Below are 72,089 nucleotides of genomic sequence, written 5' to 3'. Positions count from 1 at the left end.
ATCCCCAACCCGGCAGGAAATCCAACGCGGGACTCCACGGACCAAAGACCAACACGCTAACCATTTAGCCATGGAGCCGGACACCCAGGCTGATGCCTCATATATTGAGGAAATGTGAGGAACTACAGTACAAACGGGTTGCGTGTGAAAGTAACTCTACTGAACAGTACAACAGTTGCAGGAAGAACTGACAAAGGTACAAATGAAAATAAAATCGAAAGCGATTTCTACAGGGAGTTAGAGGTACTGAAGAAAGAGCAGCTAACCAAGATTTTACTCAAAATAATTTTCACTCGGTGAATTTTTATGCAAAACTCTAGTACAAAATAAGAATGAAATGTAAACTGCAAGTATATATCCAAATTAATATTTAAAAGGTTTGAGTTGACATACTTGTGTTATCCACACACTGTTTCTTTCAGGAAGCTCCACTTGAATACATCAGTAGCAAAACTACGAATTTCATTTTTTATCATGTCCAGTTCGTGACTGCAGCACTTGAAGAATTTTAGAACTCTAATTGAACAATAACTTTCCTAACATGAAAAAGCACACGTAATGAACAATATATTTGTGGTAAGTTGTTGTTCTTCTTCTACCACTTTTCCCATATCTATGGGATCGCGGATGCGAGCAGCGTCGCAAATGTGGATTTCGCCCTGTTTTATAGCCAGATGCCCTTCCTGACGCCAACCATATAGGTAGGGGTGTAAACACTATTGCGTGTTTCTGTGGTGCATGATAGTGTAGTGTTTTGTCTGAATATGAAGAGGAGAATGTTGGGACAAACGCAAATACCCAGTCCTTAAGCCAGAAGAATTAATTAGACTCGATTAAAATCCCCTAACCGGCCGGGAATCGAACCCGGGGCCCTCTGAACTAAAGGCCTCTTCGCTGGTCATTCAGCCAAGGAATTAGACTTTGGTAGGTTCTACTATGTATCTAAATACTGCATGTATGTCCAACCCTTGACCCATTTCTCTACGGCGTCGGGTGTGAAGTGAGATGAATCTTCGTAGAGAGTTTTTACGAATGGATGCCCTTCCTGATATCAACGTCATCAGAGCAGTTAGTGAGATAAATGAATGACGTGGTATATTATAGTAAGAAGGGAGAGGGTGAAACCCGGTTCGGCATATACCCTACTCCTGTAGAAAAGCATCAAGAGGTCTGCTCAAGGCTTTACATCGCCATCCGACGGACGAATCACCATCAGCAGCATCTTATGTCCTCACTCCATATGAGCACTGTGGAGAGGTTTAGAATTTAATTTAGGCTTTTGACACGCAATTTAGTGATTGTAAATTGTATACCACCACCTCCCTACCCTGACGGCCAATATTCTGATAGTGAAATTTGTTTCTATATACGGGACTCGAGCTGGCTAAGGTCATCAGGCAGGCACTATGTATTTAAATACTATAGATAAGAAAAGTGACTGCTATTATTATTCACACGGTTAATGAATGTCAACTTGACTTGCAAGTTTCACTTATCATTTTGGCAATATCGACGAAAGTAGCCTTTAGGATTAATAATTTTAAGGATATCATCCTATGCAACAATTTCCATACCACTAAATTATTAATCGGCGATCATGTGGGATTAAGTCGTCATTTCTTAGATCGACATTTCCATTGCCCGAAGCTGCGATAATTCCAGTATGAAGGGTGTTTTCGATATCATGGATACAAAATCTCATATCCATCATATAGTTGAATTCTACATTTCGTCTGAGATAACTAAAGGAAGACTCGAAATCGTCACTTGATAAATTTCTCGTCAGGACATAATGGAAACTGTAGAGTGTGGTAAGTCACATTAGTACATTTCCTCGCTTTTTGGGTGATTTCAGAAAGTCGTAAAAGTATGTCAGAAATATGTATGTTAACCAGTGCAGTTCTTCGATGTCCATCTCACTAAAATCATATTTCCACTCCTAGAATGTGTACAATGGGATGTGTTAAAAATTTCATGTGTGTCAAACCATTTTTCCATGAAGTTAACGATCTCTTGTAAACTGTCCTTGTCATTAATTTTCTCTACGATTTATACACTCTTTACGCCTGCAATTACTTCACGTAATAATAACAATAACTGTCGCATGGCCTCAGCTATTGTCTTCAAGCAATTTTGACGCGATCTATCTGCCTGCTTGTCAATTTCGACGTTCCGTTTTACTCTGGCGTACTAGATGGCAGAATAAACGTAAACTCTCTTGGGTGTCTAAGGCTGAGTTGTAATGAATTTTTTCGGGTAAACACCAAATGCGTTACCAAAGATCTTTCACATGCCGACAATCTTACGACATGGAGTACCGAATGGACTTTATTTCCACCCTTCAAAAATCCGACTACCTCTGCCGGGTTTGAACCCGCTATCTTAAGACCCGTGGCCGACTCTCTACCAGTGATCCACACGGGGCGCTGTTATTTAGGGTTAAAACACACTTTGGCTCTGGCGACATTATTTTTCTTCGGAGGCCTGACAAATTTGTCGCGATATTTCTATGCAGATTGTAAGGGATCTTCAAATGATCTCATGTCCTGTTCCTATACAACATAGTCCCTAGACAAGTACAGCGTTCAAGTAGTCTTGATTATGTGAACGGGGTCAAATACTATAAAAAGTGTGGTCAATTATCATCCAGTGGATGTCATGTTTCATATTTTTATAAGACCTCCGCCTGGCGTTTAAACATCGAAACGTTCACTTGACAGTTGTCAGCCACAATTCTTAACATCTTGAAACCACTTTCTTCGACTACATTTATACCATCAAACGTTAATTGACCAAGAGTTCTCCGAAAATAACGACTCTGGAATTCTGTAGGAAGCCCCTTGAATAGTACAAAAAGTGGCTTGTTCGCTTGTTTGTCTTCAATACCGACTATGCCTACATCAGAGTCCTACAGCCAAGCCACCGCGCAGCACGTCAAACCCACCGGCTCCGGCAGCTCAGCCCGTGTAGTGCCGTTCTCTTCTGACGTTGCAGCATACTGGCCCACAGCACTGGGCTCATATGGCCCACAGTCCACCGCACTGGGCGGGCTCAGTGGAATAACCTTGAGTACTTCTCCACAATAACATGTGCGCCGTGCACAACGAAATGTTCACGTCACACTACTATTCGGAACACTCGCCCTATGAATTCGCGTACGCTAATAACATATTTCAAACTAGGCTAATCGCATTCTGGAATTAAATGGTAGAGATTTCTCCTGCACTGTAATAATAATAATAATAATAATAATAATAATAATAATAATAATAATAATAATAATAATAATTAGGGAGCGCATTGTTATGTGCTAAAAATGTGAAAAATATTTTTTTATGTGCTGAAAAACTTTAAAATATGTGATAAAAAATTGAAATTATTTTTCTTTAAATATCACATAACTACTCGCGCTCAAGAGGTAAATAAGTATAATGTTTTGTATTAGAATATAGTGCTACCAAACGTGCTCCTTAAGACAAAATGGTGTCTGTGTATGGAAACGTGCTATATGGTATATTAATTTTTGATATGCCAGAGTAGATATTATGAATGGTTATCTTTTAAGGTAATGTTTTGTTTAAATATGGCAAAAGCAACCTATCATATTTGAAAAAATAGTACCACTTCGTACTCACCCATCACACGCTGGAATATTAGTTGCTAGAAGTAGCCTCAGAATTGCAGTGAACAACAAAGGTCATCTCCAAATTGTCCATCACAAATGCATGCCGATTATCTCTAAAGAACGCCTTATACTGCGAAAACGATCGCTCCACATCACAGGACGTCAGTTAAAGAGAGGAATGTCACCAAGAATAACGCCATCAGTTTCGCCAACATGAGTACCCTCTAATACACTGACTGACAGAGCAAATGCAACACCAAGAAGGAGTGGTCAGAACTTTATGCCAATTGCAGGGTAGACTGACGTCACTGAGGTATGCTCATGATATGAAATGCGCCGCTGTGCTGCGCACGTAGCGAACGATAAATGGGACACGGCGTTGGCGAATGGCCCACTTCGTACCGTGATTTCTCAGCCGACAGTCATTATAGAACGTGTTGTCGTGTGCCACAGGACACGTGTATAGCTAAGAATGCCAGGCCGCCGTCAACGGAGGCATTTCCAGCAGACAGACGACTTTACGAGGGGTATGGTGATCGGGCTGAGAAGGGCAGGTTGGTCGTTTCGTCAAATCGTAGCCGATACCCATAGGGATGTGTCCACGGTGCAGCGCCTGTGGCGAAGATGGTTGGCGCAGGGACATGTGGCACGTGCGAGGGGTCCAGGCGCAGCCCGAGTGACGTCAGCACGCGAGGATCGGCGCATCCGCCGGCAAGCGGTGGCAGCCCCGCACGCCATGTCAACCGCCATTCTTCAGCATGTGCAAGACACCCTGGCTGTTCCAATATCGACCAGAACAATTTCCCGTCGATTGGTTGAAGGAGGCCTGCACTCCCGGCGTCCGCTCAGAAGACTACCATTGACTCCACAGCATAGACGTGCACGCCTGGCATGGTGCCGGGCTAGAGCGACTTGGATGAGGGAATGGCGGAACGTCGTGTTCTCCGATGAGTCACGCTTCTGTTCTGTCAGTGATAGTCACCGCAGACGAGTGTGGCGTCGGCGTGGAGAAAGGTCAAATCCGGCAGTAACTGTGGAGCGCCTTACCGCTAGACAACGCGGCATCATGGTTTGGGGCGCTATTGCGTATGATTCCACGTCACCTCTAGTGCGTATTCAAGGCACGTTAAATGCCCACCGCTACGTGCAGCATGTGCTGCGGCCGGTGGCACTCCCGTACCTTCAGGGGCTGCCCAATGCTCTGTTTCAGCAGGATAATGCCCGCCCACACACTGCTCGCATCTCCCATCAGGCTCTACGAGGTGTACAGATGCTTCCGTGGCCAGCGTACTCTCCGGATCTCTCACCAATCGAACACGTGTGGGATCTCATTGGACGCCGTTTGCAAACTCTGCCCCAGCCTCGTACGGACGACCAACTGTGGCAAATGGTTGACAGAGAATGGAGAACCATCCCTCAGGACACCATCCGCACTCTTATTGACTCTGTACCTCGACGTGTTTCTGCGTGCATCGCCGCTCGCGGTGGTCCTACATCCTACTGAGTCGATGCCGTGCGCATTGTGTAACCTGCATATCGGCTTGAAATAAACATCAATTATTCGTCCGTGCCGTCTCTGTTTTTTCCCCAACTTTCATCCCTTTCGAACCACTCCTTCTTGGTGTTGCATTTGCTCTGTCAGTCAGTGTACATTAGAAATTTGGCACATTGTTTGAAATCCTCTGTTTTTCCTGAACAAATTTTGATATTTGACCTTTAAAAGTCCCTGTACCTGCAAAGCCGGGAGTGAATCTAATTTATTTTCAACAGCGCTTACTTCCTTCACTGTTTCGGACAACAGGTTAGTGGATTTTTCAAGTATGTCTATAGTTTTACACAAGAAGCTTAGATTGGCAGATATAAACGCCAAATCATTTTTCAAAGGGCTGTCTTTTAGTATCTCTTGAGGAATCTCAATTGACGACGCGTCGTTTTTATTTAGCACGTTCACAACGGATGCAAAACTTTCGAAATTGTCTGCGTAGTATACCACAGCGCTAAGCCAGGTACCCCACCGCGTAACAATAGGCAGAGGAGGAAGCGCAAGATTCGGGTTTTTCTCTTTAAAGAGATCGATTCTTGAGGGTGGCTTTACGAAGACTTTTTTGCCATTAGACACTAATTTATCCACTTGAGGATACTGAGCCCGCACAGTTTCACATAACCTATGTAGAGCATGAACAACGCAAGTGACTGGTATCATTTTCGGAAAGCTCACAGGAAGGCAATCGGCTGCCGTTTTCATGTAAGCTGCACTGTCAGTAAGGAAAGGCAATACATGGTCGTATTTTATACCTTTTGGCCAAAGTAAGTGCATGGCTTCATTGAATAACCTAGCTACAGTGACATGGTTTGCAGCAAGCATTTCTTTACACGCTAGCAAATAAGAATGTTCGCACGCAGTTTTGTCATTCCTCAACACACCAACTACATTTCCTACTTTTCTGCCACTTGAATCAGTGGTTTCGTCAATACTCACCCACAGTTTTTCGCGATCACATACTGCCCGAATTCTCTGTAAAGTTTCTTCGTAACATTTTGGGAGATAGTTTTTCCTTAATGTGGATTCGTCTGGAGGCTCAAAATTAATGTACTTTGTTAGGAAATTTCTCAGTCCCGGATTATTTATTTTACCAAGAGGAATGTCGGCGCAAACAAATGCTCTGCACACATTTAAATAATACTGGGAATATTTAGATGGGCCTGCATTTGACGTAGCTGGTTCAGCTATTAGTAACTGTAGCGTACGCACACGCGAAGTAGCCGCAGAAGGCTTATTTCCAGACAAATGCTGGGTTACTTGAAAACGTTGATCTGCACGTACTGTTTTACCACACGGTTGGCAAAATAATACTTTTCCATCGGTAGTGAAAATGCTTTTAAATTCCACTACATATTGTTGAAGACGCGACCTTGTACTCGACTTCTCTTTTGGCATTATTTTGCAGGTTACGACACACGCATTTACGATGAATCACTGTTTCAATAAAAAGAATAGCAGCGGACACTGAAGGAAATATTTCTTATAAATCCATACAAAATCACACGACCACGGGAATGATATATGGACCCGAACAGCCAACCTTACTCTTAGGAGTGATGAAATTCCACTACCTAATGGTGGGGCAATATTCTTCAGAGTCTCCCATGTCGTAACGGAATTACGTCACCTTACCTCTCCGTGATTGCCTTTCGCTGATATTCTATAAACAAATGCAAGGAAACATCTTGTGCAGCAAATCAAATCGCTGTCTAAATGTAACGACGTAGCCAGTGACCAGCAAGTTTTAGAACTTATGGAGGGAAGTCCATAAATAGCTGAAACATTCGGATACATTATGTTAAATACACTGTTAAAAACAATACCGTAATCGCAAAATGAAAATATGAGCATTGTTTTATAACACAGAAGCATTTTAAATTTTATTGATCAACAAATATTGCCGATTTATGTGCTTATTATAGATTTCCTTAAAATATGTATTTACATTTTAAAAATGTGAAAATATGTGTTTTTATGTGAAATAAGATTCAGTTTTTACACCTGGGGATGCACAATAGGAATAATGAACTTCGTAACTTGCGTTAAAACTTACGCAAAAAAAATGTAATTACATAAAAATCCGCTCCCTAATAATAATAATAATAATAATAATAATAATAATAATAATAATTGAAACAAAAAGAAACTTTATTATAAACTAATATTCGTCTGCAATTGATATCAAGTTAACTGAAAATGAATCTAAATAACACGATGCATACTCATAGGACTTCATTCGCGTTTACCTCAAAATGAAATACAAACAGAAATGACGTGCAATATGCCAACGACAAAAGCAAACCTGAACATAGCTTTTATTTAGTGTGCGTAGTTTATTGGTGGTGGAATGGAATTACTGTGAATGGGAAGAAGAGCATCTTGTAGAAGAGACCTTCGTGCGTTGAGAATGAAGCTCGCTAAACTGAAATTTCTCTCTGAAGCTGAACTTGATGCTTGGTTACATAATACTTTCTTAGCGATCTGGTGAAATTTTGAATGGTTTTGTCCATTTGTTCTCCAATAGGACGCTATGTCTATCTTCTTCCATTCCACAGTTTTGCTTTAAATATCTTTCCAGCTCATTTGTTGGAATAGGAGCATCATAAACGGTAGACCATGAAGAAAACTTCATTACCCTGGCAGGATGTGGCATAGTCGTGGAGTCTGATGACACGGAAACATTAGAATGCTCGTCATTCAAGCACACCTTGTTCATAATTAGTTTTTTATTTAATCATAAAAGTACAAAATCAGTCCGACTCCTTTAATCTATACTAACGTAATAAAGAGAGAGTGCGAATTTTGTTAGTTTGTGTGTATCTGGACGGTAATCTCAGAAACTACTTGACCGATTCTGAAAATCCTTTTACTAATGTAAATATACATTATCCCTGAGGGACATGGGCTGGATTTTGTTTTCAAAACAATTCGAGCTGGGGGGGGGGCGACGGGGGAGATATAAAAATAATAGGCTAAAATAGGCGAAATATCGAATTTGTCGTGCAAGGACGAGACAAAGCTCATTTTAAACCCCTTGACGCAAAGAACAAAAATCGGTAAGCGCTACGGGTCCGAAAACCATGTTTTAAGGCCCTAAAACCAACAGTTATATTGGCACCACACTACCCCTACTCTAGGAATCGGATAAAGAAATGAAATGCCGTAACCATGGCAACGTCAGCTCCAGGATTCTACAGCAGCGAGATTATGGGTGTACGTTTGGGCATAACTGCCAACCATAATTTGTACACATAATCCCTGAGCATGTTGTTGTTTGAGTCATCAGTCCATAGACTGGTTTGATGCAGCTCTCAATGCCACTCTATCCTGAGCTAACCCTTTTATTTCTACGTAACTATTGCATCCTATATCTGCTCTAATCTGCTTGTCATATTCATACCTTGGTCTACCTCTACCGTTCTTACCACCTACACTTCCTTCAAAAACCAACTGAACAAGTCCTGGGTGTCTTAAGATGTGTCCTATCATTCTATCTCTTCTTCACGTCAAATTTAGACAAATCGATCTCCTCTCACCAATTCGATTCAGTATCTCTTCATTCGTGATTCGATCTATCCATCTCACCTTCAGCATTCTTCTGTAACACCACATTTCAAAAGCTTCTATTCTGATTCTTTCTGAGCTAGTTATCGTCCATGATTCACTTCTATACAATGCCACGCTCCACACGAAAGTCTTCAAAAACATCTTTCTAATTCCGATATCAATGTTTGAAGTGAGCAAATTTCTTTTCTTAAGAAAGCTCTTCCTTGCTTGTGCTAGTCTGCATTTTATGTCCTCCTTACTTCTGCCATAGTTAGTTACTTTACTACCCAAGTAACAATATTCATCTACTTCCTTTAAGACTTCATTTCCTAATCTAATATTTCCTACATCACCTGCCTTCGTTCGACTGCACTCCATTACTTTTGTTTTGGACTTATTTATTTTCATCTTGTACTCCTTACCCAAGACTTCATCCATACCATTCAGCAACTTCTCGAGATCTTCTGCAGTCTCAGATAAAATAACAATATCATCGGCAAATCTCAAGGTTTTGATTTCCTCTCCTTGGACTGTGATTCCATTTCCAAATTTCTCTTTGATTTCCTTTACTGCCTGTTCTATGTAAACATTGAAAAGGAGAGGGGACAAACTGTAGCCTTGCCTCACTCCTTTCTGGATTGCTGCTTCTTTTTTAAAGCCCTCGATTCTTATCACTGCAGACTGATTTTTATACAGATTGTAGATAATTCTTCGTTCTCAGTATCTGGTCCCTATCATCTTGAGAATCATAAATAGCTTGGTCCAATCAACATTATCGAATGCCTTTTCTAGATGTACGAATGCCATGTACGTGGGCTTGTCCTTCTTGATTCGATCCTCCAAGTTCAGACGTAAAGTCAGTATTGCTTCACGTGTGCCTACATTTCTTCTGAAGCCAAATTGATCTTCTCCCAACTCAGCTTCTACTTGTTTTTCCATTCTTCTGTAAATAATACGTGTTAAAATTTTGCAGGCATGAGATACTAAACTAATGGTGCGGTAGTTTTCACACCTGTCAGTACCGGCTTTCTTGGGAATAGGTATAACAACATTCTTCCGAAAATCGGATGGGACTTCTCCTGTCTCATACATCTTGCACACTAAATGAAATAACCTTGACATGCTGGTTTCTCCTAAGGCAGTCAGTAATTCAGAGGGAATGTCATCAATTCCAGGTGCCTTGTTTCCATTGAGGTCACTCACAGCTTTGTCAAACTCTTACCTCAAAATTGGGTCTCCCATTTCATCAGCATCAACAGCCTCTTCATGTTCCAGAACCAAATTATTTACATCTTTACCTTGATACAACTGTTGAATATGCTCCTGCCATCTTTCTGCTTTGTCTTCTTTCCCTGGAAGTGGCTTTCCATCTGAGCTCTTAATATTCATACACCTAGATTTCCTTTCTCCAAAGGTTTCCTTGATTTTCCTGTATGCATCATCTACCTTACCCAGGACCATACAGCGTTCGACATCCTTGCACTTCTCCTTCAGCCATTCTTCCTTAGCTACCTTGCACTTTCTATCAACTTCATTCTTTAATCGCCTGTATTCCTTTCTGCCCTCTTCATTTCTAGCATTCTTGTATTTCCGTCGTTCATCAATCAGGTCTAGTATCTCCTAAGTTATCCACTGATTCTTAGTTGATCTTTTCTTCCTTCCTAACATTTCTTTAGCAGCCCTACTGACTTCATTCTTCATGGCTCTCCCCTCTTCGTCTATAGTGTTTCCTTCAGCCTTTTCATTTAGTCCTTGTGCAACATGTTCCTTGAAACAATCCCTCACACTCTTTTCTTTCAACTTGTCTAGATCCCATCTTTTTGCATTCTTTCCTTTCTTCAATTTCTTCAACTTCAGATGGCATTTCATGACCAACAAGTTATGGTCAGAGTCCACGTCTGCTCCTGGGAAAGTTTTGCAATCCAGCACCTGGTTTCTGAATCTCTGCCTAATCATAATGAAGTCTATTTGATACCTTCCGGTGTCTCCAGGTCTCGTCCACGTATACAGCCGTCGTTTGTGGTGTTTGAACCACGTATTGGCAAGGACTAAATTATGATCAGTGCAGAATTCAACCAGCCGACTTCCTCTTTCGTTCCTTTGTCCCAATCCAAATTCTCCTACTGTATTACCTTCTTTTCCTTGGCCTACCACTGCATTCCAGTCTCCCATCACAATTAGATTCTCGTCACCTTTTACATATTGTATTAAATCTTCTATCTCCTCATATATTCTTTCGATTGCTTCATCATCCGCTGAACTAGTAGGCATACAGACCTGCACTATTGTGGTGGGCATTGGTTTGGTGTCTATCTTTACGACAATAATTCTTTCACTATGCTGGTCGTAGTTGCTTACCCGCTTCCCTATTTTCTTATTCATTATTAAACCAACTCCTGGATTTCCCCTGTTTGATTTTGTGTTGATAATTCGGTAGTCGCCTGACCAAAAATCTTGTTCTTCCTGCCAACGTACTTCACTTATACCAACTACATCTAACTTTAGCCTATCCATCTCCCTTTTCATGTTCTCTAACCTACCACAACGATTCAAACTTCTAACATTCCACGCTCCGACTCGCAGAATGTCAGTATCCAAGTTCCTGATGACCGCCCCCTCTCGTGTAGTCCCCACCCGGAGATCCGAATGGGGGACTAGTTTACCTCCGGAATATTTTACCCGGGAGGAATCCATCATCAGTACATCATTCATACAGAGAGAGCTGCATGTCCTCGGGAGTTAGTTACGGCTGTAGTTTCCCGTTGCTTTCAGCCGTGTAGCAGTATCAACACAGCTAAGCCATGTTGAGTATTATTACAAGGCCGTATCAGTCAATCATCTAGACTGCCGCCCTTGCAACTATCGAAAGGCTGCTACCCCCTTTCGATGAACCATTCGTTAGTCTGGTCTCTCAACAGGTACCCATCCGATATGGTTGCACCATATATCTAAAACGTTTAACATGTTACAGACGTGAAGTGGTATTTATAATCGCTTTTAAAAATAAAGAGACATGTATTATTTTGTTTTCGGAAAAGACACTTAGGGGGGTGGGGGTAAAAAGGACTGAAATATGGTCTGGTGTGCATTTTTAAGATGAGCATATCTACAGTATATCTCATACACTTAACATGTTACAGATGTGAAAATTGATATTTTTAATAGTTTAAAATTAAATAACAGGTATTTTGTTTTTGGAAAACCACTTAACGTAGGGGGGGGACTGAAAAGGGGGTTAAATTATTGTTATTAGGGTACTGATATCTCAAAAACTGAAGTTGTTACAGATGTAAAAAATTGTATTTACAGTCCCTTTAAAAAAAGAAATACGTATTCTTTTAGTTTCGGAATATCCACTTAAGGGGGATGAAAGGACGGAAATATTAGTTAAATTATTTGTATGAGGACACTTCTAGAAAACCTAAAGATGTTGCAGACATGAGAATGGGTGTTTGAAATCACCTTTAAAAATAAAAATAAACACTCATTTGTGGGGGTTAAAATCAACGTTTGGGGGAGGTGGGTTCAAATAGGTGTTGAATTATTTTTATGAGGATACAAATATCTCAAAAATGAAGATGTTAGAGTCGTAAGAATTGGTATCTGACAGCTTCTTTTGTCAGTAAACATGTATTTTTTGTTTTCGGAAAACCACTTAAGAGACTGAGAAAAATTGAAAATCAGGTGAATTTTTAAAATGAGTACCGGGATATCTACAGTGTATGTCAAAAACTTTACATGTTACAGACATGGAACTTGGTACTTGGAATGTCCTTTAAAAATAAAGAAGCATGCCTTTTTCTGTTTTCGGAAAATCCACAGGGGTGGGGGTGAAGGAAGGGCTGATATAGGGGTTGAATTATTTTTATGCGGATACTTATATCTCAAAACCTGGAGATGTTACAGATGTGGAAATTAGTATTTGGAATCTCCTTAAAAATAAAAAAATGGGCTTTTTTACTTGGGAGAAGACGTTCTCACGTGTACAGTTCTATGTAGCATGGCCATCTTAGCCCCAAAAGGCAATACCACAAACGTGGTTTACAAAGATTTTCTGGGTAAAATGAAACTCAATTTTTCAGTGAGTTTTTATACTTTAGGGATTTTCAGATAATGTCTTAGTACAGTACCGAGGAAGGATTACTTTTATCAAATCACGAAATCCACGTGAGAGGACGCGAGTAACTGCTAGTGTGTACATAAAGTTTACCGCAGATCGCACAGCACACAAAATTAACGTCTTTCCCATTACCGTCAAATCCAGGCTTGAATACCAACCAAATACGCCTTTTAAGTTTAGGATCCGGTTCAGAAGTCTTGTATTGTGCGGTTTTTAGGTCGTTTATTTCTTCTTTTCTTACTTCTTGTTGGTTTGTCACTGTTTCTTTTCTTTTGGAACTACAGACCAGATTCGTTTCCGGTAACAGAATAGACGGAGAAGTCAAACTGAAAACCCCAGCAAACTTGAGCGTCTCCACTCGACCGTAATGTAACGCACTCCGCTGACACGCAGTATACGGTACACATTGAAGCAGTCAGCCCATAGAACTACCACAGCGTTGTCCTTGGCTAACCGCGTACGAATGACAGCACTGCCCAGCCCGGCCCGTGCGATGACGTCACGGGCTTCTTATGTTCGAGCCTTTCAAAGCCCATTGCAGTCTACTGCCGAAGCAGCTCATGAGCTGGACCGCTCTGCAGGACTCTGGCCTACATCACTCATTCCGTGGAATTGTGTTTTCGTACTGACATTTCATCTTCCCACATTCCAGCAGCAGTTTGAACAACACAGTGGCTTTAATATTGCCTTGGTCTTCATTGTGAAGCACGGACAGCTGCATGTCAGTTTTATGATTGTACAATTCATCCTGAAGATTCTGAAGCTTTCTTGACAACATTTTAATAATGGCGTCTCACTTAGCAGTATTAATTCATTTCGAAGAGACTTCCTAAATTCTTCTTAATCTTTTTATCTTCCAGAGGTCGTTCTTCCCTCGAACTCTGCGAGGTATCCCAGCTCAACCGCCTCCATTTCATTTTTTGTAAAAAGATGTAGACTCTTTTGCTAAGAAGGCTGCACAGCCTAAAGCTTGTTTGGGAATAAATTTCAGTAGGGAATTTTTTAAGCATGTAGGATGTTTACAGGAGTGTATGGCAGTTGTAACCAGCGTGAAAGTGCACCGTTGAACTAGTATATTTTAGATCGGCAAAGAAGACTAGCTAATTGGTATTGTGTTATGAATTTACGTGAAAAAGGCAAGATTAGCCTGATACTGATTAAAATGTGTTTTAATACAGGACGTGGGTGCGCGGTATATAATAAAGGGGGAAATATAATGGTGTTAGTTGCATGATAAGCGAAAAAGGCTTGATTTGCCTAGAGTGTTCATTAATATTATAAGAGTCGAACTCATGGACTCGGAATTGTTAGGCCAGATGTGCCGTCTGTCATATATAAAGGCTGTATTAAATTGGAATATGTATTCAAGGCCACATGAATGTATTGAGTTCGAGGCCTTGTGTTAGTTTCATGAACAAAGAAGTGAATGGCAGCGTCAATTTATGTTCCCTGATATATTAGAATCTCTCAGGCAGGAATTACCAATCCAATTAGTTGGTTTCTTTTTCTTGCGAGGCAGGATGCTTCATAGCTGGATCATTAGAAGTGTCACTTGAGTTATAATACGGTGTGTTAAGTGAAGACCAACACATGGACAGCTGAGCCAGGAGTTCCGTGTTCTTTTTAATATGAAGGAGTTTAGCATCTTATTGCTTGTATTTCAGATAACGGATACACAGATGTTTTGTTTATTTTATTTGCATGAATTTTACAGGTTTCTTTGGTGTGTTTATCTTATATTAGTTTGTGTTACATGTATTATTGCTGATCATGTCATTGTCATCGTTGATAAAGACTTGTTCTTAAATATGAGTTAGGCGCTCATTTTACTGGGAAGTAGACTTTCAAGCCATCCAATTTGTAACAGAGCGGTCTGTTAATAAATTGAGTGTAGCTATAAGTAGGAACCCTGGAATATTGATTTGTTGATAAGTGCTGTACATATAATTTTAATTATGGATCAGATTTAGCATAATTTTATTCTGCCGCGGTATGTCCTATAACCGTAAATTCAACGATATCCGTTAAGATTCGATAAGATGAACTTAACTGCGTTGACTCGATGCGAAGTGTGTATTTATTCCCCAGGCTGTTGATTTTATTTTTCAAATATGTTTATTTTAAAACGGGACATTGCCCGTCCTTTTGTGACATGTAAAAATTTTTGTGCTAATTATGTGCATGGCATATACTGGAATATCTGGCATTTATTTGAGCCATATTTTAATCGTTTTCTTATTAGTTTTTTTTTTGAGTTTCAATAATGTTTTCTTAGATAATAAATTCATCCTACCCCCCTATTTTGAATTTTATTTCGGAATTATGTTACTGTTTCCCGTTCACATACCCATGGTATATTTTATCCCGAGATTTTTAATTTTTTTTGCCCTGATCTTATTTTTACGAACCGAACACGCAGCTCTCCGAAGGCGCCGGTAGAATATTGTTTTAGACGGGAACGGTACACTACATAATGTGCTTGGAGTGTGTAAGTGGCGGGGAATGAAGCACAAATATGACAATTTTAAATGCTTGGAAAAAATTAAACATTTATATCTTATTGGGACCAACCAGGATGTTGAAGAACCCCTACTTGGAGGGTATTTTTGATTAAATTCATAAGGATAAGTCCTTCACGCGATAAAAGGACCGTATCAACCAATTAACTTCTCCATATTTTAGACTTCACTGAACTCCGATTTTACGGCATTTTCAGTGCCGGAAACCAAAGTTATAGGTAGTTACGCGTTACTGATTGATTTGATCAATATTATACATTATACTAAAGATTTTACACCAAAAATCAACTACCACTTCTTGCAACATTTTGTTGCAGGCGGCATTTGGTTATAAGCAACCCGAAGAAATTTCGCCGCACTACTTTTTCTTATCAGTGTCAATCCCCCCCTCCCAACCTCTACCCGCAACGCAACACCCACTCTCTGTGACTCATGACTTACCACTCTCCGAGCCCGTCTATACCATGGATCTAACTGTATTTTTTTACACTGAAATGTGTTGTTTAAAGGTAATTTACGAAACACCACGGATGAACAAAAGCAGGTTGTCAAAGATCGAAAATCCACTATTCAGGAAGCTTTATGGAAAGAGCTGGGCCTAGAAGTTGACGGGGTTGTTCGAGGGATGCGAACCTCGAACACCGGCAACATCTCAATAAGGTTTTATCGCAATCCGAAAAAGCAGTGGAAGTAACCGGAGTCCGCGAAGAATGAAACATCAGATTTCCTGTTATATTGTAGGTAGAACAACAAAACCCAATTCAATATATTTGGACTTAGTTCCTTCGCTTCACGATGTTTATACCCTTCTCTGGGTTTCAGGTTTTGTCCAGTGGTCATCAGATGAACGATGAGGCTTTCAGCACGTATGATTTAGACACTGCAATATTGTACCTGTCCTTATATAACTGGTATTCTATGCCTCCGACCGTCCACAAAGTCTTAATTCATGGTGCTCAGGCGATCAGAAAGCTGTCCGAGGAGGCCTAAAAAGCCCGAAACAAGGATTACAGGTTCTTCCGGGAGGACCAAACCCGGAAGACCTCCAGAAAGGACACTACAACTGATCTTAATACACAGTCTCCTGTTTTCGTCGGACCCAGTAGTTACACGGCACCTCATCAAAGCCGAAATTCACTGGAATGAACTGCCCCCTGAAGTACACGCTTTGCTCGTGTTCGATGAGGACACAGATGAATAGGAGGCTTCAGGTGAAGACACTTCCGAAGAAGAGACTTCCAAAGCAGAAGAAGAGGACGTTTAAATGTCAAATACAGATAGTGAACCCAAGGTATGACTCGTAAGTAGTCTTACTAATAAGTAACATGGCGCTAAAAAATCGAAACATTTCAAATATAACATAATATATTCATATTCCTTTTCAGGTCACCTTCCTTGCCAAACTGGCCTAAATTTTACAATCGTTGATATGTTTTACATCATGGATTTAGATGACCGATCCTTATAAAAATAAAATCATGACATTTGTCAAGGATTCCATATGTTTTTCTTTCTAAACCCTGTACACAATTTCATTAAGGAGTTAACGGGAACGTAGCGCGCAATTTAGCATGAATTCATTTGCGGAATACTAACTTATATCCGGGTACCTTAAGTTTTGAGAGTTAGCGGACTCGTAGTGGATCCGCTACTCCGTTAATCGAAAATCCGTTAACTTATTTGTAATCAGTGATCTCGAAAACCCCCGAGTATGAATTTTCGTCGGCTTTGTGAACCCGGAAGGATGATGCGATTTATTGCCGGTTAGAATCGGTGTTCAGACCACTGTGCGGCATTGGAAACAAGCGTCTCTCGCTCTCAGCTTTGATATGAAACACATATTCTAATGTCATGTGTAACTGGTCTACAAGAATGAAATCTTCGACTTCGCAAATTGAATTAAAATGCGATATTCCTGACCAAACAGATGTGCACAGAGATTTTACTTTTAAATGTCCTTCAATAATTGCACGCGTCGCAAATTAGGACTTCCGTGGATTCTTTCACTTTTCCATATCAAACATTATACAAATATTTTCACCGGGCTCACATAAATCCCGGCATCATTACAGGTTTTCAGTCACCTGATTCGCAAATCCTATCTCAACTCGTACGGCAAATCTAACGTCTTGCCTCAAACTCGACGACTCTCACTGACAAAAAGAAGTGGAATAAAAGTCTTTAGAATCCACGACGCATAAATTACGCACACTACTTTAATCATGAACAACTTGGCATAAAATGATTGGATTTTCACAAAATGACTGACAAGATGTACTGGTATTTATTTGTCAATCACACACAGTTTAAACGGGCATAGAATGGCATTACACATCGTGACAGATATTCACCGATCTGCATTACTCAACACGACAGCGCGTTTACACCCGATTGAAACTGGGTAACCACGGATATATTGCACCAAATCCATCAAAATTCAAACAGAAATTTTTACGTAAAATAAACATATCGACTTCACAAAAATATAGGCAATAAATTCCCGGAAATGACGATCTACTTTGGACGTGAAATCCCTTCGTAACCCACACTAATAAATTTTTACAACATGTTACACGGCGCTCATAATACTTTTAAATTTTATCCAAGCAGAAAATAAAACAAAAGACCTTTCGTCATATTTCTGACATTCATGAAAACGTGTGGGTGACCAACTGCGTCATAAATACCCATTACAAGTACATCATGAAACAAGATATAATAAGCGGTAAGATGGCATTTCACCTACCTTATATGCATGTCAGATTCCATTTTAGGCTCACCTATGGCCCTCTGTCATTTTATTTAGCCATTGTTTACACTTCTGGCTTTACATTGGATTTTTGATTCATTTTTCCTGAAAAATAAAGCATAAAAAGAAGTACCTTTCACACGGTGTCTTCGTTGATCGCACTCGACTGATTGTATTTGTTACCCGCACACAAATTACTTTCTTTACAACACAATTATTTAAACTTCATAAATACTACTTCGGTATCTTGACCGTCATTTTATTAGATTACTTCTGCAATGGACTGCTATCTCCCCTTGGAGTCAAGACCCCAGCCACATCGGCCAAAATCTGTTTGTTGGACTTAGTCTACTTCTTAACGATCGATTTACTGAACAGTTCAACCCTCTCTCTCAAGCCTCAATGATACAAATGGAGGGGTTTTTAATATGGCGTCCCTTCTTATTTTATAGATGCTATCCCCTCTCTCCAGGCATTTTTCTTCGCCGCCAAGAAAATTTGCGTAATTTTTTCGACTTAGTGGAACTGTATTAAAAAGAGCTTTTGCTATAAACGCGTACTTGCTAACTTGCTATCGGCAGTGTTCACGAACATTTAAAATTTATTCTTACCAAATTAACTGGTTAAATGACCTCATTTGATAGGCATTATTTTCTGACGACTTGGCGTGGGTAAAATAGACACGCGCGTCCCTCATTGACATATCCACAGAAATGTTTTAGCAGTCTCAAATCTGTCTTACTAAAGACCAATTGTCTTATACAGATAAATTCAGGACTCTCATTATACTGGGTTCACTACTAATTCTTTCATTCAAGTATACTTATTCAACCTATACTTTCTTCTGTATCCATCTACTTTCGACACGTGCGGATGACGTCACATCTCATACCATGGGAAGGAATGTAGCCACCTCCTTGCCACGTGTCGCTTCTGTGATATAAAGAATTTGTTCGAACTCCTCATCACAATTGACATTAGGCCTCATGTAGTAATTTTAAAACTTAAAATTCTTAGGGCACAAAGGTGATGGGTTCAGTATGTACTGTTGTGTGTAATTTTTAAGTATTGAAACAGTAAGCAGGAAATTCTCTCAACACATGAAATAGGATATCAGCACCAAAGTCACTGCAATTAGGGCAGGAGTGGAACAGAACTGACGATGAGCAGAAGTACAACGACGGAAGTTAGTTAAGCGGCTTCTATCGCTGACCGCCAAAGAGATCGAAGGACGCGAAATGTATACGTATCTTCAGTAGGTATGTATCTTCAACAAAATGAGGTTATAAAAGGCACAACTCTCTCTGTAGGTAGGAAGGGGATAGAATACATTCGCGCTATACTCTGTCTGGTATAGGAGGCGACTGAAAGATGAACCCAGGAGATCTTAGGTTGGGAGTGTGGGTCAGTGATCATGGTTCCCCGAGCTGAGCTGAGTATTGTTTCCACTTACTTGTTCCAGAATTCTCACTTTCACCTTTTCTATCTGTCCTTCGTGGTCAACTCTTGCACTCATATTAGCCCAACCACAGCAATTTTGATCAAGCTAGCCATGAACCGAAGTTATTAGGTGTGCGAGACTTAGAGAAGCTTTAACCTTCATGCCCTTCGTGGCCCTTGAATTTTTTCGATACCTTAATTTTTCTAAGGATCATATCTGTTCCTTTTCCCCTCTGATTAGTGTCAAGAGAAGATGGCTGCCCACTTGTACATCCTTTTAAAACACTCACCATCAAAAGGCATGCTTCTTCTGTGACACTGACCGATACTGCAAACATTAGTCATCTAGACCCCCATGTCTTTCAAACTATGTCATGTTACATAGATGGCTGTGGCGACAAGTTTTACCATTACTAGAAAGAGAATGTATACATTTTTCTTTATAAATTAATAGTAATTAAAATTAATAGTAATTAAAATTAATGGCTCCTATACGGACTTGCCCTAGTTATTTCTTATTTCAACTGTCGTGGATAGTTGCATTAATCAAATTTGCATGAATTTTAACTTATATTCGATTTGAAACATTTAGCAGTTAATATCGCGTACATTTTATTGCTGAAGTTTGATAGATCACGTAATTGCATTCAAATGGAAGTGCGAACATGAAAATATATTTCTTTTATAATCCTATTTACATGCGATGAGGCTACATAATTTCCAAACACAATTGCGAGGGTAGTGTATAAAAATTGAAGGCCATATTTGCCAATTGTTAGTAGAATTAAAAACAGCTGACAGGGACGTTTGAATAGCGTACCATTAGCGTGTAATAAAGTCCACAGCTAACATTGTGCCCCTCGCCAACACGGCGCTCAATAAAGTAAACAAAACACACAGATCGTCTGGGGTGACTCGCTGGCAGTGATGCCCACTGCTGCAGTCGTCAATACGTGAAGTTAGTATTTTTCTTCAAAATAATTCGCACACTGCACAGCAAATTGGTTTACATATACTTGCGTAAGGCAGGTAACAGCAGATTATGTGACGAAATCCTAATGCGAATAGCATGTCCTTCATGAGTTGTGAAATTATCTATGATGCGGAAATGAAGATGGAAATGATGCAGAAAGGAAGAGAATGGTTTATTTCCAAGTTGTTGTTGAATCCGTCACTGACGGGTTAGTTTTCTTTATAAAATTGTTTCGGTAATAGCATCTGGCGTAGCCGAGTGGCAGCCGAAGTGAGAGAGAGCACATTTCAATTAGCAGTCAGTGTAATGTTACTGTTCATCAAATTCATGTACTTAGCATATTGTTGGCCACCGCATTCGGCTATATTAGGACACCATAAGTCAAGAGGATCTTTCATTTACACTTCCCTTCACGACTCCCTTCTCTCGTACTATTTTCGTTTATGTTTTCCTCCTCATTTCAGTGGCATCTTAATTTATATGGTATCTAAGTATATATTCATGGACCTCCGGAGAGGCTAGGTCTTTTTAACTGACGCCTAAAAGCGACCTATTTGTCTGTTAGGATGGGACCCTTTACCTTTGATGAATAGAGTTTACATACCCAGTCCCCGAGCCAGAGGAACTAACCAATAAAGGTTAAAATCCCCAACCCGGCCAGGAATCGAATCCAGGGCCCCTTGTACCAAAGGCTAGCATGTTAATCATTTAGCCATGGATCAATATGGACTAATTGTCACCCAGTTTTGTACTTTGTAAAAATCAATCACGACAACAAGTCATCATCGCCATTTAACTCTCTACCATGACAATTGAACAATATTTCCATGCCAGCTGCTGTATGTTTAGATTTGATGGATGTTACACTAAAAATTCTGAATTCGTGAATGTCTCTATTATCGTACCGCGTTTGGCAAAAATGTGAGACATAAAATATCGGAATTTGTCGTTTCTGTGACTGTTGTTATGTTTATGTTTTAGATGGAATAATAATATTTCCGGAGATACTGTACTTGGGAGTTTGTGAAAAAATGTACTTATCGCGAATATCTCTGTTATTATTCCTCGAGCAGTAAAATGCATGTAACTTAAAGAGAGCGGAAATTATTTGTTAATCTTTCTTTTTAGTCCGCCTCTGTGGTGTAGTGGTTAGCGTGATTAGCTGCCACTCCCGTAGGCGCGGGTTCGATTCCCGGCTCTGCCACGAAATTTGAAAAGTGGTACGAGGGCTGGAACGGGGTCCCCTCAGCCTCGGGAGGTCAACTGAGTAGAGGCGGGTTCGATTCTCACCTCAGCCATCCTGAAAGTGGTTTTCCGTGGTTTCCCATTTCTCCACCAGGCAAATGGCGGGATGGTACCTAGCTTAAGGCCACGGCCGCTTCCTTCCCTCTTCCTTGTCTATCCCTTCCAATCTTCCCATCGCCCACCAAGGCCCCTGTTCAGCATAGTAGGTGGTGCCGCCTGGGCGATGTACTGGTCATCCTCCCCAGTTGTATCGCCCGACCCAATGTCTCACGCTCCAGAACACTGCCCTTGAGGCGGTAGAGGTGGGGTCCCTCGCTGAGTCCAAGGGAAAAACCGACCCTGGAGGGTAAGCAGATTGAGTAAATAAGAGTAATCTTTTTTAAAGTACTGTTTTTCGATGCAACTACTATGATCGAAGATATATGATATAGCCTGTTCTATTCCCGTTAATATAGCTATGACACTGTACACTAATTAAATTTGATGTTTCTAATGCACTTTCCGGTTATCCCTAAACTTAAATATAGAGTTTCAAGAAATCTTGTCAAGCCTTTTTCTCCGTGGTGTTCACACAACAAATAACCAAAATGACAGAGAAACAAATTAACACCGAGTGGTTGCAGAGTTTGTCACGCAGCTGCCAGCTTGCATTCAGGAGATGTAGGTCTCCAACCCCATTTTCACACCTTTCAACTTCTAGATCTTTGCTATCCCATCGTCTCCGTTGTCAGTGCGACGTAAAGTACATTGTAATTCAAAAATTTAACTGAATGCACTTTCGACCTTCGTGCACCTAATCCGAGATAAGAACGAAGTATGACTAAAATTTGAAGTGTACAAGAAAAATAGTAATTTTTATTCACATACATATTGAAAGTGGGACCTTTGCTTAACTCAAGGATCGTAGCAAATTTTACGAGTGAAAGGATAATTTGAATAGCATAAAACAATTTTTAAAATGGTAATTTTTTACTATGTTTTACGTACAAGAATGTCGGTAATGTCGAGTTATTCCTCATATGTCGACATACAACAGATGAGTCTAGCGTTCTTCTAATTTTTGCAAGGCTTTTTGTAATTATTTTTCCATAGGCTGGCTGTAGTGGGTACGTAGAATGCATCCGCAGTTTCTTCTGTTTTTTCCACTTTAGGTGGAGGTGGTAGAATAAACCGATGGTATCTTCTGACTGTCGTAATAACCATTTGAAAAGGGTAATCTTCAAAGGCTATAAACTGGGGAGCGTGGATTGGTGACCACGGCGGCCCCTAGCTGAATCTGGCATCTTCCTTCCACTTACGCTAGGCTTTTCACTTTCATCTTTCCTCAGTATACTTGTGTTCTCTTCCATCTCTGACGGTATTACGTTTGTAAGGCTAGGAGGGCTTTCATTTTCTCGCTTATTATGACACTTCCCTTCCTTTAGTAGATACCTTCATTCCAGTGGCGAAACTACTTGGAGTCATTTGAGGCAATGCCTACCCTAAGAAATACGATTAAATTATATAAATATCGTAACAAATTTATCTGCTGTTGTTATTGTGCTAAAACTACAATAATCTCTATTTAATATGTGCTACATAGTTGACAGCAGCCTGTGTGCTTCACTGATCGCACGCTAGATGGTAACAGCGGACTACTTGTTCTGACAGGGAGGCAGCAAATAACTTGACTCACCCAGGACTTTTTGTTTCGTTTGAGTTTCGCCAGCTTAGTGATCGGAGCGAAGTGGTGGAGGAAGAGTTAGGTCACCGCCCGCGCCCCTCTCTCTACTAAGTCTATGGTCCGTTGAGGCATGCCTCTTCTGCTATTGGAGTGTGTAGAAATTTCTAGCGCGAAGGTGACAATGAAGTACGTATAGTTAATTGTCCCCCCAATTACCCCTCTCCCCACCAGCCATGCGAGACAAGCAGCTCATTATCCACTAATCCCCCCAAGAAAGAAACCTCCAAGAAATCCACCCTCCCGGTATTTGCCCTACCAGCTCATTCTCCTCATCATCCTCCCTTCTTCTGAATGTTCATTACTCCACTAATTCTACGACAGTTAAGCAACATCAGACTTGGTCAACACTTGGATGGGTGACCATTTGTCTTCTATTTGCTTCACTTGCCAGTGCTATGAGATATCATGAATTCCACATTATACAGTATATCCCTCAACGGGAAACTATGACACCCTTGGGCCCGACACAAGGCCAACTTTCACCCCTCGAGGTACAGGTCATACTCTGACCAGCTCGAAATCTTACAAGGTACCACCACCACCCAAACCATTCAGTTTATTCCATTACCTGTCGAAAGCAGCACTCAAGAACGAATAGGTCGATGGGCTAAAATTGCTCAAAGGATCTGGGCTCCACCCACATATCCATTGGACGCGTGGTCTGTCTGTAAGTGCGCACGCTATTCTTTCAAGTTAGTAGGCAATCAGTGCTTTATAGGCAATATTAGTGACAATTCAGACATGGAAACAACCAGTTCATTTTCTGAGTTTCTGTTGTGTAAAACAAGACTGATATCATCTGGTTGAAACTCGCGTTTAAATAATGTGTGAAGCAGGCCCTTTCGGGAACTTTACAAGTCTTTTGAACTCTTTAAAATGTAAACCGTTCCCTTTTTGGACTTACGAAGAGAAGTGTGAAGCCAAAATCAAAACATGTATGCCTAATGTTGATATTAAGCATTTTGACGGTAAAGTAGCTAGGAAATTTCAATTTTCTTGGTATACACGATATTCGTGGTTTCGTTATACGGTCTACGTGTGTTTCGTTTGGTGGTGAAAAGGAATGGATTTTAAATGGGATAATTGTTACGCAGAAAAGCGGAAGAGCATCAAAATTGAAATAAACGTATTCAGAATGAAGAGAAATTCCGTGTACTGAGGCGCCGGGGGATAGAACGTTCTTTATCTGAAGGTGCAAGAATTTAAGCCGTTAAACATAACGAAGTCGTAAAACAGAATCTGCATGTTGCTGAGAAACTTGATATTGTGTGTTTTCTTGGGAACCTGGAGCTGGGATTTCGAGGTCATTTTGAAGGGGAAGACTCGATCAGCAGGAGCAGTTACCTGGAGTTGTTAGATATTCTTTCCAAACAGAAACAGTACATTCCAGATCATCTCCAGTTCACGTCGGGCTTATAGTAATAATAATAATAATAATAATAATAATAATAATAATAATAATAATAATAATAATAATAATTTTATTTGCCTTACGGCCCATTAACTACTTTTGTGGTGTTCGGCGACGCCGGGGTGCCAGAATTTAGTACCGCTGAAGTTATTTTACGTGCCAGTAAATCTACTGACACGAGGCTGACGTATTTGAGCACCTTCAAATGCCACCGGACTGAGCCAGTATCGATCCTGCCAAGTTGCGGTCAGAAGACCAGCGCCTCAACCGTCTGAGACACTCAGCCCGGTACGTCGGGCTTTAAAGGCATATCAAGCGAAATATAGAATGAATGAATTAATTGAGTCTGTAACTACCATAATTCAGGAGACGATCAAAGCAGTATTATATTCTTGTGATTTCATTGATATTCGGGCGGATGAGACCTTAGATGTATCAAATAGATCTCAAGTCGGTGTAATATTGCAGTTCTGATAAAAACAGGATCCCACAGAAAGATTCATAGGCTTTCATGGTGTTTCGATTGATAATGCTGTATCGGGCTTATCAGAATTAATTGTCGATATTCTGCGAAAGTGAGGAGAAATCGATAAAATCGTATGTCAGACATAGGACGGGTGCTCTACAATGGCAGGAAAGCATGGGGAGTTGTTCAGCATTACGTTAATCAAATTTGCCAAACAATTTTTCTACACTGTTATGCCCACCGAAAAACTTTGTTCTTCTCCATTGCTCCAAAACAATAAAATCAGTCAGGCTCTTCATTCATAAGCTGACAGCGTTTCATTAATTTTTAGTAGATCCTCAAAGTGAGCTCGTCTTCTGGAATCCAAGAGATTCAGACTTCCACAAGAATGTACTACCCGTTATAACTTTCATTCCAGAGCAGTCCACACAATATTTTCACACTATGATTGTTTAAGACAGGTTTTTGAAGATAACTGCACAGAATGATGAGGGCTGGGACAGTGAGTCGTACAATTCTGCTATTGGGTTGCTTAACATACACAGGAAGGCTCAATTCATTTATTTGCACCGTCTCTACAGAGAATTTAAACAGCAAGCATCATCATCATCAGATAATTTTTATTTATACACACCATCTTCTTGTCCTACTGCAACATAAAACCACATTTGATGTAATTCTGTGCAATACTGAAATTAGAAAAACCACTGGTATCCTCAAGGACATGTGATCAGAAAACACGGTATCCTCTTGCGTTGAAAAATTTCGTAAAATAAATAGTGAGATGCAGATGACAGGGCATTCCAAACGCTCAAAATTTTAATAGTGAAGTCCTTGACACTTTAATTAGGCGAGTGGAAATACGGTTTGACAATTTTGAAATCATTCAGTTTGTTGAATTGTTGGATCCAACTCACTTCACAGTTTACAAAGAGAACTTCCATGCTATTAAACTGAAGAATCTTATGAACATATAACACTTTATTAATAGGGAAATACTGGAAAATGAATTGATAAAAAAATTCCGATATAGAAAATACTTGCCCCCTCAAAAGCTTTTATATTATATTGCTCTCAGCGATTTCGAACCAGTGCATGTTGAAGTGTCAAAATTGATTCACTTAATATTAACATTTACTGTGATCACGGCTTCCTCTGAAAGGAGTGTGAGTACTCTGAAGAGGATAAAGACCTTCTTTTGTAATATAATTAACAATGAAAGACTCAGCAGTCTTAGAACCATTACTATCAAGAAACAGCCTGTGAAGGAATTCATGAATGATGAACTATTGAAGGACTGTGTAATTGACCATTTTGCAACCAAGAAAACTAGACGTTTGGAACTACTCTACAAGAAACGTTAGCTAAGGTTTCCTGCCTACCCATTCATTAACTAATAGCTTCGCCACTGCTTCATTCTTGAAAGGCCCGGACACCATCCCATTTTTACTTTGATGTTTGTTAAGAGAGGATGGTTGCCCAGTTTTAATTACTCTTAAAACAATATCAACCCACCACCACCGCCAGAAAAAGAACATGAAACATGAAAACATGAAAACAATCATGAAAGTGGTAAGTAAAGGAATAAATAAAACATTGAAAGCGAGACCCTTGCTATACTTAAATATAGATATTCATAATTTGTGATATTTTAGGGTCTCGTTACTTTCGCCCAAGAATAATGAGAAATTTTAGTCCATATAGGCCTACGCGTGTACCTGCGCAGCAGGAAGAATATACAAGCTATTAAGGGATTTCGCTAGGGAAAATCGGCTCGTTCGCAGAATGCCCAGCATAGCGTCCTTCGGTTCGGATGGCCTCAGGTTCGATCTCTGGTCGAGATGGAAAATATACCCGCGTCTGGTTAATTCTCCCATCTCCGAGAATAACAGTAAACTGCTAGAAGCAAGTCTACGGCTTAACACTTCTCTACTACCGTGTGGTTAGGGGCGCGCGGCTGTGAGTTTGCATCCGGGAGATAGTGCGTTCGAACTACACTGTCGGCAGCCCTGAAGATGGTTTTCCGTGGTTTCCCATTTTCACACCAGGCAAATGCTGAGGCTGTACCTTAATTAAGGCCACGGCCGCTTCCTTCCAACTTCTAGGTCTTTCCTATCCCATCATCGCTATAAGTCCTATCTGTGTCGGTGCGATGTAAAGCAACTTGCAAAAAAACACTTCCCTAATGGAACCTACTTAAGGAAACCATACCACCCCTAGTTGCTATTCTCCTTTAAGCCAGAAGTGTCCGGCAACCTATTGTACAGGTTTCTAAAGACAATTAATATGTCAGGGTCCGATACATGGATTATATATTGCGTGTTATTCGACCAAACTCACAAAAATTGGGTAATTTATAACAGATTCATAAACAAAATGAAGTGTGGAGTACACTTAGGATTCCTATATTTAAAAAGTGAAATCCCTGGACACTGTACTTTCATTTTTCTTCCAAATTTGCTTTACGTCTCATCGACACAGAGAGGTCTTATGGCGATGATGGGACAGGAAAGGGTTAGTAGTGGAAAGGTAGCGGCCGTGGTTTTGATTAATTAACAGTCCCAGTGATTGCTTGGTATGAAAACGGTAAAGAACGGAAAACCATCTTCATGAGTCACCAGTGGTGTTCGAGGCCACTACTTCCCGAATGCAAGTTGACAGCTACTTGACGCAAACCGCGCAGCCACTCCCCCGGTCTTTCATCTTTCAAATATACAAAATATAGTCATAGGGAGAAAATGTATATTAGTTAACATCCTGGTATTCTTCTTCCGCATTTCTCACAACCCGGTGGCGTCACGGGTGTGAACAGCGTGACACCTTTCTCTACGTTCGTAGACCCAATGGAAGTTTTCAGTGTTCGTGGATGAGGAAGTTCTCTCTCTAAGCGGTAAGCGGACGGTCATTTATTTGAGAGCAAGACACCCATTTTGATTGTTGTTTCATTGTATTTACGATTCTTTTCGGTGAAAGCTCGAATTTGTTCAAGTTCACGACCCGCTTCACTCTTGAGCTTCGATAGACTATTACAACATCAAGTTTGTCCTGACGTTGCAGTGAATGAAAATTTCATCAAGACGGTCTTCCGTAATTTACACTGCCTTCACTTTTTCTTTTATTGTTGATATATTTCTAATTTACTACATATGTTTATTCCACGCATTTTTATTTACTTCCACTTGTTTATGTTCAGGAAAGTGTGTGTTTTTACCGGGCCAGTTGGGCGTGAGGTTACGGCCGCGCAGCTGTGAGTGAATAGAGGTGGGTTCAAACCTCAATCACTGTCGGCAGCCCTGAAGATGGTTTTCCTTGGTTTCCTATGTTAACACCAGGGAAATTCTGGAGCTGTACCTTCCTTCCCATTCCTAGTCTTTTCCTCTCCCATCGTCGCCGTAAGACATATCAGTGTCGGCGCGACGCAAAGCAAAATGGTAAGAATAAAACTGTAAGTGTGTTTAATAGGAGCGTTCTCTTTGTAGTACTTATACTGTAATCAGAATCCTTGATATGCTTTGCTACAAGTTGTAGAAGACTGTTTAGGTGTCTCCGCCCACCACCCCCACCTCACGTGAAACAGCTAAGAAACCATTTTCTCTTAATGCCATCGATCAATGAAAATTTATGAAACGAAACTTCATTGCCTTTAACTTGACGATATTTACAATACGGCACACTAAAATACACCATTTTTAATAAACACAAGTCATAAAACTACTATTTACATATAAATTACTCTACAAGTAACCGAGCAGGAGGCCGCGCGGTTTGGGTCACGTAGCTATTAGCTTGCATTCAGGAGATAGTGGGTTCGAACTCTACTGTCGGTAGCCCTGAGGATGGGTTTTCATTTTCACACCAAGCACACTATTACAACATCAAGTTTGTTCTGACGTAGCAGTGAATGAAAATTTCTTCAAGACGGTCTTCCGTGATATTTACACTGCCTCACGTTTTCTTTTACTGTTGATACATTTCTAATTTACTACATATGTTTTTCGCGCATTTCTATTTACTTACACTTGTTCATTTACAGGACACGTTCGCTTCCATCCCACTCCTAGCCATTTCCTATCCTATCGTCGCCGTAAGACTTATCTGTGTCGGTGCAACGTAAAGCAAATTATGAGCTAGGGGGAAGAAAACCGGTACAAATAGCATTGTGTGATTTTTGTGCCATATTTACGCTAGTTCACTCGAAAAACTTTTTTCGTTGCTTCTTCTTCCCAAAGAGCACTTAGCAGCCATCTCCTTCTCTGTCAAACAACAATCCAGTGCCCTTAACTAAAGTATAGGCCTATCTATAATACGACACGCTTCGCTAGTCAATTTTAAACACACCACAGGTATCTCAATCTTTAAGACCGTCAGATATATAATTCAAACGATACTATTAAGGGCGCCAAGAAGCGATCCTAGCGGCAAAATGCGGAACGAGATGATTGAACCATTGCTAATAATGCTGACTCCCCCCTTATTTCCAGGCCATGTAGGCCACGGTGCTTGACATAGAGCTGTCCGGTATTATCATAGTAAATTATATGCCCACAGTCCGACTCTATGGCTAAATGGTTAGCGTGCTGGCCTTTGGTCACAGGGATCCCGGGTTCGATTCCCGACAGGGTCGGGAATTTTAACCATAATTGGTTACTTTCGCTGGCACGGGGGCTGGGTATATGTGTCGTCTTCATTATCATTTTATCCTCATCACGACGCGCAGGTCGCCTACGGGAGTCATTTCAAAAGACTTGCACCTGGCGAGCCAAACATATCCTCGGGCACTCTCGGCACTACAAGCCATACGCCATTTCACTTAATTTTCCAACACAGGCGCAGGTTACTCAAAAGCACGATATTGGTATATCGCTTTGGTATTGTTGCTGTAAATAGCCATGAACCAATTTTGGAAGAAGAAGTTTTATTTTGGCAGTAGCTCTTGTTGGAGAAGAAGGAGAACCCCAGTAACCATTTTTCTCACCCTAAATTTGCAAGAGTTGTTTCATCGATAGATTCAGTACGTCGTGTATGTGTACAATTACAATTATATAACAAGTTTTATGTGAAATATGGGTGAGTGTTCAGTACTTGTCCTTATTTTAGGCAAAATAAGAACAAGCACTTGCGTCCATGATTAAGTATATATCAGAAGCACAGCCAGCTCATTATCAGAGATTCCCCAGTGTTTTGCTATTGTGAGCAGTCCACTCAGTAAACAGCGATAGGCCTGATCGTCCGGAATGTTGATAATACCTTGGTGAGGGAGCTTTAATTCGTGGTCGAGTTGTGAGTGTTTCAATTAACTCTATTCCTCATACACCTACAGCAGTTCCTATGAAGAACGATATGAAAGAAGGACTTGTAGTATCGGTTAGTGTATGTGTTTCAGTGTGCATAGTAGATAGTTACAGTTGCGAAAACAAAGACACACTACCTCACTCCTCATTTCCATAGTAGGCTTCTTCAGTAATGTCTGGATTTTCCATGGTAACAATGAAGGCTATATTGAGGATTCTTTCAGGTTTCATGCTTAGGTTTCAACATGAACACCCATCGCATTAAAGAACAGCACACAATATTCACCTGTCAGAGGGTATTATTAAACTTTGTACAAAATCTAAGTTTATTCTAGAAAAATGAATAATATACGCATAAGTTGAAATGGTTTATGATGAAAACAGTGGGACATTTTCTAGTAATCGGATTATTCGTGAATATTGGTAATAGTTTGTCTTGGTTGTCCAGAAAGGAGATAAAAATGACAATGATGATTTATCAGCCACTGTGAAAACTAATCTGGAGCAGCGACCACAGGTGAGTCTGACAATGATCCACTTTCTTTGTCCTAGGCTCCTCGCATTCATTTCTGTTATCCGAATTCTCTTAGTAAACTCTTCTTCTCTTTGACTCCACGAATACTAGATTTACGAGTTCCTGGATGTTTATAATTTTCACCCTTTTTCCGCTACTGAACGTTCGGCGTTGAGGCATTCGGTTCAGAAGCTCCCTGATTTGATTCCAGGCCGGATCAGACATTTTAATCGCGACTGGTTAATTCATGTCACTGGGGAACTGGATGTTTGCGTTTCTCTTAACACACTCTTCATGTATACACGACATACGTCCAGTCACTCAGAAACACGCTGTAGTGTGTATTCCTCTACGTAGGGTTGGCATCGGGAAGGTCATCCTACCGTAAAACAGAGCCAAGTAAAAATGTGCTCCACAGTTTGCACCTACGACCCTACTGGGATGTGGGAAAATCGGGGAAAGGGAAAGAAACGGTCTTTTCCCTTTGTTTTGCCGATAACATATTTCTTCACAAGTTCGGACCTCTTCCATTATCTCTTCTCATTAGAGTTAAGGGGATGGATATCTCTTAGTATTTTCCATTGAATTAAAAGGCATCGCTATCACCACCACCGAATGTTAAGCAGACAAGGAAATGGAAAATTAAGAATAGCGTGGAAGGGTACATAGAACACATCCACAGCATCGTCTGTTTACCGTAAGAGGTGACTGAAAGGAGAAACTGCCATGGACTTTCGACTTAGGAAGGTGGGTTGGCGACCACGGTACACCTAACAAATTTTAATATTGCTTCCATTTATGACAGGTTCCTTGATTTCTTCTCTCCTATACGCATTCCCTTTCCCAACTCTTGTTCTCTTCCGGTCTTCTGCCTCCTGCGGCATTAATTTCTCGAAGTTCAAGGAGTATTTCAGTTTCACGACCATTGTGCCGCTTCCTTTCTTTTGCTGGTGCAATCATTGTTCGCAGAGTCAGACCATTTCAATTGTCTCTTCAGTTTAATGTTATAGAGCGGATGGTTGCTTAGGTGCACTTCCGCTTAAAACAACGACCCTGCCGAGCTGAGTTGCTCAGACTGTTGAGGCATTGGCCTTCTGACACCAACTTGACAAGTTCGATTCTGGCTCAGTTCGGTGGTATTTGAAGGTGCTCAAATATGTCAGCCTCGTGCGGGTAGATTTACCGGCAAGTAAAATAACGCCTGTGGTACTAAATTACAGCACCCAGGTGTCTTCTAAAACCTTAAAAGTAGTTAGTGGGACGTAAAAACTGTATTATTATTATTATTATTATTATTATTATTATTATTATTATTATTATTATTATTATTATTATTATTATTATTATTATTATTATTATTATTATTATTATTATTAAAACAACGACCACCACCACCAATGCCAAGTAAGTAAAAGATCATTAGGTTGTATAAAAAACTCGAAAATGTAAATTGAAAGAGAACAAGAATTAACAAAGGGAGTTCAGACATTAAAAAATAGTCGCCACAAGTGAGGTATGATGAGGCTGTGCCAAGCTTAATAGGAGTCCTCGTATGCAACGTTTTAGTGACACTATTAGGGTTTACCGTCAGACATCTTTACCTGTGAGTACTTAGTCACAGAAAAGAAGTCTCCTTTCCATTCACTCCACGCGTGTTACTTTGTTTGCTGTGAGAGTTATATCTAGCAGTACTCTTGATGCGCCCACCTAGAAAGTGAAGGCTTACGTTAATTTGCATATAAATCGAGAAGCAACGAGCGAGGAATTGGATCCGAATATGAAGACGGACAAATCCTAAGAAGTGGAAAAGTCTGGCGCTCTCCACTCTCTGCCAACTGTAAAAACACATTTCGTTCGCGACCAGGTGAATGTTTACCTCCCAATATAAGAAAACTGCCAAACTTACTTATACTTCTCAAGCCCACTCGTGTTAGAGTTTTCTATTAAATGTAAGCGTTCTTGAAGGTGAAATAGGAACGAAATTCTTTTATTTGTTGCAAGAAGTGGCTGCAACTCTTAACTTAATGAACGGTTCCGTTGTAAGTAATCTCTCCCTCCACTTTCATATGTTCAAAGGAGAGGATACTCAAGAAAATCAATAGTACAAGTTTTTCTCAGATGCCTAAATAAAGGGATAAATAATTAATTCAATTAATGGTAATATTCAATAAATCACATTGAAACATTTTCTTTTCCAATGAAATGCTTTCTCTTGCAATTCTCCAACTAATTTCAGAGTATTTCCAAGATGCGATACAGTCAATTAATTTTTATGTATATTTACAACATGAAGTTATCCAAAGTATCTTATTGTTTTGTTTATTCTTGTGTGGTGACTGAAATTGCACAGCCAACAGTTTCATATATTTTAGGGTTCTCTAGCTGAAACTGGCATTGCATTCTGTGATAGTACATATATCACACCCTCGCAATGTATTAAGATATACGAGATATTATTATTATTATTATTATTATTATTATTATTATTATTATTATTTAATTTGTTTATTTATTATTAATATTTTAAACTGGAAGATCTCCATATGTGGTATGAGTAATATTTTTTGTACAAACGGATGGGAGAACATTGCTATTTAAAACTCAGAAACTTTCTATGAGTCTTGTGGATAGCGCGGAGTCCGTTGATGTTGTTTTTGTCTTGGGATCCGGAAGTGGTTCGGGGCGTGGTTTTGGAATGACAAGAAGATCTTCCACTCGTGACTGGATGGCCAACATTAATCTAGACGTATCATGAAAGAGCAGACGGAAGCTGAGGTCTATATAGGCATGTGTGAAAACAGCGGAGGACTTGACTCAAAGTTTGGTAGGAAGAGGAGATGTAACTTTGGAGGAAAGTGGTCTGATAATGTTTGTGGAATGTAAAGAGTGGTAATAATCTACAACTGTGGAGTGCGTAGGCACTTTGTATTGTATAACTTGTGGCGGCTTGGTATTACGTACATGTTGGTGAAAGTTATGGGGTACGATATCTGAGACTTTTCAGAATTTATGTTCTGGGACAACAAGCGGGTGTTGCTCGAGTGAATGTATATTTCAAACCAAGTGTTAGAGTCGGTGAATACCGTGTTATAAGGTGCAGTATCTGTGCCAATAATGAGAATATACAAGTTGTGTTGGTACACACAGACAGTGAAGGGTATTCATCCACATACTGTACATATGCTTTGTAATTTACATTCAACGGACTGACTGCAAATGATAGCTTTGTAATCGATTTTGGTTTCCCATTGCTTGTGTTTTTGTTGTTGTTGTTGTTGTACATATGGAGTCTTCCAACAGTACTTTGTGAGTGTATTTTATGTATATTTTGGTGTTCTGATGAGGTGCTCATGCATGGATGTTATTCAGATTATAGTTAGTTATTTTAGAATCTATGGAGTTATTGATGAACCTAGGTGCAGTTCCTACCTATTTAGTCGTTTTCAGAAGGTTATGTAAGGCCGGAAGTAGACGTACCAGTACGCATCTTTATGTACACGCCCTGGGAGAGAGAGAGAATTATCATACTCTATCAAAATTCGAGGGATCCATTCTGGCGAACTCTGGCGCCATACTACGGACATATCGATTAATTATTTTTATTAATTTATTTTATTTCAATCATTTTATTAAGTTATTTGGGTTGAGATATCATATATAATAATAAGTTGACAATTCTACTTCTATTGTCAAACTCCACACTCTCATTTATTACTAACATTACCGGTATAAGGTTTGTAATTGTGTATATTGAGACTAACCTCGGAAATCACTCACTCGATCACAGTATTTATTCCATCATCAGAAAACTTACTTATTTTTTATTATAGGCTTTATATAATTATGCTGGTTTATCCGGGGTGCAAGCAATTGAAATAAATATGGAGCAAGTCTACAAAATAGCATATACAGGAAACTTCAAAGAACACGCTGCCTAAACTATTATAAATTCATCAACATAGGGTAATATTCGTAGCTTGTAATGATATCTACAAAAACGTCCGTGACGAAATAGCAAGGTGTACGAATTATTACCATGGCATTTCAAGATCTTATGAAAATTAACCCCATAGTATGTGCGAAAATGTAATAAAAATATATAATTCATATTACAACGTGTATCTTCACTCAGTAGTGTCCATTAAGAAATGTTTAAGGAAACAATACTCTACACGAAGTCGGTCATCCCAAGTCATGCAAGCAAGCTAGGCGTAACGTTCGCATGGACCACTGACGGTGCGCTCGGAGTCGGCAGGTACTCAATAACATACATGATTTTCTCCAGTTGAATCCAACAAGCCAGTGCAACGGCACAAGATTGTAGGTCAAAAACTGCAAAACAGTATCATTGAAGTCAAAACACAGGAGTGTTCCCAAAAATGTGGGAAATAGCCAACGGCCATAGCCGTGTTGAAACACCGGATCCCGTGAGATCTCCGAAGTTAAGCAACATTGGGCGTGGTGAAGATCTGGATGGGTTGCCATGCGCTGTTGGTGGGGGATAAGAGAATGGAGGAGCGTAAAGGAACTGGCCACACTACCGCACGTAAACTCCGGCTTAGGCACACATCTGCGGAGGTTCGAACCTGCCTTCGCGCAGAATACACTCTTACCTTAGGAAAATCAGGAGATGGATAGAAGTACACCAAAAATGTCCCTATGAAAATAATGCTTTTCAGTCAATCATTTACGAGCTACGCCTGTTTTACATATTAGCCGGGATGGTGGGATAGTTTGTATTTAAGATTAAGTCAGATACACTCTTAAGGACATTACAGAACTTCGCCACCGTGTAGAACACGGTTGCCATAGAAAACGAGCAAATTCTAGAGTGTTCGAAAGTGTCCGACTATCAATGAGGTGGGGTGTTCAGGCATTCACGATGGGTATTCCCCCTTCTCAACCCCTAAGCCAATGCGGGCTTAACTTAGACTTGAACGGCATCGTGAGTGCCAATAATCCTCAATGCGACCACAAAAGCTATGGATTCCACACTAACACCGGTCGTTTTCGGTTATTTTTACATGTCAGGCTTCCCCACTTCCAATCCTAGGAGTGCTAGGAGGTGTCATACCCCCACAGTATATTTTTTCGAATAGTAAGTCATATATGTACCAAATCTCGTTGAGAGCTATGCTGGAACATACCCACATATTTCTTTTCCACCCGTTCTCACCCCACATGCCGAAAGGAGGCTGAACTTGGCTTTAAACGGCATCCGGAATGCCACTATTTATCTCAACGACCGCGGAAACTAGAGATTCGACACTAATATTTGTCAGTTTTGTTTATTTTTCTATTTCATCCCCTCTAACCCCCACAGCATTTTTTCAAATTGTAAGTGTTATGCGTGCCACGTTTGTTTGAGAGCTATGCTGGAACATATACACATACATCCATAATCTGGGTCACTTTGGACAACTTCTTTTTCACCCCTTCCCAAGGTAATGGGGAAGGGTTGAACTTGGACTTAAACAGCATCCGGAGTGTCACTATTCATCTCAGTGACCCGTAAACTGTGGACTCACCATTATTTTCGATTAATTCTACATGTCACCCCCTCCCCATCCCCACTCCTTGGGGTTTCTTATAGCCACCGTGTGTTTTTTAAAATAGTAAGTAATATGTGTACTAAGTTTTGTTGAATCCCGTCTACACACACACACACACACACACACACACACACACGCACACACAAACAACGAGTCTTATATAGATAGATATATAGACCAAACCTAATGCAAAATATTCTGAAACCGAGCTCGATAGCTGAAGTCGCTTAAATGCGCCTAGTATCCAGTATTCGGGAGATAGTGGGTTCGAACCCCACTGTCGGCAGCAATCTCAGTCCAAATAAGAATCCAACTACGCTTTTCTCTAATTTCTCTAATCTGAATAATCTGTTTCATGTAACTATGTGCTGCACCTATCCATATTTAACTCCCTTGTAATAAACGAGAATGGTTTAAACCACAGTATTATACTGAAGCTTGACGCTCAGAGTTTATATACTGGGTAGTTAGAAATTCCTTTTAAAATGGAGGAATTTTTATTAATTAGCCTGAAAATTTCACAAATGTTTTCCTCCCATATTAAATTGCTACCAAGTGTAATAACAACCACATTTTTGGTTGAAATTACCTGTTGAATATTTTCAAAAGCGCAAGTAAGGTCTATATCCACCTCTAAACTGAGCTTACTCTTAAATATTATAGAGCATTAATATGTATTCAAAAGTTAAGTGAAGAGAGAATTCTGACTCTGGCATTTATTGGTTTAGAGAGAAAAGACAACGACCATGAAGAATCGGAGGGGAAAATATATTCCTCATTTAGTAAATACCGCCGGGTCGGTAAAGAAATAGATTTGAGCAAGGTAAACGAGAAATGTCGAAGGCTTACGAAGAAAAACACCACAGTAGAGGTATTTTAGTATTTATTCTCCAAGGAAGGTAAAGTACATTAGAGGTACTTGAATTACAAGCCCTGTGGTAGGCTGACACAAATATTACCACTGAGTTACGCATGACGTGAATAAATATCTATACACTCTTGTACCTCAGTCTCTTGTAATGTAAACATTCCTATACTCAACCTGGATTTGCCAACGAGTTTCAAAAGTATATATTTAACGGAATGTCTAGCAGAGGTGGAAGAGGCGTGTTTGGTTCACCCGAAAGGACGAAGTTTACATTCCTCGTCAGGAGGTCGAAAATGTTAGAAAGGATATTTCTACTCTGGAGAGGCACAAAGATGAGTACCGTGTTAATTTTTGAGAGTTAAGGTAGCTAGACACACTGCTAACCACTCTATTCTACTAGTGCCGAGGTTGTACTCCTGCAAGAGTCTGCATGGCCTGAACGGAGATGGCTTTGCTTTGAATTTCATGTTAGTCCATGGGCTTGAATTCATCCACATCGTTTCGAATGAACACACTATTCTGTATAGTCATGTAATTCACTGATGGCCAATGAATATTTACATGTTTGTTGCACCCAGGGGAAGATATTTGACTACAACTTGAACATATAGGCCTACATGAGAATATTTGTGTTTGTCCGAACGTGCCCTCTGTCGCTCTTCTTTCTTTTCAGGCACAGTACAATTTTAAGCACAAATGTCATTTTTTATTTTTCAATGTATTATTTCGATGTTACTTATATTCTGTATTCATTGACGTACATACTGTATACTCTCCGGGCTCGTCCAGGTTTATAGGATCCCTCGATCACTACTTTAACGTGTATGCTGATGGTTCGTATTAACAACTTATAAATGAATAATATCTGTTCCTTATGGAATAAGGGAAAATGACTAATTAAGTGCCATGATGGGCAGATTCCATGATCACTGGTGTCTGGAGAGAACAAGAATAATTCCAAATGAGGTAAGTAGATTAGCTTGGGGCCCCGTAGTTGTCTAACCCTCTAATAATCAGTGTGATTCAGGAAAAATCTTGTATGTGACGTCAAATTGCAATATATAAAGAAAGATAAAAACCAGCAGTATTTCCTGATTTATAAAGAGTTATTAAAGAAAGGAGACATCGTCCGATATAGGAATGAGAGAGGATATTTAAATACAAGGCTTTGTCTAACGTCACAAGAAATTTAATGAAAATAAGTCAGAGTTGATGTTTATAAGTTAAAACGGAATTAATATTTCAGATTTTAGAATAAGCTTCATTTGTGTACTTTTCAATGCTAAGACTTAATATTTTTGTTTATTTACTCTGAAAAAGTTTTGCATTTTACCTTACTCTAAGTTTACTCTCATTAAAATTCCCGATATTCTCTTCAGATAAACCAGCGCGGTGAATACATTTCAGCTCTAACCATTTTCATGTTCTAACGACTTCTATTAACAAACTGGGGCTTATTACGCCAGGGCCGTAATTAACGTCAAGATGTTCAACTTGTGAATCACGGTGAACAATGAAGAATGATTGCGGATTTGTGCTATGCAAATAAGCCTAAATGTGATGGAAGGTACAGTAGCACAAAGGTTCGATTCTCAACCAACTAGGATCAGAATATTAGTGGCTAAAAATTAACAGCAAATTCCTCGTTAATAATCCTTGCTACCTTAATCAATGGCTCAATCTTCAAAACGAGTCATACAATCTACAAACTCTAACTAACAAAATTTGACAAAAGACGAACCAGCAATCCTAAGAATTATCGTGCTTCTATTTGAGCGTTTTAAAGGCCCTGTCCATTCCAAATGGAAGGCCTATCATTACTGTTCCCGATGTCTCGTTGATGATCTTCTTCGTCGAACAATATCTGCGCCTACAAAGTCTCCGCCATTGTGCGCATGTCTCCCTCGTTGTGAAATAAAGCGTTTGATAGTTGCAATGGGTAGTCATACTGCTGACAATTTGCTGATGAATAGCACTAGAAGCCCAAACATACAAAAATTTATACATAACATTTAAACTTTGCACTTTTTTACGATATTCTGGTTTTATCTTCAGTGGGACAGCGTAAGAATGGATTGACGAGTGATACTTCGAAGTTCGGCAACTGACCCATTACTTGCTTGGTATTTTTTGCCTTTTGCTTAAGGCAGATGAGACAATGGTGTAGGCTTTGGCGAATTGTAACAATCCCTAAATTTATTTACAGCTATGGGATTCTCTCGGTCTCAGCCGGACACGACTTCACGACATCGCTATCGCCGCAATACGAGGTTCAGTGACCATACTCCGTAATCATCTATATAACATCTGAAGAAACGTATTGCAAATTTACTCCTGAGCCTTGTGGTGATTTTTCTACCTGGCCCACTAGCAAAGTCAACAGGAGACAAAATACGGTGTAGTCGACATACTTTGTCCTTGTGGGAGCCTCCGCGTGGGGAAATTGTAATAATAATAATTCCATCTGAAACCCAATACTGCTGGCGAAGGGAAGAGAGCAGCAATTAGCACGCAGCATTCGCGGATGTTCGTTCTCAATAATCAATTCAGTTAGGTGGTGCCTTGGGGGCAAAATTAATTGACGTTGTTAGTTGAAAGGGAGCTCCGATCGTTGTAATCGTCAAATAATTTCTTCTTCGCAGAGGAATAGATTAATGGGAATAAGCTTTCTCTTCATAAAAATCGCTTTTGTAGACGAAGGGCATAAAACTCTGCACAATATTCTGATTCCTGGGCGCTGTTGATATATGCGTAGGCCCTATAGTCCATAACGTAACTCTTGACGGTCTAATTCGCACTTCTTTCTTTCCATGGCACGAAGTTTGGCGTTCGGCGGCAAATCTGAGACGTTATGCTGTCATTCTCTACAGTCGCGTAAGCATGGAGAATCGCTTCATGAACTCATCTTCAGGTTGGAATGCCACGAGATTGACCACAGGCTTCGGCTGTTCCGGGATGTCCTGAGACTCCGCAGAAGGAGTTGAGTTAACCCATGATAGAGTATCTTCCACAAACTAAAGTGCCCATTCCACTCAAGTTACTTAGCGTTAACGGCGTCTGGGGCGAGTCCCAATGAAATCGGTTCGGCAGGATTAGCTCCTGATGTAAGTTAACGTGCTTTCAGTCTTCAATTAATATGGTGTCTTGATTCTCCGCAACTCTGTTTTCTACCGTATAGGAGATTCTGCAATCCGTGAAAGAATTATCGTTGAATCTGCCCACGGATTATGAGAGATGTTACCTTCTTGAGGAGACGAGCTCGAAGCAATGCTCCACTCAACTCTAGACAAGAAAAGGAGATCCTTTTCAGTGGGGCGATCATTAATTTAGCGCACGGTAGCATTTTTGTACGCTCACCCTGTTGATTTTTCGATCTAATAAAAATGCGGAATCGATAGCCCTTCTCAGATACAATGCCCTCCGCTAGAACCAGTCTATCAATTCGAATTCGGTTAAAGAGAGGAAATTGATTGTTTAGTTGCTCCCAGCGCAGGAGTAGTTCTGCTGGTAGTTCCCACATCCCACAGTTTGTGCAGAAAATTTGCAGGAGATGACGAATGGTCCTATCAGTCCCAACGAATCGTATATTTACGCTATGACTGCAAGTATCTTTCTCTTTGTAACAGGTCCATTGACGTTAGGGATCCCAGTACTACTCACAATCTGCAGCTGATCGTTGTCAGGATAGCACAAAAGTACTAATGTCATAATATTCTTGCCGTTATCAAGTTTAAGGGGCATACGAGCTTCTCTGTACTGTGGAGAAACATCTTTCAGTATTCGCGGATGATTGGAACAGCATTTTCGAAGTTGGAAACTACTCCTTTGCAGTTATCCACATAGAAATATCTCTGGAGAATTTATGCTACCTTGTTTAATATAAGAGACTCCTCACTTGTGAGCTGCTGGAGGCACCCAGTAGCGAGGAAGGGTGCTGAAGCTGTTCCATACTATTTTTAGCTTGTAATGTGTTATGGGTTCTTTCGGCGATCGAGGCCATACGATTCCCTGAAGGTGCAGTCGCGACTATCAATCTTTAATTGTCGATACATCTGGCGAATGCCTGCTGTAAAGCACACTTGTAATGATCTTGTAATTATGGACTAGATATTTTGCTGGATGATCGTCCCAATTCGGAGGATATTATTGAGCGATTTCCCACTCGTAGTGGTGGCAGAAATATCAAACTCCACCTTCGTCTTCGTAGTCGAGCTCGCCTATGTACGAACTGGGTGATGGGGATGTAAGTAGCTATGCTCATTAGGTTGCGACGTTTCGATAGCCTCCATACGTCCAAAACTTCATATTCCTATAGAAGGTTAACGTAGTCATTTTCGAATTAGAGTTATTTCCCTAGTCGCCTTTCAAGATGATGAAGCTACGATATAGCCATTGTGACCGAGTCAGAAAATTATGTTGAGTCCTCGCTAATTGGAAGTACCATGAATCTTCCTTCGGCATCTGTCGTGGTTACGCACTGCAAGAATCCACGCAAGTTCCGAGTTCAGCACAACAGTATAGGCACATCGTCTCATCTGTCTTTGTGGTCGAAGAAGCCAGAAGAACACCTCTGCACCGATAGCATATTAATCTGCAGAAGTTGTTTGAACGTTGTGTCGACTAGAGGGTGCTCTTCCGGAATACACCAGGCAGCAAAGTTAATGCCCCATCCTGCGAGATCACCAGAAATTTTTGACAGCACAACACACCCACTTTCTACTTGGCATTCGCTGTGCATAGAGTGAAATTTAACGGTGGCGCTATGTGGAGATTCTGCAGTAGCACTGTTTATGCCTTGTATAGGTACTTCTTCTCGAACCTTCCTTAAGCTGAGTCGTTCTGCACAGGCATTTGTAATGAAGTGCGGCGAGCTACAAGAGTCCAGGAGCGCTCTATAAGTTTGCAGTTTTCCATCTTAAAAAATTGAGTGAAGAATATTGTGGTTGTAATTGTTTGTTGCTGGTAGACATCAGCGCCGCTGTATCTTCCAGGTATGGCTTCAAACTACCTTTGCGTGACTGGTTCGATGGAGTATGGTGTGATGTTTCAAGCCGCATGAATTACAGGAACGTGAAGAACAGCTACCAACGATGTGTCCAAGCCTAAGACAATTTAAACACAATCTACATTATGTTGTTTGACAAAGACCATTCGTTGTTGGACATCGCCGTTAGAAATATTTGAACATTTTTAGAGAGGATGAATACTATCACAAAGTAAACATTTATTGCCAGTAGAAACATAAACATTTATTATTGGTTTAGTGTGGTTGATGTCAGTAACATGCTGTGGATGGGAAAATACGCTGGTTTGAAGGTCTGATTCGATTTCATTTCATGTGATTAGTTCAAGGGCATGGCATCTGTCTTCTAAAAATTGACGTAATTCGTCTAGTCTCTCAAATTTCACTTCTGCTGACGTCTACTCCCATTATTTTCTTCTGATCTCATCAAGAAGAATCAACTGTGATACAAGCACTTCATGCAAAGGGATATCAAAATCAAGTGCATCAATTTCATTTAGATCATTTGAAACCTGATTTAGATGGAGTCGTAAATATGTGGATGACTCTTTGCTTACAGATGGAAGGTTCAACACGTTCTTAATGTGAGGCGTTGCAATTAGTTTAGACAGAAGGTTTCGACAGAATGTTTGCCATGCAATTCTAAAGTTTGTGATTGTTATGGGAATATTCTTAATCTGGCTATGTGCTTCATCTGTAACTGAAGATAGCAAAAAAGCCCTCTTACATCTTCATGGGAGTCAATGTTTATGACTAAACTGGTAAATGTACCAGAAAAAGGACGAAAAGTCAGTATTGTGACACCTAGAGAATATAAATTAATTAGCTGGAAGTCTTCAATGAACCACAGCGAAGATCATTGGTTGGAGAGGGAAGGTTGCCATGTCTCAACCGTGATTCTTCAACCCTTTTCTAATAACGTTGTCATTTTATCTGCTACGTTGTAGTACAGCGATTCGAATCTATCACGGTTTTCACAGTAATTCTTAGTTTCATCCTCCAGTCCTAACCTATCTTGCGTACCGTATTTTCATACCTTTCACTTACTCTGGGCAAATCGTTTAGGCTTGCTTTGATGTCATTGATACTTGATGCTGATAGAAAGTTATTTACGAAGTTGTACACACGTGTGATACTGGATTTCGCTAGGCCTCTAGTCTTTAGAAGGAGTTGCCTGTCTTTGAAATACACAGTGATAAATAACAGGAATCAGAACTGTACCTACAGGACCTGCATAGGGTACTGCATCCAAGTTGGTCTGCGTGACTGTCGTATTTCCTCCGGCGCTGGCAGGAAATCACTGGTTACTATAAACTGGACCCAAGATTGCGACGTACGAAGTTCGACGAAACATGGCGTACGAACTGACCGGAGTTAGAACAAACATGCCTGCCATCGGAAGCACTATTAATCCTTGCCAAGAGTATTTCCTCTTAAAACAATAATCACAACCTTGCCAATATGGCTGCTATCGGAAGCAGTAGTATTCTTAGTCAATCTGGCTGCTACTGGCAGCAGTAATATTCCTTGCTAAGATTGCTGCTATGACACTTCGATTCCGACAAAAATGCACTAGATAATTATCAAATTAACCTAGATACCACAGAAATCGGGCTCGGAGGAAAGTGAATTGATTGGGATAGGGTATAAACGAGATTTAGGTAAGGATAGTACGAAGGGAAAGGTGGACTGTAGGTGTAGGATACGAGGTACCAGGTATTGTAATAGGAATTGAATCATGGCTGAGAAATGATATTATGGATGCGGAAATTTTCGCACGAATCTGGAGTGTTTATCGTAGAAACAGGTTAGGTACGATAGGAGGTAGTTTATTCGTACTGGTGAAAGAAGAATTTATAAGCTACAAAAAAGTTAAGGATGATGAACATGAAGTTCCAGGTGTAAGACATCTGTAAAGGTAATAGGCAACTTGATGTTTTTGGGGTGTACAGAACTGGCGAGGCTAGCGCTGATGCAGAATTATTCGATAAGATAACCAGCCATGTGGGGATCGACACAGAAAGGAAAGATTTTTTAGTGGGTGATCTGAACTTCAGATGTTGACTGGGAAGGAAAAACAAACAATAGAAAGCATGCCCAACAAATGGTGAATAAGTTAATACGGGAAGGACAACTGAATCAGAAAGTGACGGAACCAACTAGAGAGGATGATATTCCAAACGTGGTGCTGATAATAAAACCAGATGAACTCTACCGAGAAATTGAAGTGATGGTATAAGTGATCACGAAGTTGTTTTCATCGTAGTTAAATGTGATAGAAAGGAATGTCGTAAAAGTATGACTATTAGGCAATACCAAATGGTTGATAAGAGAGGCATGAGGAAATAACAAAGAGCAATTATGACCAATGGAAAATGGAAAATAAAAATATAAACAATCTATGGGATGGTTTAAAGCAGTTGTCAAGGAGTGAGAAACAGGTATGTACCTTCAAAAGTGGTAAACAAGCAATGGGGGATATGTATAGATAGAAGGCAGAAAAAAAACCAGGATAGACATTCCAGGGATCGTTAATGAACAAGGTGAGTGTAAAGTATATGTGAGGATATACACAAGGCAGAAGTATTCTGTCAGCAGTATGTGAAGGTATTTGTATATAAAGATATGAAGAAAATTGTCCAGATAGTGGAGGCGATTAATACTGACGAATTACTGAAATTTACCTTTGATATTAAAGACATTTACAAAAAGGTATAAAAGCTAAAGCTAGAAAGGCACCTAAGATTGATAAGCTTTCTGGGGATATGTTAAAAGCTATTGGTTGGGATGTAGTGCCATATCTTGAAAAAACGTATTTGATTACTGTTAGCATGAATGCACGATACCGAATGAATGGAAAGTTGCAATAGTAGCCCCAGTGTACAATGGAAAGGAGGACAAACATCAAGCAGATAATTATAGGCCAGTCAGCTTGACTTGTGTTGTTTGTAAACCCTGGAGAGGCATTTTTTATTATATTAGACACGTTTGCGTGGAAAAGCTGTAGTTAGGAAGTAAAGCGAGAAATATGGTAGCGGTGTGCAGTCTGATTAGTGCCATAAACGACCCGACCTCATCATTTATGGTTTAACAACCTCGCTTTATGGAAGGTAGTTCGGGTTTAGGAAAGATTATTTGAGTAAAGCTCAACTTCTAGGATTCCAACAATGTATGGTAGATATTTTAGATTCAGAAGGTCAGTCGGACTGTATCTCTATTGACCTACTAAAGGCTTTGATAGGGTAGATTACGGGAGATTACTGATGAAAATAAGGACTACTAGATTAAACAAAAGGGTGGTTGAATGGGTGGCTAAATTTCTAGAAAATAGAACTCAGAGGGTTAGAGAAGGTGAAGTGTTGTCAGATTCTGCAATGAGTAAGTGGAAGATCTCGCAGGTCAGTATTGTTGAGTCTTATGTTTTCTTATGTATATGAATAATAATATTAGTAAAGAACTGGAATCACAGATAACCTATTTCCTGATGATGTTATACTGTATCAAGTACGTAGTAAATGAATTGCCGTATTGTGAACGACTGCAGTGTGACTAACCAATGTTGTGAGATGGACAATGGCATGATAGTAAATGGGATGAAAAGCCGTAAGTTTCACCAAGAGGTAAAGTCCTCTCTGCTTTAATTACCGTGTAGAAGGGGTGTTAGTACCTCATGGGGAACACTAAGTCCCTAGGTATTAATATACGGAATTATCTTCATTGAGGTAATCATATTAATGACGTTGTTAACCCCCAAATGGTGAGGTAGAGTCTTAAAGGCACCAGACAGACTGCACGCCCCTACCACATTTCTCTCTTTGCTTCCTTACTATCGCTTTTTCTTGTACCTTACCCTCAGCCGAAAGCTAATTCATCTTCCCTGAAGCGGATGTTCACTAATGTTGTCCGTCTTCGTTCTACCCAGTGTTCAAATAATAGTGGTCCATTATTGACCCCACCTCACCGTTTGCTTAAGTATAATGTATTTCATATTTCTTATATATTTTATTAATTTCATGTCATAAACTTCAACTCTTCGTGCAAATATTGAAGTTAACGTGTTTATATTCAGCTTTAGCTTTCCAGGAAGGAATTCAAACACTGAGCCCAATTTGATAGGCTTTGTGAACAGTTTATTAAACGATGATTGCGATGGGAGCAATGGAAAAGGTGAGTGGATGAGGACCCTGAATTTCAGTTTCGAAGTTCTGAACCAGAATCGGACTAAGCAATACTGTACTACGTCGCAGGCAACCGTCCAGTGTGCCAGAAAGGCCGTTAAGTCTTTAGCCGGGAGTGTCCAGAGAACAGACTGTGAAGTACTTTTACCGCTTGCGAAATAAAAGAAAAGTCGAAAAGATGTTTCTTATTTCTGTATTTTTAGACTCCGGTAGGCTTCGATATTGAATTCTCAGTATAAATTTTTGAATCAACTATCTCTCTAAAGATGAAAATTACCAGCTTTCAGGACCTTGCAATTCCTTCTTCAGTTTGGGGTTAGAGTACCCTTCTGTCCATTAATCATCCCAAATTTGTAAGCAAATTCACATGGGCAACTTAATAACTTCTGAGAATGTCGCTGTGAGTATTTCTTTGGACTTTTGACATAAAATTACACTTTTGATGACGACGACGACGACGACGACGACGATGATGATGATGATGATGATGACGATGCTTGTTTATGAGTATTTTTTCTTGGTACCACTTTTGACCCCATCTCACCATTTACGTACATCAAGTTTCACCTCACCATTTGAGGGTTACGAAAGGTTACAGATCTCTTAACATGGTTATGAGGGTATTTAGAGATTGTGGTAAGTATGTAAAGGGCATGTAGGTCTCTGGTGAGATCCCAGTTAGAATATGGTTCCAGAGTATGAGACTATTTGATACGAGAACCGGACAATATCAAAAGGAAAGCGACATGATTTGTTCTGGATGATTACTGACAAAGAGTAGTGTTACGAAAAATATAGCAAACTTTGAGCTGGGTAGACTTAGGATTAAGGAGACGAGATGTTCTACTATATGGTATGTTTGGATCTGTCAGTGGATAGACGGTGGGAAATGATATTAGTGATACAAATGAGCGTGGTAGTAATCTGACTTCCGGTGAGGGTCGGTTAAAATCCAGGTAAGAGCAAAGCGGCAAAGTTAAATCTGGTACTAGTAATCAAACAGAAACTATAATCCTATCATACATATGGCACATGTATATCATAAAAGGTACCAAGTCACAAATATAAATGGTACTGTTATAACTTAATGTAACAGAAGTAGGCCTAGTAGGAAGAAGACGAAATACCACATTCAGAGTAGAGGTGAAGAGAAGGAACATTATAGCCACACATTGTAAGCAGACAATAATGCAGCACGTAACATGTGTCCAAATATTTCGGAAATATTGTTTTGAAATTTGTGTTGCGTACTTGAGATAGGTATCATGTGATGATTCACAGTCATCAAATGTCCTCAAAATAGTAATGTATTTTCGTAAGGTCTCTAATAATGAACCTGTGAACCTCTTTCTGTGGGAGAGAGAACAGGCTAGGCAAGCCGCACGTGATTCCAGATTTAGGTCACCAGGCGGGACTTACGCAGTCGTCTCAACACATGAATCTCTGTCTCCGTAAGTTTCCCTGCATATCTACTGGTACCAACACACAATCTTCTGTTGTATTTAATTATAATAATAATATGAATAATATGAATAATAATAATAGTAATAATGATAATAGTAATAATGCAGCCAAACCCCTGTCTTTAATTGCCAACTAAGGATTCCTTGAAGAACTGGAGAAAAACGAGCGCAAAATTGTGGGAGGAATCTTGGGATCAAAGTACAGAAATGGAATTCATCAAAAGAGATCCAACGAGGAAGTCTATAGCAAAATAGAGAAAATTACCAACACAATCAGCAAGAGACGGGCACGATTTTTTGGTCATCTGAAAAGAATGGACAGAAGAAAGTTAACAAAGAAATCTTTCACTTTTTTGATTCAAACCCCAAAACCACAATTCCCTGGTTTAGAAATACCAAAGAAGACCTGCAAATGTTACATATCTCAGCTGAAGACAACCTTAACAGAGATCGCTTCCGCAAGAAAATATTGACGAACGGGCTTAACCGAGACGAGCAACCGAAGAGAAGACACGGTGCCCCTTGGACAGAGGAGCGTAAGCAGTGCCACTCACAAAAATGAGGGAAATTTGGGCTCTAAAGAAGACCAAGTTAAGTGTCAAATGCAACAATGCCTAACGTGGTCATTGATGGTCCCAGCGAGTTATATACATAATAATAATAACAGAATTTCTGAAGTGCGTGATGAATATTTACGAGTCGAGATTCATATGAATCAGGGAATTTTATGCTAAATTATAATGCCAAGAAGTATCTTACATAATGTGAATAACAGTAACTACTCAGTGTACGAGGGTGCAGCCAAATTGGGAACAGATGTTGAGTTCTGACAGTGCGAGGGAAGACTAGGATTCCACACGGCATAGCTCCACCCACTGGAAAATATCTGATGACGCTTTGGAGATTGTAGACAAGCCCACGATGCGATCAGGATGAAAATCGAACAGTAAAAGGAGGAATATTCAAACTTGAATTTGATACCTCAACTAATTTTGAGGACCCCTTATTAGCGGACCGATGTCTGGCCAGTAAGCGTGTTTCGCCCCCTCTCCTAGCGCCAGGCATGTTCATCCATAAGAAGGCAGAGCTTTGAGGCCGGTTATCCAGTCTTCCAGTCTTCGTTCAATCTTTACGCAGAATTCAGTATCGCAGGTTTCGGCAGTCTACGTTCTTTACTCAGTGTGCAGTTTGACTAAATCGAGATTCGTTGTGAACTCAATCACACTTTCAGTGAGTTCATTATAATGTGCGGTGTGCATATAATTTGCCACTAGTGAACTCGTAAGCACGATAGTAATAGTGATCTGTGTAGATTACAAGCCGAGACGTCGCGGAACTTTGAATTTATTTTCCCTGTGAAGTTCAATATTAAGTGCGAAACCCACAAAGTATGAGTGAAGTGAGTGCGGTTTTGATTATATTATAATACGCACAGAATGTAAATGGGCGCATAAGCCAAATAAAAGGAGGAAAGTGCTATAGGAGAATCTATAATTTCTTGAGAGAATATTTTGGAAGTGAACTAGGTGAAAGAATGAGCGGGTTACTTACGATGTTATAGAACGGGCGGCGTCTGCTAGACGCCTTACAAACGCAGTGAGTAACCTGTCCTACGATTAACCAGTGCCGTGAATTAGGCAAATCTAATATAACTAACACGTAGCGTGTTGATGTAATAAAACACTGTGAATCCGGTGACTGTGACCAGATGAACGTGTGTAGCTTCAGGGCCTAGATAGCTGTTAATAATCGAGATGAGCAAATGAGAGGGAATCAGTAACGTGCTACAGGACAATACTTTTGCTGGACTAGAATACTCGAGTCTATGGGTAGTTCTAGTCGTAACGAGTTATAATGTATGACATAAAATTAACGCATTTATAACAAATTAATTTCCTCATTTGCATATTAGAACCAGCGAGACCATGTGACAGTGAGGAGTCTTCAAGCCGTTTGCCTGTGTTCCATCTCAACGAAGCAGAGACCTTCTATATTTTTCGACACAATTGAATATCCAGCCAACATAAACGTGTTCCAACAGCAGGCGAACCCAGAACTTCGCAACGTTGAAGCCATCACCATTGCAGCCTAAACCCATGGTTGTACCCTCCTGATGACAAGCTGATCGCAATGACGAAGTGATGAGTACATTTCTAATTATAGGCATGACAAATTCGATATCAAAACATAACTCTAAATAAATAATTTATGCATGTAAATAACTTGTTATACAGATAATTGTTACGCTTTTTCAAAGGGATGGTAGTTTCTTGTTTGTTATATTTTATAGGGAAATTTTTACATGGTTTGCATAACCACTTATGTCATTTATAAACAGTGGAATGTATTGCATGACGTATTCATAAGACACTAGAATTAATTGCGTGTGAAATACCATAATGAAAAGAGGTTAAGGATCGTTAGAATGTTTCCAGCCATCATCAGTTTATAAGTCAGTATGTAAGTAATTAAGTAAGCAAGCAAGTAATTCGTCTTTATTCGTGGCGAAGTTAGGGCTCAAAGCCCTCTCTTACACTTAACCACAACATTAAAAATAATTAACATACATATATTTTTGAATACAACAAATCTTTTTTAAATAATATAGTACTAATGGCAAATATGGAGATAGTAATAAAATAAATAATTATAGAATATACAACATGACAATATAAATGAACAAATAATAATTTTAAAACTAACATTAGTAATAATAAAAGAAGGAAACACAGTAAAAACCTATAACTAGGAAATACATTTCTAATTTTTTTAAATAAGCTCATTCACGCACTCATTCACACTATGCACAACGAACAAGTCAGCTAGAGGTATTCAGCAAGTGATTTCGGCAATCCATCTTGAATCTCATACGAGAACGTAAATCCCTAATGGTAGCAAGGAGGGTATTCCACAGCCTAGCGGCAGTGTCTAGAAAGGAGCGGTTGTAAGTCCTTGAGTGACTGAGAGATATTGATAAACAGGAGCCGGATCGTGTATCGTGGTTATGATAGGAGAAGAGGTAATTAAAGTTTGATGAGAGATAATTCGCTACACCCGAGTGTTGTTTATTTTGGTATTCCACTTAACTTCCAAGTCTTAACTTTAAGAGTGCAGATCAAGATAATGAAGAAATGACAACGGGGTGCGAATTGTGTGTTATTTAGATCGAAAGCATTATAGTGAATTTTGTCTCGAAGGTTAGAGTTCTTTTAGTAAACATGCATGTGTCTGAGATATCGAGGAGAGCAGGACGTGCCTTGCAGGTCATTGTCCTGAATGCTGAGATTGTAGATGGAAATGTGAATTCCCACAAATGATTGTGTCAAGTGCGATGTGGAATGCCGCAACAAAATGATGGTATTGAGGCCAGATAAGAGACTGAATACGATATTGATGCTGATAGCACCCAGTGAATTAAATAAGAGAAATATGTATCCGCAATAATAATAATAATAATAGAAATGGAAACCGCCCCGTTGTGTTGGGGAAATAAAAGTTAAAAGACGGCCTCCAGTGAGCGCGTGAGGTTTATGGCTCAACTGAAGGGGAAACGGCCAGAATGAATTCGTGCTTTACCGCTGTTCGGAACAGAAATGCAGGTTATTCGCTCTGTCTCTCTACGATATGAAAATCGCATGCAAAGATTAAGACATTACCACCGTTGTGTAGACTCAAGTGTTCACTAGATGAGATAATTCCTCCTATTTTTCCGCTTGTATTTAATTAAATCGCCATAGGGAATTGCAGGTATACATCCCGTATGTCAGAGGAGCTTGGGTTCATTCCCAGGCGGCAGTGAGGTCTATGCTCACTGTATGTGATTGTAGATGGACTAGGCCATCTATCGGCCTTCTTGGGAATATAAAGTGTATTAGTCTTATCCTTTCTTTCAAAGAGTGTAAAGATTCATGTCGTGTGTTGTGATGGATACTGTTTCGCTATATGTGTTGTTTACAGGAAGCAACGTTGTTGAAATGTGTCTGGTCAAGTAGTGTTTAGTTTTATCCCGACGAAACAAGTGTTATGATTTGGTACCTAATGGTATAGTCAGATAGGGTTTGGGAAAGTAGTGTTGTGATACGACTTTCACATATCTATAAAGGGCGCTCAAGAAAGCTTTATTATACACCTCAGTCAATATGACATTAGGGCATCATAACTCGTAATTTGTAAGATATAAATCATGACGTGAGAATAATGAACCGTTGCGAGATATGCTTTTATTTAATTATAATTGTTTAAAGATGTTACCGTGACGCCCTTTCGACAGTTTAGGAAATGAAAAATGCAGATCAGTAAGAACTGAAGGACATTAATTCGCTCCTAATTCAAATTTTTGTGTGTGTGTAAATTTTCATGGCATATCTCCGTATAGATTTTGACATGTGCTTTGCTAGTTCATTAAAGCTTGTGTTTTTGAAAAGTATAGAACCATTCTTTTCATTTAGTAATATAGCCGTATTCTTCTCATAATTAAGATTCCCCTACTTTAGAGGTAATTAGTTTAAGGCCCAATTTCCGGACAGACCATTGACCCGTGTGCTCTCGAGCTCAGCCGTGCATGTTGCTCAAGTAGGGGTGATGGGGCTTCGACGCCGGGGTCGTTTCCGAAGGTCTCATCTGAAATAATACCTTCAGCTATCGCATTTGAGAATTATTATAATAAATCATTATGCACTGGAGCCCTGGGCAGATGCAGTATGTATGTATGTATGTATGTATGTATGTATGTATGTATGTATGTATGTATGTATGTATGTATGTAGGTAGGTATGTATGTACGTATGTAATATTGTACCAGGAACATTGATCCAGCATTAGTGTCCACGCATTTGAAACATAAAATACGCGCCGCGCACCAACTGAGTGGCTGGCTGCAAGCAAACATGCTGTGCGTGACGTAGGAACCAGCCCCGGCTCGCCAAGGCTATATTACAGAACCCATCGAACATTTCAAATCTTCTATCATGTTTTATACAAGTATAATGACTACATCACCGTATGCGCCTCTTTAATATCTTTAACAGCAACAAGTTTTGTTAAAATACATCTTGGATTAAAAAAAATATTGAATGAAATAAAATAGCTACAATCTCCACGATCCTACTATAAAAAGGGAGTGTAAACTTCAACACAACACAGTCTTGCCCCACAGTCAGACCCGTACGGCTGACTGGTGGAAGTTACGAGAAGTGATTGAAAGTCTTGTGGACGTAGGATTTTCAAACGAGTACATTAAGACTTGTATTTTCTTTAGGATTAAACCCTTCAAGGTGATTGAAGTATTTTGAGGGAACAGTAAAATAGGACTCGTATTTCCTCGAGTGTTAAGTACTTCCAAGTGATTGAAATTGAAATATTTTAACAGAACAGAAGACATGTGTTTTGTCGAGTGTTGAATACTTCTAAATGATTGAAACATTTTTTGAGAACAGTGCCTTAGGACTTGTGTGTATTCAAGTCAATCTGATGAACTCCACGTGTAAATTCACTTATGAACCTAGGACTGTTTGTGAATAGAATTAATTTCATTATCAGCATTTTATTCGCGACATTACGTGTGAATGAGACTAATTTCACAAGCAAAGCATAGAGTTCTTATAACATTGCCATTCAGTGTTAAACAAACTGTGTGAATACTTGTAAAAATAATCGCCAAGCGGCAGAACTCTATAACAATTTTGCTGCATTCTTCGAAAATTTAAAAGAACTGTTTATTGCCAAGTGTAACGTTCCTTAAATTTATTTGCGAGTTCGATTCCATTGACATTCGACCGAATGAAAGTTTACTGATTTTTTCAAGTGACAAATTTATTTGCGAGTTCGATTCCTTTGACATTCGACCACATGGAATTTAATTCATTCATTTCTTCCAAGTGACAAATTTAAGTTGCGAGTACGATTTCATTGACATTCGACCGCTTGAGAGTTTCGTTTTATTCTTTTAAGTGTATAGTTTACTGGTCTTTAAGAAACACTAATTTCGATCTCATCATTGCACTTATTCTTCCTCAGTTCAAATGTTACACCTCAGGCTGACCTGTCCGATATTGCCAAGGGCTTAGATGCTGGTGTTTATGCTATTCTTCCGAGCGAGTGATCTCGCCGAACCGAACTTCTAGACTTTCCAGATCTTCTAAAACTTCCAGACCTTCCAGAACGTCCTGGACTTCTAGAGCTTTCTTCGCTGGAGGATACGTGGTACTATGGTGCCGAGAGGTAATTCATGGTGGGGACGAGCGAAACTACGCGGGACATCGCCAGTCACAGGACGGAGAAAGGACACACCCAATTCATCTGCTTCTGTACTGAGGTGATATGAACTTGAATTTTGACAATAAAACCAACAGTTTGAAAAGTTTACAAACTTCATTTAAAGCAAACCCTCTCGCTTTTTGTACCACTCCAATTAATGTACCGTACACGTCCTGCGTAAGAGTCGTGCTCTTCAAGTCTAAAGTACGTGCATTTCCTGTTAGAGTATGCATGTATGTAATATTTCATATTCAAGGCGATGTTGATAAGGTGTGGCGCTGAAGTAAATCACAGAAGATGCATTCTATTCGAAATCTAAATGAGCAAATATTTCCCTCTCCTTTAGATCATTACTTATTATTAGTCGTGTGGAAAGAATTACAAAATTACTCATACAAGAGAAGGTAATTACAAATGTCTATTAGGTACATATTAACTTTTGTAGCTGGAATTCTTCATCCAAACTCCCAACGACTCTTCAGAGGAAAACCTGCTTGCAATGAGCATACTCCAACCTTCCTTGAGCAGTGTGCACAGAATAGGTACTTGGCCGATAATTTACCATTTCGGAAACCGGGAGCAGAGGAGATACGAGGAACCTGAGGTCAATCGAATAGATTTGAAAAATTTACTCCAAGCTATGAAAACTACAGTAATAATAATAATAATAATAATAATAATAATAATAATAATAATAATAATAATAATAACAGCAGGAGTGCCATTACTTTTGGTGTTATTTTCTACTTCTGATAAGTTTACTAGTAACCGCAGGTGGTATTAGATCGAAATAAGTTTAGTGAAGGAGAAAAGCTCATGACATAAAGAACGCTGACAAACCAAAGGAAATAAATACATTGCGGTGTCTTAGTTTTAGTTATAGTTCACCGAGTAGCAAGGAGAGAGAGACAGAGATAAACGTATGGATTAATTTAAATGGTTTGCTATAGAGGAGGGTAGATCATTTTTATTCTTTTTTCCTAAATGCTTCGGTCAGTTTTTAGGATATTGGTAACCTCAATGGGCAGTGCCTTCCGGTCTTCTGCAAGATACCGGTACCACAGTTGTTCCCAGATTTGTACGCTATCCAGCCACCATATTCGTCTTCTGCCTACTCCTTGACGTCCTTCAAACTTACGTTTCAAGATTGGCTGTAATACTCGGCACTTTTCACCAAGAAATACACGTCCCAGGTAGGCCTATGCAATTCTCCTGCATCTGATTGCAGTCTGCATGTCTCTGTCTCAGTATATTCCCTGAAACACTTCACCATCTGATACATTTTATGTCCATGAGAGACGAAGCATTCTCCAACTCGGCCAAATTTCTTGAGATGCAAATTGATGTATTGGTCTATTTTAATGCCAGAAGCAGAGTTGAATTTATTCATTACTTTATTACTTATTGGAATACATTTATTACTTCATTTATCGTATGGCTTTTAGCGCCCGGAGTGTCCCTCATAGCCCTCATCGTCAAGGCGTCAGACCTATATCGTCTGACACCGTGGTAAGCCGCTTCAAGTCCCGTTGGTCGAAGAATTCACCATCACAATGTTGGCCGGCAGCATTGGAGAGTTGGTGGTACTGCGGGGATGAAACACGACACACCAAGCACATCTTCAATGCATTTATTTCGTTATTCGTCAACACTTGATACATAAAATCGATGCAGATATGTCTGCACATGAATAGTTCTTAAACTCCCTGGTAAATGACAGGGGACTCTCTATTTACAATCCTCAACATCCTCCCCACTTTGATCGATCTTGAGGGGGATGACCAGTTGTATGTGTCTGCCGATAGTGATCCCGTCAACTGTTCGTAGTATAACAGTTCGCACTCTCCCGCCCCGTCCAGGTTTTCTCCCGGTGATGCAAGCCCTCCGCCACATATGCCTTGGTCTCATGTCTTCTTGAAGATGGACAAAGTCTCCTACACTTCACTCCGTCAATCTTCATTTCGGACTCTGGATTTCATGGTTGTACCAGAGTTCGAGAAGGTACTCCTTCTTCCATCTCTTCAGGAAGTCCTCATGTAGTTTTTGCCTGAGGACAGGAGGCAAAGGTATGTTGATAAACGGGTTAAAAGTCAGGTTGTGAATTTCACAAATAGGAAAAGTCCCCTCAATTTTAATTACTGCGTCAATGGGGGTGAAAGTTCCTTTTGGGGATCATTGTAAGTATCTAGGTGATAATATAAGGAAAGATCTTCATTGGTGTAATTACATAAACATGTTTGTAAATAAAGGGTATAGATCTCTGCACATGGTTATGAGGGTGTTTAGGGGTTGTAGTAAGGATGTAAAGGAGAGGGCATATAAGTTTCTGGTAAGACTCCAACTAGAGTATGGTTCCAGTGTGTGGGACCCTCACCAGGATTACCTGATTTAAGAACTGGCAAAATCCAAAGAAAAGCAGCTCGATTTGTTCTGGGTGATTTCCGACAAAAGAGTAGCGTTACAAATATGTTGCAAAGTTTGGGCTGGGAAGAATTGGGAGAAAGAAGACGAGCTGCTCGACTAAGTGGTATGTTCCGAGCTGTCAGCGGAGAGATGGCGTGGAATGACATTAGTAGACGAATAAGTTTGAGTGGCGTCTTTAAAAGTAGGAAAGATCACAATATGAAGATGAAGTTGGAATTCAAGAGGACAAATTGGGGCAAATATTCATTTATAGGAAGGGGAGTTATGGATTGAAGTAACTTACTAAGGGAGATGTTCAATAAATTTCCAGTTTCTTTGAAAGCATTTAAGAAAAGTCTAAGGAAAGCAACAGATAGGGAATCTGCCACCCGGACGACTGCCCTAAATTTGATCAGTATTGATTGATTGATTGATTCTTTCTGAGGCCTTTGAGGATACTGGGCTTTGGACCAGTGGGCAACGTCGTCAGTTGTTCATCATTTTAAAAAAGCTTGGTTTCGGTGACTCAGCACCATCCTGAATAATAGGTTGAGAGTTTAGGGCGGCTTCTATTTCCACCAGTGAGGTTGTAAGTGTCTCTTCGTCAACCTGCGAACGCCCCAACACTTTACTCGGGCACTGTTTGGTCGTTCCAACCATCCTTTTCCACCAGCCTCCCCCACCAAGCCTCCCGTGGAGCAAGAACTTCCAAGAGACCTGAAGGTGAGCAAAGTGCTGGCTCGTAAGTGAATTAGTGAACAGTTGGGTGAGAACGACCAGTTCATTATTAGCTGCCTGGAAGGTCAGAGTAGATAGTATTTGGCACTCCTCCTCTACCGCAGAAGCGTGTAAACTCCATCATAAAATTCCCTGTGCTCATGTCCGATGCTAGTTCGAGGAGCAGAGCTCTTGTGGTAGCGCACGTGAAGTGGACAATGTAAGATTTCTGTGGCCGGCTTCCTACTTTTATTTAAAGTGGGCTTGCGAAGTCGACACCCGTTACGGCGAATGGTTGCGTGAGTTGCACACGAGTAGCTGGCAAAGGAGATTCTATTTCACGTCCTTGGTGGTTCTTGGAAATTTTGCTTGGTAGCATCTGTGAATGACCTCCTTGACTGACTGTCTTGCCTTGAGAACCAAAGTTCCCTGCGTAGCTCGGATAACACAATCCTAACTCCCAAATGATGTAGTCGTAAATGGGCCTCTTTTATCAAAAGATTCACAAATAGATGAAAACCGTCTAGAAGGAGAGGATGCTTTCCCTGTTGGGTCAATTCTGCATACTGGAGGCGTCATCCTAATCGTATGAGGCCATCCTGCAGGAAGGGGTTGCAGCGTCTAAGTTTGCATCTTCTTGGGAGTTCTGTTTTCTCACTCAGGGCGTTGTACCCAGCGGTAAAGCTCTCTTGTTGGGACATTCGGATCCAACGCAGTCTTGCAGCTTCCAATTCACGTACGGTCAGATGGCCGGTGAGTTTCGCCGAGTGCCTTGCAATATGGATGAGACGTAGTATCCATGCCAACATGTGTAACAACTGTGTTTTTAGCCGTCGATGGGAGTTTCACACGTACTCATCATTAGCACCTGCTGGTGTGTCTTTCGGATCCCTGGAAGTGAATCCTCTGGGAATACGTTGGGAGGCCACGTATCTGGATGTTCGGTGAGCCATGGAGGTTCCTGACACCACGGCACGGAAGACTGTATTTCCTGCGGTGACATTATACGTGACACCGATATCTGCTGGACTACTGTACGTGGGGCAATGTCGCCACTGAGCTGGAGTCAGATATTCTTGAATTTTCGTGACATGGTTGCAGAAAAACGTCTTCCAGTGATTGGGGTCACTGCATATCCAATCCAGTGCTACCATAGAGTCACTTTACATTTCGCATTCGTAATGTCATGTCCAGTGGACTTGTAGAAATACTTAAATAAGCGTAAACCCATCAAGGCTGTCAGTATCTCCAGTCTTGGCAGCGTCAATTCCTTTACTGGTGACACTTTGCTTTTGCTGCATGCCAGACGAACCGTTCTATTATCGTCAAGTTGTGTTTTCACGTACAACACAGCTCCGCAAGGTCTCTCGGATGCGTCGCAGGAAACATGAACCTGGGGAGCCTCTTGTGATCGACTAGACATCCCTAGCCAACGAGGGACCGTTTTGACTGACAAGTGATATAGGCTTGAAATCCAACTTGCCATTTTGCTGCGAAGTCTTAGGAAAGAATGTCGTCCCATTTTATGCCTCTACACCACGTGTCCTCGACAATTACTTTTCCCACGATGGATACTGGGAAGAGGATGCCGAGAGGATCATAAAATCTCGATATCGTGTGAAGCACCTGTTTCTTGGTAGCAGGTTCGTCTTGCAGCCTATCAGTGACGTCGCGATGGTCGAAGAGCAGTGAGTCTGATTCGGTGTCCCAACTGACGCTCAGAACTGTAGTTTTCCATTTGATTTCATGTCCTAGTTTTCATGTATCTTTGAGTAGCACGAAGTTCGTAGCCCACTTTGCCATCAGTAGGCGTATCTGGCGCAACAGTGCTGTCATCCCGTTGTACAAGGTTATAGCCTCGTTTTCATCTTCAGAACTGACATCGAAGTCGTCCATAAACGTACTTTTGACAGGTAGTTCAGCTGCCGTGGGGAAATGATCACTGAACAATGTAGTCAGTTCGCGTAGGGTAGCAGAGGAGAGGAAGGGTCTACACGTGAGACCAAACGGTAACGAGTGAATCTGTACGCAATTACGTCATCTGTCGTATACAAAGTTCCCTTTCGTTCTTCTCGGCGTGAAACCAGAAAAGTTGTTAAGTTCCTGTCACTCTTGTACAAGGAAAATAGTAAAAATGCTTGAGTTCCGTCCCCGATGATCGCTCGCTGAAACATCCGGAAACGGATCAGTTTCGACAGTATTTCTGGCATTAGGCCCTGTCTCTAGACAATCGTTTATGGATGGTGAATCCCTCTCGTGGGATGAAGCGTCGAAAACAATCCTTGAAGTTTTCTTTGAAGCGTGGGAATAGATTTTCTGCGTTGCAGTGGTTTGAACAGGGCACGAGTCTTCCTTTCTAATCAAAGAAACCACTCTCCGCCCGTATTCTGTTCGGTGCGTGTCGTGAAAGTCTTGTAGAAAGGCAGCGTCTTTCGTCTTTAGTGATCGTTCCTGCTGTTCCTTAATTACCAAGGTCACCAGGTCGCTGAAGCGGTGAATTTTGTGGTCCAATGTCATAGGTTTCTTCGTTGAAATGCACGTGATTCACAGTGACATGGTTTACAATTGTGCCGGATGTTTTGCCACTAAAAATCCCACCAAATATCGACGGAAGGAGTACTGAGGAACTTGAAATGCGAATCAGTCCATCAATCCAATACTGATCTCCACCTATTAGGATTTCAATAAGGTGGTCATACCCGTCATCCTTGGGATCCGCGAGCTGCAGCTTCATAATTCGTGGTAAGGATTGGACATTGTGTGAGGCAGCTGGATGTGCTGAGTACGTGTTCTCGCTTTCGCACGCTGAGAGGTTTACTGTAGCGTTTGTCCAAATTCCGGTAATACTGAACTGGATGAGACGACGATTTTTGGATGTAGAATGGAGTGATTCGAAACCTGTAACGGTTATAGCCACAGCAATTAGCACAAATCCCCGGATTCCGCGTACCCTGACACGAAGACAGACAACGATGAACATTGGTTCTGTTTGAACTCAAAGAAATAAAACAATTCACTGAAGAATATCATATGTACAGTTTATGAAAAATGGGGCCATTCCTGTAAGTAAAACATTGATATCACTTTCTTCTGCCCCCGGCGAAAGCTTAATGCAAGCTTGCTCAGGCAGTCTCATTCTGGCCTGTGTTCGAAGCGGGCTCCTTCTGACTGAGAGATACATATCTGAAAATCCCTAGCTATCCCTTGCCTTGTTCACCTGTACGTGTGGGCGGGGATTTATATATATTAACTACCATCTAAATTGTCATTATTTTATCATTTTACACGGGTGTTCTTAAACCGAACTATTTAAAGGATACACAGTGTGAGATCCTAAGGTCCATAGCTTTGAACTTCAATACATAGCCGTCTGCGCGAGGGGGCCGGAACAAGAAAAGAATCATGTTCATTTGTCACGCCGGGAGAATGGTCACCCTTCGTCGTCTCCATTCATGAGCCAAGGCGGACCGTAACCTGGTTACAGCCGCTATGTCCCTTCCTAGGATACATTTAATATCGATCCAATTCATTTCTTTTATCCACTAATTTCATATCACCGCAGAATTCCCAAGGAATATCATTCATGTATTATCTATTCTCTCATCCTTCACGTCGATTACCTTGGGGCATTATAACATCCGAATTCCTCATGTCATATATATTCTTAGACTGTTTTGGGCGTTCGGGCTTCTCATTATTTCTCATATCACGTATCCCAGTTCCTTGGACCGAGCTCGATATCTGCAGCCGCTTAAGTGCGGCCAGTATCCAGTATTCGGGAGATAGTAGGTTCGAACCCCACTGTCGGCAGCCCTGAAGATGTTTTTCAGTGGTTTCCCATTTTCACACCAGGCAAATGCTGGGGCTGTACCTTAATTAAGGCCACGGCCGCTTCCTTCCCAGTCCTAGCCCTTTACTGCCCTTTCGTCGCCATAAGACATATCTGTGTCGGTGCGACGTAAAGCCAATAGCACACACAATTTCTTGAGCATAGGGCTATCATTATCCTTTTCTCAACCCTTCATATTTCTCTTCGCTCACTGTATACATTCCTACCACTCTTTCAAGCACCCGGTACCACAGCACTTCACACTGGTTTCGCACAAAGAAGAACACTCCGGACAGAATCCGGTAAAAAATACTATCAAGGGAAATTTCCATACTGTCCCTAACATGATATACGTAAATAACACAAATTTGTATCTCTCTCAGTCAGAACTCTTCACTCTTTATGTTCATGCCTTACTAGTAGGTATCAGCTAAGCACGCATTGTCTAATGACCCGTGAGCTCCCCAGAAATTATCTATGATAAACATATTGAACATTAATAGCAACTTCTCGGACATGTTATACCTCATTCATCACTCACTACTGTTTGCAACCCATCTTAGGGGAACTAAAAACTCTATTCTATCCATTTTTCTCAAACTTGCTAGGATATTACTAATTACTAACAATAAACTACACCTCACGGAGGACTTATCAGAAAGAAAGAAATGGTTTGTCCGGAGAGTTAGCTCTCTTAATTTTAGGACATGCATTATTTACAGCATTTATATATTAACAAAAGAAAATCCTACATTATGTCTCCCCGGTTATACTCTATCGTGCTAACAAATAAAATGGCATCAACTTATCTGTATGGTGGTTGTTTTTCCTTCCGCGGGAAACCCATGGTAGAGTTCTACTCGTCCATCCTCTCGGCGCTGTAGACGAGAGTATCAGCCTTCAAACCTGGTCCGCGACAGTCCATCATCCTGATTGGCTCGTGCAACTGTTACAAATCTTGAAGTAATCCAATTGGTATCATCTCTCGTCACATGTTCCCTTTGTCTACAACGGCACATACACAGAATTTAAGCAGGAGTTTCCTTTATGTACGCAGGTCACTCTAATCAAGGGCGTCACGCATTAACACAGTGAGAAGGGGACTCATGAGGCTTGAGGAACCCCGACTCCGAATAGCAGATTGTCCCTATCGACACTATTATACCGCCGAATGTTACTGCTCCGAATTGGATACCATTAATTTACCGATAGAGCGTACTAATTTATGCCGGCATTGTTCCTAGCCGACTCCCGCTGTTCATTTATACAAATGTTTCTAGCGGCCTACTTAGTTTATGGACAGCACTGAGATATTTGCCTATTCTCGATTGGCTGTTGTTCTAGTTCCTAACACACAGTTCACAAGGTTATAAAGTTTACAGCCGCGACGGGCACAATCACTTCGTCTTTTTCAGTGGCCAATAAACTGTTCTCAGCGAGGGCCAGAGTCGGCCCTTGAGGTGGGAGACTCCTTTACGCTGAATTAATGAAATCGACTGTGTTAATAACTGGAGTTCAAGATATTTAAACGGTGCGTATTGTCGACCTCGAGTCCCACTTTCACTCGAGCCAAATGTGATCGCAGTCCGATCGGCAGTTCTTAAGTAATCAAGCTCCAGCCTTTGATTAGGGCACTCGCGTATCTTCGAGGGAGGGGCTAACTTTGGGCGCAATTCTCAGCTTGGGAGACGCGCTACATTCACACGTGTTAGCAATCCATTTTAGCTGGACATCGGGTGACCTAATTCGCCTCGTGAATAATGTATTCCATATTTTCAGTCTGGGATACAAATTCAGCTCTATTCATTGATATGCCACACATATTTTTCCTATGTCTGCATCAAAATATCGCATCATTTTGCGCGCCAAGCTCGACGTTGGCACACGTAAAACATGTAGGATAAACAGAAAGTTTCTTCTGTTAGTGTGGAGCCCTGTAAAATAGGTCACACCTCTGGGCGTATTAGACTGTTCGTTGCGTCGCGTCTTATCTCCTACTCTGTCTTACACTTGAGAGCACTTTTTTTTGCGGGGCTGGGTCTGAGTCACATCTTCCAATCATTCGTCGGGCTATCTTTCGCGGGTCCGGTTCTGACCACACGCCGATCGATTCCCGGGGATGCTTTTGCCCAACATGCTACGATTAATGCGATTTCTGAAGTGATTTTAATGGGATGGAACGATAAAGATGCTGTCAATGAGCTAAACAGAACACTGTACGGTTTCAATAGTTCAGAAGAAAATTAGGAAATCAACCATTACAACCAAAAATGGACTCATTGAAACCCTGATCAAGATTTGGCACCATGTCGAAGACATTAGAAAAAGCTGTGAAACACTGGTTGAAATTATGTCAGCTAGAGTGCAAATGCTCATTTCTAAGTAAAAAGTAATAAAGATAAAATAAGGAATTAAGTAGCATTTAGATATAAATCTTGGCTGTTGAATTATTCTATAAAATAAAATGTATGTTTTTCAGAGCTCTAGTCTAATAATTTAGCTTGAAGTTCATAATGTGCTGTAACTACTTATTTGAAGTCCTTAAGTGTTTTTTTCATATTCAGCCATTGGAGATGGAAATGCAGGTAGCCTAGAAGGCGTCAAATCAAAATGCCTGCACACGGTATCTGAAGTCATCCGATTAATTTTATTGCTAGTCACTGGGGGTAAATCTCGCTGAGCATTGATTCAATATAACAGTCGCAATTAATGTAGTGTTGAAAGTAAATCAACCTAACAATTGTTGCTGTCATAGCTCATCAAATGCCAATTTTTCAGCCTTGAAGCGCAATTTTCTGAATTGGTCTAAGAATCTCTCAAGGCCAGTGCTGGTTATTTTGCGACATCATACGTTAAGTGATAAAAATCATTGTTATCCGTATTGAAGATACTGAATGTAGGATGCTAAAAGATTTGTTTTTTCCACCTATTCAATACATATAAATTTTATAAATTAGGAATTTATTATTGATTCCACTTGAGACATGTTTCGCCCTTCATTGAGGGCATCATCAGTCAAAATATCACCTCAAGGTAAAAAATCAGGTAACTGGTTAGTAGTTGACATGTACAAATTAATACATATTATTAATACAATTACAAAAATTAAGTATGGGAAATAGGTGTACAAAAGTGATGGTTGAACATATAGGTTTATAGATGAAAAGTCAGCACCAATGCCTAAAATTAACATAGTAGAGTTCGGCAGTGGTGCTCTGGAGAAACAGTTGACGCAATCATAGGAAAATAAAAAGTTTAAAAATATTTACATTATAACAATTAAGGGAGAAAAGGTGTAGTGTTCGGCGTCAATGTTTGTAACCAAAAATTAATGTCAAAGGTTGGTAACTATACAGTATTTACATTGTTCAATTGAACAGTTGAGATAAAGTTTTAAAAATATTTACATTATAACATTCAGCGTAAATGTTTGTAATAAAAACTAATGTCAATAGTTGGTAACTATATAGTAATTACATTATCTCATTGAATAGTTGAGAATTTACAATTATATACATAATTACACAAGAGCAGCTGGTGTGCAAGGATAAAAAAATTTCAGTACCAAGTGCGTCCTGATGTTTTAGAGGTTGGAAGAAGGAATTAGCATTGACATTTCAGAAATATGTAGAGCAGTTTATTTTAGTTAAAATCACCGGGGGTAGGGAAATATTTCATAGCCAAATGAGGTTTTATAGAGGAGCCGTAGTGGCACGCCATATTTGTGCCGATGTGCGCTGGGTTCCGGCGTGTTGTTGAAAGTTGTATTGTATTAACATCTCAATTACAGATAACTGCCACTACGGCTCCTCTTCGCAGTCAGAATGAGAAGATGCCTCACCCCAGCTTTAACGCTCTGACTCTGCAGTTGCCGTATACATTCTAATCTCTCCACAGCAGTTCACAACACAAGCAACTCTATTCTATCTCACCAGACCAATAAAGAACAATAACTTCATCCCGAAGTCCGCCATACTTTATTCCACGGAACAATATCATTTTGTCTCACCGGCATTTCACACCGATGTCTTCACAACACATTCGATGCTACAGAAGTCAACTAAAAGAATAAGCGAAAGTTTCAACCCGCAACATTTTCCTAATTAGCAATTACCCACTAATAACTGTCACCATTGTTGCCGTTCAAACGCACCGAATACCCATGAATCTCCATCCACACTGACCAGTCTCCGTACCGATCACGGCGCTGCAACTGGAAAACTTTCAGCTTGATGCCTATAAAACCTCATTTGGCTATGAAATATTTCCCTACCCCCGGTGATTTTAACTAAAATAAACTGCTCTACATATTTCTGAAATGTCAATGCTAATTCCTTCTTCCAACCTCTAAAACATCAGGACGCACTTGGTACTGAAATTTTTTTATCCTTGCACACCAGCTGCTCTTGTGTAATTATGTATATAATTGTAAATTCTCAACTATTCAATGAGATAATGTAATTACTATATAGTTACCAACTATTGACATTAGTTTTTATTACAAACATTTACGCTGAATGTTATAATGTAAATATTTTTAAAACTTTATCTCAACTGTTCAATTGAACAATGTAAATACTGTATAGTTACCAACCTTTGACATTAATTTTTGGTTACAAACATTGACGCCGAACACTACACCTTTTCTCCCTTAATTGTTATAATGTAAATATTTTTAAACTTTTTATTTTCCTATGATTGCGTCAACTGTTTCTCCAGAGCACCACTGCCGAACTCTACTATGTTAATTTTAGGCATTGGTGCTGACTTTTCATCTATAAACCTATATGTTCAACCATCACTTTTGTACAACTATTTCCCATACTTAATTTTTGTAATTGTATTAATAATATGTATTAATTTGTACATGTCAACTACTAACCAGTTACCTGATTTTTTACCTTGAGGTGATATTTTGACTGATGATGCCCTCAATGAAGGGCGAAACATGTCTCAAGTGGAATCAATAATAAATTCCTAATTTATAAAATTTATATGTATTGAATAGGTGGAAAAAACAAACCTTTTAGCATCCTAAATCATACGTTAATGTAAACGAAATAATTAATCTGTCACCAACACTAATTCAGGGTTAAATTCAAGATTATTTACCGACTGAGGGAAGACATTACAATTTTGAATTGTCGAGACTATACATCTTGGGCAGAAACTATGCACTTCAGTTAATTTGTGGTATTTACATTTCCACCTTTTAATTGCCGATGTCCAACTCGTTGGCTGAATGGTCAGCGTACTGGCCTTCGGTTCAGAGGGTCCCGGGTTCGATTTCCGGTCGGGTCGGGGATTTTAACCTTCATTGGTTAATTCCAATGGCCCGGGGGCTGGGTGTTTGTGCTGTCCCCAACATCCCTGCAACTCACACACCACACAAAACACTATCCTCCACAACAATAACTCGCTGTTACCTACATATGGCAGATGCCGCCCACCCTCATCGGAGGGTCTACCTTACAAGGGCTGCACTCGGCTAGAAATAGCCACACGAAGTTATTAAATTATTGCCGATTGTGCTGAAACATGAGTCATTTTTGTACTTAATCCTAACAGGGTTTCTTGGTATACACGAATTTCTTGATGCGTTCCATCTGTTCATTACTACACATCACTCATTCCTCACCCACGTGACGCACACGGTTCATACAGAGCCTGTGAAGACGATTACTGCCCAGCCACATAGCCTGAAGGTATTGGTGTGCTGTGTGGTCACAGTGAGTATGTCATCAGCCGTACTCTTTTTCTTCCTGGTGTTTCTCATATCAATAGCTGTTCAAATGGTCTCACGAAGCTGATGAAATACCGTTCCGAAACTCAGTCCACTAATAAAATCTATGGACGAACAGGAAAAAGCTTCGGCTTCCGTGTAAGAAGCAGATGAACTACTTCCATACCACGACTGTTTACAGCTCTTTAGAATTGAATCATCTCCAAACTTACACAATTTTACATGATCGTCACTCACCCACACTTGCACACTAGGAAACTCTCCACGAAATTCCTTTCTTGAATCTTCCAGCAGATTCAAGCATATGGATACGCTGTTCACCATTTAGCGAGTATGTTTTCAGTCTTGCAAAGCATGGACAAATCACTAATCGCCGGGCTGAGTGGCTCAGACAGTTAAGGCGCTGGCCTTCTGACCCAAACTTGGCAGGTTCGATCCTGGGTCAATCCGGTGGTATTTGAAGGTGCTCAAATACGACAGCCTCGTGTCAGCAGATTTACTGGCACGTAAAAGAACTCCTGCGGGACTAAATTCCGGCCCCTCGGTGTCTCCGAAAAACCGTAAAAGAGTAGTTAGTGGGACGTAAAGCAAATAACATTATTATTATTATTATTATTATTATTATTATTATTATTATTATTATTATTATTATTATTATTATTATTAATCACTAATCATTTAGCAATGTAACTACGATTTACAAAAGGTTATCACACATTATTGAATCATACTGTAATATGCTCCGCGATGACATTACAAGGGCAGCAATATCGGTAATGTGAAAATTATATCACCGATGGCCGCTTCACAACAAGAATAGAATGTCAGGAATCTCATTCTACCACAAGTGATTGATGATCTCATTGCTCTCCCGTTTAAAATCTGTACGTGAGAGGTAAACCAACTTGAGTCACATTTTTTTTTTTTTTTTGCTAGGGGCTTTACGTCGCACCGACACAGATAGGTCTTATGGCGACGATGGGACAGGAAAGGCCTAGGAGTTGGAAGGAAGCGGCCGTGGCCTTAATTAAGGCACAGCCCCAGCATTTGCCTGGTGTGAAAATGGGAAACCACGGAAAACCATTTTCAGGGCTGCCGATAGTGGGATTCGAACCTACTATCTCCCGGATGCAAGCTCAGAGTCACATTTTATGAAACTCAGAGCCATATAAACATAAGTACACAGTTATTTTATTTTATGTCAATACAATAATAATTAACCATTTTAAGTGTAAATCATATTAATGAATGTTTCCAGTGATAAAAATTACACAAAATATATCAAGAGCAATTATGAACTTTTATTGCCTAAGTCACAATGCAGCATAAGTGCTCTACGGTTGACGTTCTTCCTCTCTCATGTAATTTTTTTTTTTTTTTTTTTTTTGCTATTTTGCTTTAAGTCGCACCGACATAGATAGGTCTTATGGCGACGATGGGAGAGGAAAGGCCTAGGAAGTGGAAGGAAGCGGCCGTGGCCTTAATTAAGGTACAGCCCCGGCATTTGCCTGGTGTGAAAATGGGAAACCACGGAAAATCATCTTCAGGGCTGCCGACAGTGGGGCTCGAACCCACTATCTCCCTAACACTGGATACTGGCCACACTTAACCGACTGCAGTTATTGCCTCTCTCATGTAAAATGACTAAAATATGACGTTCTTTTAGCTCTCAGGTACAGAATGTACAGATCTGCTGACAGTGGGGTTCGAACCCACTACCTTCCGAATTCAAGCTGACAGCTCCATGGCCCAAACATTATTATTATTATTATTACTATTATTATTATTATTATTATTATTATTATTATTATTATTGTTGTTGTTGTTGTTATTGTTAAAGGATAGAGCAACTAAATACATGAACTTACCAACGTAAGTCACATTTTAGTCTTTGAGAGGAGAGAGGAAGAAAGTCAATTGAATAACATTTTTGTTGCATTATGACTTATTCAATGAATTTTCATCACTTTTCTTTATATATTTGGTGTAATTTTGATCACTGAACACATTCAATAGTATAATTCAATCTCAACATGGTTAATTATTATTTTATTGCCATAAAAATAAAATGACAGTGAACTTACGCTTATGTGGCTCTAAGTTTTATCAAATATGCCTTACGTTAATTTATCTCTCAGGTACAGAAATAACAACTCGCTCTTCGTAAGGCCTATGGGGCGTCATATACGTTCACGTTATCCCCAGGGTGTCGTAAGTGACGACTTAAAGAGAGTGAATCCCTAGGTCTCACAGATAGGGAGCGTGTTAAAGCAAATACTGAACACCAAAGCTGATGATGGTATTACTTCCATGTGCTTTTATCATGTTCCGTACTTTCATATTTCCTGTCCGATCCCCGTGGTCTCTTGCTCTCTTCCGATCCCGAAGGTATAACGTTTCCAAAGGCTCTCATTTTCACGTCCATCTTAGTACTTAGCTCTCTTTGGTCAAAACCTCAATTACTCAAACAACCGGGCCTCCTCAGTTTTCTTTTTCCACTTAAGAGTTAATTGTTTACTTGGTGAATTTCCACTTAAAGCAGTAATCATCGCTATCATCACCATTAAAATAACACCGCAAAATGCATTACCGCGCAGCATATAGATATACAGTAAAAGGTGCATGGCACATATCGGCCGTTTAAAATCCTTTGCCTGTTAAGATGATTCCTACACAGCCAGAAGACCTGCGTATATTGAATTATCACATGGTTCGTGTGACCACATCCTCAGCCATATTCTTTGGTTTCTGTGATCGAGTCCCCTGTCTTTCGTATCAGTAGCTCCTCAGTTGATCTCAAGAGGCTGAGTGAACTCCGTTCCAGTGAACAGTTCAAAACTATAATTCTTGTTCTGACCAGGAATTGAACTCAAGGCATCTGAGAAAGAGGAAGGCACGCTACTTCTACACCACGGGGGTGGTCCATTGATATATAATACTTGTAAATAATCAAGAAAATGTTGTCGGGTTCGATTTCGACTCTGTCTACTAGTATTAAAGGTGCTCAAATACACCAGAATCTTGTCGGTAGATTTACTGGCATGTAAAACATCTCCTGCAGTACAAACTTCCACACACTCAACTCTCCGAAATTAGCCAGAGTAATTAACGGGACATAAAATCAAATAACAAAAGATTAAGGCATGTATTTGGTCTTGAATTATGGGTATGGTCTTTACTGAAAAATCTAATTTGAAGAAAAAGAGTATAATGAAGGGCCATGAGGTAATGCTTTTCGTGTGAAGTTAACATATTCTCATCCACCATCTACCTCGTCATCATGATCGTTATCTGCATCACTACCTACTACTTTTTCAGTTTCCATTTGTTCCCTCTTTTTTCTTTCTATTTCTCTTTCTTTCTTCCTTGGTGTAATTCCACTTACAGCAGTAATCATCGCCATCATCATCATTAAAATAACACCGCAAAATATATTATCCCGCAGCGTATAGATATACAGTAAAAGGAAGATATATAGAAAGAAAGAGAATTGGGCAGAAGGAAGGAAAGAAAGAAAGAAAGAAAGAAAGAAAGAAAGAAAGAAAGAAAGAAAGAGGGAACGAAAGGAAAATGAAAAAGTAGGAGGTAGTAATGCTGATAATTATCACGATGGTGAGGAGGTAGATGGTGGCTGAGATTATTTTAACTGCTCACAAAATGCAGTACCCCATGGCCCTACCTAACCCTATAATTAACAATGTGTTTGCTACTCGTATTCCCTCCCTATGTTTCCCTTATTATTACTCCATTGTCTTGTTAAAAGGACTTCATTATTTCAGAGTCTCGTTAACTTATTATACGTCTTTCACTAGACAGTTTTCTGTCCTTTATACCCTTGAAGCTTGTAGAAGCTATTCCAGTGCGATAATAAAGGGAGTTTTACGTGAAGATGTAGCACAGTTTAAAAGTAGCTTGCGTCAGCAATTGGCACTTGCGCAGAGGAAACCGCTTGATCTACTGCATACAAAGTTGAACGATGCAATTGCCAGTTCATTCTACATTATTATCTACCTTTACGATATTTTTTACGAGCACGAATGAAATGAAAGTTTTTCTAAATTAATCCCTTTGATGAAACGACCGAGTCGTTTATTTTCAACGTTAAAATAGGAGGTTATTAAAAAGATAACGCCGTGCACAGCGTTACTTACTCACCCTCAACGAGTGACCTCCTCGGGTACTACTGAGCAGGACCGATTCAGACAAATAACTATTTCCAATTGCATCATTCGTCAGGTGTCCCATGTTTCTTTACCGCTTATAAAATATCGAGGAATTAATATGGTAATACACTTGAATTATGACATCCTTGAACTGTGAAATGGTTTCCACTAAGGTAAAGGAGTCCAGTCTTCGTCAGCAAAGGGATGGGTATATTTAAAACAAATAAAATATCAGACCTAGGGCGCAAGAGTACATTGAGTGCCTTGGCCTACCAAGACGACTACTACCCAGCCAGATGTCCTGGTGATATTGGACCGCCATGTGGTTAGAGTAACGACATCCTCACTCGAAATGACTGAATTTTACAACTGGTCAGTCTCGCGAGGGTGAGCTAACAGTTCGAAATTAAAATCATCTAACTGACCAAAAATTAAACCCGGGGCCTCTAGGCACGTTACTGTTGTATGTCCGGCGCTCCCTTCTCGCTCCGCCAGCCAGCTACACGCGCGCCAGTGTGTCATTCTTCTAGCCTCGACGCGCAGCCCTCAGTGCGCGTGCCTGGACCGTCGTGTGTGTACTATAAAGAGGAACTCCCAGCCTGTCCAGATGCCCACTTGCCCCGGTGTCCAGCTCCAGAATACACCCTACGTCGAGCACGGAGGCTACTCCTCTTGAAAATGTGCTTCGGCCAGGTGGACTGAATTTCTGGCAGTACGAGGTCTCACCTCT

The sequence above is a fragment of the Anabrus simplex genome, chromosome 1 (genome assembly GCF_040414725.1).
Source record: "Anabrus simplex isolate iqAnaSimp1 chromosome 1, ASM4041472v1, whole genome shotgun sequence".
Lineage (NCBI taxonomy): Eukaryota > Metazoa > Arthropoda > Insecta > Orthoptera > Tettigoniidae > Anabrus > Anabrus simplex.
Note: the sequence above shows the minus strand (reverse complement) of the source record.